The following is a 50,520-nucleotide window of genomic DNA, read 5'->3' on the forward strand; positions in this document are numbered from 1 at the left end:
GTTTATCCAGAGGACAGACCCTTTAATGCTCTGCAGTGTTTATCCAGAGGACAGAGACCCTTTAATGCTCTGTATTTATCCAGAGGACAGACCCTTTAATGCTCTGCAGTGTTTATCCAGAGGACAGAGAGACCCTTTAATGCTCTGCAGTGGTATATTAAGATTAAGATTAAACTGGACTTTGAAGAAGTCTTTTATTCATTGCACACATTGACAATGTCGTCATGCAGTGACACACACAGATACAAACACATGCAATTTTCTTTTGGGTCGCTTATGAAATGTTCCTCTCTGCGTTTGACCCATCCCGTCGTCCTTCCCCCCCAAGGGCAGCCGGGAGCAGACATGGGCCGCGCCCGGGGACCAATCCAAGTGCTCCTGTCCGTCTTCGTCAGGGACGTGACAGCGTTTGCAATCTGTTGTTGTGCATGTTTTTCCATTGTGTTTATCTTATTGGGAGGGGAAACCCTTGCGAGCACGGGGGGAGAACATGCAAACTTCACACAGAAAGGCCCGGGAGATACCCCACCTGGGCAACTGGCAACACGGCAACCTGGTCCCCAAGCGGGAATCGAACCCTGGACCTTCTAGCTGTGAGGCGACAGTGTTAACCACTACACCACCGTGCCGCCACTATAAATGCAGTCAACTCATAAACAAACCTGGTTCCTTCTTTACAGATGTGTGGGAAATGTAGCTAAACTCCTTGGTGATATTGTGGATATACAAGGGTCAGATACAGACGCAGGGGCGACAGGGGCTCGGGGGGGTAGAGCAGTCGTCTGGCAATCGTGGTTCGATTCCCGCTCCTCCCGGGCAGCGTGTCGATGTGTCCTCGAGCAAGACACTTAACCCCTAACTGCTCCCGATGAGCAGGTTGGCACCTTGCACGGTTGCCTCCGCCGTCGGTGTGTGTGGGTAAAATGTGAGTAACTGTATTGCAAAATCTTTCAAAGCGCTTTGGATAAAAGCGCAAAAAAAGCAGCCATTTACATACAGTTCCTACTTCTGTTTTCCCACTCAGAGGGGAGATCTGGGGGGGGTCGGTCTTCTCTCTGTACAGCCAGCTAGAGGCCAAGGCAGCGTCAACAGGTGTCACGTGCAGCTGAATCAGCTGCTGCTGCTCAATGCACAGCTCCAGGACCCACACATACAGCAGATTAGGGATTTCTATGCAGGAGGTCAAGTGGAGGTCACCGGTCTCCACAGGCGTGACATCGAGAGCAGGTCTAAAAACAACACATGGCTGTGCGCTACGACACTGGCTGTCAGATAGCTGTGTCTCTACCGGTATTCTATTCTACTATTTTATTGCACTGCACTATTGCAATATTTTACTCTATTGTCTATTTTATCTTACTCTTTTTATTATTGTCCATTTAAAACTGAATCAAACCATAAACAAGGTGGCCTGTTTGGGATGTTAGATCCTAATGTGAAAAACTGTGATTTTATGTGTCTGCACTTTGTGCTCATTTTATGCCTGTCTTTTTTCTGTTGTGAAGCACTTGGAGATGCAGTTTCTGTATGAAAAGTGTTATACAAATAAAGTTTATTATTATTATTATTATTATTATAGTCAGTTGTACTTACCACAGGAAGCTGTCTAGTCAGCTGCACTTACCACAGGAAGCTGTGTCTATAGTCAGCTGTACTTACCACAGGAAGCTGTGTCTATAGTCAGCTGTACTTACCACAGGAAGCCGTGTCTAGTCAGCTGTACTTACCACAGGAAGCTGTGTCTATAGTCAGCTGTACTTACCACAGGAAGCTGTGTCTATAGTCAGCTGTACTTACCACAGGAAGCTGTCTATTCAGCTGTACTTACCACAGGAAGCTGTGTCTAGTCAGCTGTACTTACCACAGGAAGCTGTGTCTAGTCAGCTGTACTTACCACAGGAAGCTGTCTATAGTCAGCTGTACTTACCACAGGAATCTGTGTCTATAGTCAGCTGTACTTACCACAGGAAGCTGTGTCTATAGTCAGCTGTACTTACCACAGGAAGCTGTGTCTAGTCAGCTGTACTTACCACAGGAAGCTGTGTCTATAGTCAGCTGTACTTACCACAGGAAGCTGTGTCTATAGTCAGCTGTACTTACCACAGGAAGAAGGTACATATTGTACATTATGCAAGTAATATATTGGTGTATTTATGAAAATGTACAATGTGTACATATTACAAATAAGTAATATATTGACGTATTTATAAATTAGTACATATATTACATATTCAAAATTGTTTAACTTTTAACTGTTTTCAGAAAATGTTTGAGTTCCCCTGTTGGGGAACGAACCCGGGACGCTCTCATGGGAGTGCCTTTACCTCAAGACTATCCTAACCACACTATTACCGTAAACTAACCATAACCTTAACCACACTGTTACCGTGTTCAAACGAATCATCATCATACTATTGCTGTGTTTGTATCAGGGTGGGTGTCTTAGTCTAGTGGTGAGAGCTGTGTTTCTATCAGGGTGGGTGGGTGTCTTAGTCTAGTGGTGAGAGCTGTGTTTGTATCAGTAAATATATTACCTTTTTTCCTGTGGTCGATTAATACTTTATTTACATTTTCTAATGAGCGTGTAGCAGCCATAGTTGTGACATCACTACGTGAACACCGCTAGACCTTACGTCTGCACTGCAAGCATTTCTGTATCCCAACCAAAAAGAAACCACACACAAGTCATTACCGTCAATTCTTTTAATTGCAATTGATTTACATAAAATCTACAGATATAAAAGAACAGGTGGTCTATTGTTGAATTGGAAACTAAACAGGAAAAAAACCCAACAGTAGATGAACTATCATACAATTCAAAGTGCATTCAGTAAAAAGCTAATTTAAAAAGAGACCTGTCTGCAATCTTGACATAAGTTAACTTTCTGATTAGTACAATACTTCTTCATTCCTTTGAACAACAAACACTCCCAACTAATGCATAACTTCTTTTTTTATTTATATTAACTGAAAAGACTCAAGAACAGTCGGACAGTAAAAGAAAAAAGACAAGGAGGAAGAATTCAACAGACGATTTCTTCTTCTTCTTTTTTTTACGTCGTTGAATGAAGTCTGTCCAGAATGTCATCCGTCTTGAACAACAAACAGACGCTGTACAGGGCTGAGAGCAGAGCTAGTGAACAGACTGACCCACTGATAACTCACTCTACAGGGCTGAGAGCAGAGCTAGTGAACAGACTGACCCACTGATAACTCACTCTACAGGGCTGAGAGCAGAGCTAGTGAACAGACTGACCCACTGATAACTCACTCTACAGGGCTGAGAGCAGAGCTAGTGAACAGACTGACCCACTGATAACTCACTCTACAGGGCTGAGAGCAGAGCTAGTGAACAGACTGACCCACTGATAACTCACTCTACAGGGCTGAGAGCAGAGCTAGTGAACAGACTGACCCACTGATAACTCACTCTACAGGGCTGAGAGCAGAGCTAGTGAACAGACTGACCCACTGATAACTCACTCTACAGGGCTGAGAGCAGAGCTAGTGAACAGACTGACCCACTGATAACTCACTCTACAGGGCTGAGAGCAGAGCTAGTGAACAGACTGACCCACTGATAACTCACTCTACAGGGCTGAGGGCAGAGCTAGTGAACACAGACTGACCCACTGATAACTCACTCTACAGGGCTGAGAGCAGAGCTAGTGAACACAGACTGACCCACTGATGATAACCCACTGTGCAGGGCTGAGGGCAGAGCTAGTGAACATAGACTGACCCACTGATAACCCAGTCTACAGGGCTGAGAGCAGAGCTAGTGAACATAGACTGACTCACTGATAACCCAGTCTACAGGGCTGAGAGCAGAGCTAGTGAACAGACTGACCCACTGATAACTCACTCTACAGGGCTGAGAGCAGAGCTAGTGAACAGACTGACCCACTGATAACTCACTCTACAGGGCTGAGAGCAGAGCTAGTGAACATAGACTGACCCACTGATAACCCAGTCTACAGGGCTGAGAGCAGAGCTAGTGAACATAGACTGACCCACTGATAACCCAGTCTACAGGGCTGAGAGCAGAGCTAGTGAACATAGACTGACCCACTGATAACCCAGTCTACAGGGCTGAGAGCAGAGCTAGTGAACATAGACTGACCCACTGATAACCCGGGCTGATCTAGTGAACATAGACTGACCCACTGGTCTACAGGGCTGGGGGCAGGGCTAGTGAACATAGACTGACCCACTGATAACTCAGTCAGAATGGAGGCCTGAGCATCCCACACTATATGAAGGAACTCACGCTGAACATTAATGAGATGGGGGAGGGAGAGAGAGAGAGAGAGAGAGAGAGAGAGAGAGAGAGAGAGAGAGAGAGAGAGAGATAGAGAGATGGAGAGAGAGCGAGAACACGAGAGAGAAAGAGAGAGGAACTGGCAAGAGATGAAAGATAAACGAGACACACATAGCAGCCAAGTATAACCAAGCGAAGAAACACAAGCGAGCACGAGCAAGTTCAGATTCCTGTTCGTAACAGTCTGTTGGGGAAGAGATCCTCCGGACTGCATGGCTACTAGCGAGTAGGGGTGGGGGGGGGGGGGGGGGGGGGGGGGGGGAATCGATACGTAGTAGTATCGCGATACTTTGCGTGGCGATACTGTATCAATACAGGGACGCCAAGTATCGATATTTAATTATTCATAAAAATTTTAATAAAAATAATAATAAAAAAGTATGTTCATTTCAATACCTGTAAGAGTACAGTAGTCTACACACACATGTGCATTCAGTTAAGTTGGAATATGACTGTAATACAAACAGTTCAGTTGGTCAGGTACATGCAACACAGATTACAGTGTGTTGACATCTGTCTGCTTGAGAAAATACCATGTTCTGCAATAAAACATTTTGAAGTGAGATGAGCAGACTGAACTTTATTTTATTAGATAAAACATGTTAACAAAGTTTTACTTTGCAGTTGAAAAAAGGTAATAAATTAAATTTGATTAAAAAAATAATAATAAAAAAAGATCCGCAATACTCGGCGTATCGCGATATATTTAGTATCGCGATACTATCGTATCGTGACGCAAGTATCGCGATAGTATCGTACCGTGAGGTCTCTGGCGATTCCCGCCCCTACTAGTGAGTAATCCATTACGCCAGTGGTCCACCAGAAGTGCCCGTTTGTGCCACGCGAGGATTGCTGTAGGAAGCGATGGAGCATGGATAGCACACTTAACGTTACCGCGAAAAGTGTGTTAGCTCAGCGTAATCTAAAAAAATATCAAAGCAACGGTTCGTGTTTACGCATTTCCAAATTGTGGCATCAACATTGTAGCGTTCATAGACTTTTGATACGGACATATTGAGACCTGCTGCCGTAAATGTAATTATTACAAATGGTAATTGACTGTTTTGATTGACAATAAGCATCAGGTATATATTGCTGTGCATTATGTCCACAGAGAGAGACATAATAAAATGTGTGTGTGTGCGTGTCTGTGTGTGACTGTGCAATATCTAGTTCTTGCGGCTGCCATGTGCTTTAACCCATTCACTGGTGCACTACCAAATGGTTAACCCTTTCACTGCGACAATACAGAAAGGTTAACCCATTTCACTGCCACACGACAAAAGGGTTAACCGTCTGTGTAGTGTGATAGTAAAGGGTTAACCTTCTGTAGTGTGGTAGCGAAAGGGTTAAGATGCGTTCTTAAAAAAACAGATTCACTAAACAATTACTCAAGCACTAACTCACGCGAGTACTGGATGGATCCCCTGCTGAACACAAAGCCACGCCTGCGTTCCTGCCCGTGCTCCATCTCCACGCCCCCCTCTTCCAGAAAGGTCGCCCCCCCCCCCCTGGGTATTTATATCTGAGGCTAACCTTTTGGTTATTATGGGGGACTTGGAGATAACTAAGTGGCTAAGAGGTCTGACTTAGCTGAGCTCCTGAACTCTTGGTGGTCAGCCAGACTGTGCAGCCAGACGGCAGACTCCAGGTCAGTGTTCTAAGGACGGTTCACACAGAAAGTGGCCCAACTTTTGCTCATATGTGACTCAGATCTGTTTTACACGACAGTGTGAGCAAAACACAAACCGCACGGAACCCAGATGTTTCCAATGATTATTTGGGCCACTTTCGTACGTGTTCCTCAATCAGATACAGGGCTGGTGGTGGGTTTTAATTAGCTGGCCTCCACCGCATTCAACTTATACATGATGAAACCATAAACCATGTGACTCCAGTGTCCTCCACGTTTACCTCCACCTTCGTTATTGTTAATTTGTGGACGCGGGTCAGTTCAGGAGCAGTGACCGGTTCACACTGGAAACAAATTACGTGAACAACCAAACAAACAAAAAATCGGATCGGAGCAATAAATGAGAATTGAGCGGTAAAGCTTGCCAGTGTGAACGCAGCCTCCGAGGACCCAGTGACAGGGAGGACAATGTCTCCTCCTGAAAGACACCACAGACCCAACGGTGGTGGCTCCAGTGTGACGTCATTGACGTGACACACGCATGTCTTCCTGTGTCACTGGATCCTCGTCTTCTATGTCAATCACAGTATATACGGTACAATAAGGGGATGTTTCTGTCATGTAAACCTGGGCGGAATATCTTTGTTTGTCGACTTCCCAGGAGGCATGGCGACGACGGCGTCACGTCTGTTAACTCATTGACTGCCAAAACAGAGTATACTCATTTTTTTGGCGCCCCTTTCGTTGAACGCCAAAAACAAGTATACTTGTTTTATGTTTTTATTTTTAATCTCTCTCTCTCTCTCTCTCTCTCTCTGTGGTCAAAGACAGGACACATGTTCATTATCTCTCTCTCTCTCTCTGTGGTCAAAGACAGGTCACATGTTCATTATCTCTCTCTCTCTGTGGTCAAAGACAGGTCACATGTTCATTATCTCTCTCTCTCTCTGTGGTCAAAGACAGGTCACATGTTCATTGTCTCTCTCTCTCTGTGGTCAAAGACAGGTCACATGTTCATTATCTCTCTCTCTCTCTCTGTGGTCAAAGACAGGTCACATGTTCATTGTCTCTCTCTCTCTGTGGTCAAAGACAGGTCACATGTTCATTATCTCTCTCTCTCTGTGGTCAAAGACAGGTCACATGTTCATTGTCTCTCTCTCTCTGTGGTCAAAGACAGGTCACATGTTCATTATCTCTCTCTCTCTCTCTGTGGTCAAAGACAGGTCACATGTTCATTATCTCTCTCTCTCTGTGGTCAAAGACAGGTCACATGTTCATTGTCTCTCTCTCTCTGTGGTCAAAGACAGGTCACATGTTCATTGTCTCTCTCTCTCTGTGGTCAAAGACAGGTCACATGTTCATTATCTCTCTCTCTCTCTCTGTGGTCAAAGACAGGTCACATGTTCATTGTCTCTCTCTCTCTGTGGTCAAAGACAGGTCACATGTTCATTATCTCTCTCCCTCAAGGTTTTATTCATTCTGTGTTTGTGAAGTGGCTGGTCAAAAGTAACCTTCACAGGGGGTTAAGAGAGAGAGAGAGAGAGGAGAGAGAGAGAGACAGAGAGACAGAGAGAGAGAGAGACAGAGACAGAGACAGAGACAGAGAGAGAGAGAGAGAGAGAGAGAGAGAGAGAGAGAGAGAGAGACAGAGAGTCAGAGTCAGAGTCAGAGAGAGAGAGAGATGTGTGGGTGGAGGGAGAGAGAGAGAAACAGGAGTGAGGGAGGGGATGGAGATCTGTACAGAGAGAAAGAGATGTGGAAGAAGGGATTGACAGAGAGAGAAAGAGAGAGAGCGAAAGAAAGAGAGAGAGATGGTGTTTGTGTGTGCACGTAGTGGAGTGTGTGTGTTCGTTTGTTTGGGGGGATTCCTGGGTCAGTAGAGGAGTGTGTGTGTGTGTGTGTGTGTGTGTGTGTGTGTGTGTGGTGGGCTGGTCCGGGGTCAGTAGAGGAGAGAGTGTGTGTGTGTGTGTGTGTGTGTGTGTGTGTGTGTGTGTGTGTGTGTGTGTGTGGGCTGGGCTGGTCCGGGGTCAGTAGAGGTCACTGAGGCCAGCAGTCTTGCGTGCTTTCTGCATGAGGGCCCTCAGCTGGAACTGCTTCCTGGACAGCAGACGCACGTGCTGCACGACAAGAGGAGACGGAGACAGTGAGACAGAGAGACAGAAAGACAGTGAGACAGTGAGACAGTGAGACAGTGAGACAGAGAGACAGTGAGACAGTGAGACAGAGAGACAGAGAGACAGTGAGACAGAGAGACAGTGAGACAGTGAGACAGTGAGACAGAGAGACAGAGAGACAGAGAGACAGAGAGACAGAGAGACAGTGAGACAGAGAGACAGAGAGACAGTGAGACAGAGAGACAGTGAGACAGTGAAACAGAGAGACAGTGAGACAGTGAGACAGAGAGACAGTGAGACAGAGAGACAGTGAGACAGTGAGACAGTGAAACAGAGAGACAGTGACACAGTGAGACAGTGAAACAGAGAGACAGTGAAACAGTGAGACAGTGAGACAGAGAGACAGTGAGACAGAGAGACAGAGAGACAGAGAGACAGTGAGACAGTGAGACAGTGAGACAGAGAGACAGTGAGACAGAAAGGACACCTGCTGGGATGGAAGACAGTACAAGGCACCTGTTGTTCATTCATTCAACTCCAAAATGCATCGTTTGTATGTATGTATGTATGTATGTATGTATGTATGTATGTATGTATGTATGTATGTATGTGTGTTTGTATGTACCGGTATGTATGTTTGTATGTATGTAGGTACCGGTATGTACAGTTGCAATCGAAATTATTATTATTGCATATTGGGCTTTTTGGCAAAATATACAATTTCCCAACCGTTTACAATAAACAAATTACACAAGAACTGCTTAAGTTGTTTAATGAAACTAATATCACAGGGGTCGTTATCCAAATTAAAACACAAAATGCTACTTTTAATGACTACTGCAGTCTCAAAATTATTCAACCCCTTCATGACAAGCATCTCAGTGCTTAGTAGAGCACCCTTTTGCCGTCGTAACCTGCTGCAAACGTGATGCGTAGCCAGACACTATAGCTTCCGACGGCGTTCCTGAGGAATCTTAGCCCATTCCTCGTGGGCAACGGCCTCCAGTTCAGTGATGTTCTTTGGTGTGCGTTTGGCAACTGCCTTCTTCAAATCCCACCAGAGATTCTCTATGGGGGTTCAAGTCAGGCGACTGTGATGGCCACTCTAAAATCGTCCATTGCTTCGTCTGAAACCGAGCCTTGGTGGACTTTGAGCCAGGTATGCTTGGGATCATTGTCCTGTTGGAAGGTCCAATGACGCCCCAAGCTTCAGCTTCATCACAGACGGCATGACGTTTCCTCCTATGATTTCCTGATACTTGACTGAGTCCATGATGCCCCCCACACGCTGCAGGTTTCCAGTGCCAGAGGCAGCAAAGCAGCCCCAGAGCATCACTGAGCCACCACCATGTTCTTTTCAGCATAATGCTTCATTCTTCTTCCTCCAGACATACCGCTGATCCATAGGCCCAAAGAGTTCCAGTTTTGTTTCATGGCTCCACAGAACAGAACTCCAAAACCTCTGTTTTTTATTTAACTGATAGAACACACTGCGTGGTCTATAATGATTTAACATCCGAGACCCTCCCAGTGCAATGTGGTGTCCCACAAGGCTCTGTCCTGGGCCCTTTGCTATTTTCAATTTACATGCTACCCCTCGGCAATATCATACGCAAATTTGGCATAAACCTTTCATTTTTACGCTGATGACACCCAATTATATATACCTATTAAAATGATTCCTCTCAATTACAAAATCTTGAGGCTTGCTTGCTTGCCGTCAAAAAGTGGATATTGCAAAACGTTCTACTCCTTAATGCAGATAAAACTGAGATGTTAATTGTTGGCCTCCCAAACCACAGAGGCCTGTTTCAGGACATCTCCCTCAACTTTGATACTGGTCATGTATCCCAGAACTCCACCATAAAAAACATCAGTCATTTTTTATTCCTCCCTCTCATTTAACGCACATAAAAAAAATTCACCAAAATTGCATTCTTCCATCTTCGTAATATCGCAAAAATTCACCCCATTTTAACTCTGGCTGATGCTGAAACCCTAATTCATGCTTTTGTCTCATCACGTCTAGACTACTGTAATGCACTTTTTTCAGGCCTACCTAATTCAAGCATCAAAAATCTTCAACTCGTGCAAAATGCGGCTGCACGGATACTAACTAAAACTAGAAGATTTGATCACATCACACCAGTTTTGTCTGCCCTACACTGGCTTCCTATTCAAGCCCGATCTGACTTTAAAGTGCTACTCCTCACCTACAAAATGTTTAATGGGCTTGCACCGCTCTATCTATCCGATCTCATCTCTCGATACTCACCCGCTCATGCTCTGCGCTCACAAAATGCGGGGCTTCTATCGATTCCTAGGGTTAAAAAGAAATCCGCCGGCCACAGAGCCTTTGTCTACCGCGCTCCCTACCTGTGGAACAAATTACCTGCCGTCGTCAGGGGCGCCTGCTCTGTCGAAGCTTTTAAATCCCTGTTTAAGACCCATCTTTTCTTGCTCTCCTTCAACCTACCCTGATCTCACCTGGTCGGGGACTGACCCTTAGATTAATCTGTCTAGTTTAGTTAGGATGTCTATTTGCTCCCATGTCTGCTTCTCTGCAGACATGGGAGAACCTCTTAACCTCTGTCTCAACCGGTCCCATGGAACAGCTTCATACCGTCTTCTGTCTGGCCTGCAGTGCTGACTAGGGATGGGTATCGTTAGGATTTTATCGATACTACTACTCTTATCGATACTGCTTAACGGTTCGGTACTTTATCGATACTCTTATCGGTTCTTATTGGTTCTTTTTTTGCAAGAAAAAAAGACAATTAATTAAGAACAGAATCAACATTACTTTATTATTTATAAATACAACTTTATAAATAAGTATTATAAATAAATATAATTTCTTCAGCAACAGCAGCAGCAATGTTCTTTTATATAACTTTATAAATAAATATAATAAATGAATATAATTTCTTCAGCAACAGCAGCAACAATGTTTTAAATGTGTCTGACTCTGAATTATAGACTTTTTATAATAAACAACAAATGCAAAAGGCTAACAGAACTGTGACACTCGTTCACCCTATCCTCTGTCATCCTTCCTCTAGCTGCTAGGGTGAAAGGACTTTGGGTGGTGGAGGGAGGTAGAGGGAAGGATGTGTGGTGGCCCTGGGCTCACTGGCCTGGGACACATTGGTGGCTGACGCCTCAGCTTGACGATCTATAAAAAGTTTAGATTGTAGTATTTGTAGCTAAACAATTATTTAGTTTATTAGCCTATTTGTAATAATTCGTTATTAGCCTAGGAAACTCCGTATCTTGGCTTACCGGCGGCAGTGGACGTGGATGCAGATGGAACACTGCGCGCAAGGCAGTCGAATACGCGCATTTCTGCACACTAATATCATGTTTTGCCAACAGATGTTTTGATAAATTGCTCGTATTGCCACCCTTACTGGCAAATGTTTTGTTGCACTTGTGGCAACGTGCGTTGTATATCCATACTTTCTTTAGAACGCTTCGCTCTATCCGCCATCACGAGTCACGGTGCATGCAAACTCAGAGCTGTCTGTGTCTGTGTGCAGCGCGCTTCAGCACGGAGAACTTTCATTAAGGAGTACCCGTATGTAGCACTACTAGCGAGCGACTCGCGAGGAGTGTGTGTAATAATGACTCGCTGTGGCTCGCTTCTCGTGCAGAGACAGAGAGAGGATAGATCGTTTGCAACTTTTAAATAATAATAATAATAATAATAATAATAATTTCTCTAGAGTATCGATAGCAGTACCGAGGACGTCGGAGCTTATAAATACTCCGGTATTTTCTAATATAGTACCGGTTCCCGTTTAAAACCGGGGTCCGGGGGGCATCCCTAGTGCTGACCCTTCTGAGTGACTTCTCCTGCCCCCACGGGGCATACGGCCCTGAGCTATTGTCTTGTATCTCATCCTGTATCCATACATGGGAACTCTCGTGCTTGTCTCATAGTGCTGACCAAGGTGGTGGATGTCTCAGGGTCTTGGCCAAGATTGCAGTTCTACGTGCACCACTGAGGCCATGGATCAGCTTCTTACCGTCTTCTGTCCGTGGTCTGTCAACGTGGTTTCATTGCTGGGTTAAGTACTTCTATTCTATTCACATAATATGCTTACTTCATATATCTATTCTATTCACATATATGCCTACCACTTGTATCTATTGCTATGTCCGCCCATCACAATCGCGCAAGCTGTCTAACGCCTGTCCCGTCTCCCTGTCTCCCTGTCTCCCTGCGAGTGGCTGTCTCGGAGTGATGACCGGAGTGTCGGACGTCCCGTGATGAAGACCGGGAGGATGCGACCCTCTCTGCATGCCCCCCTGTCTCCGGCTGTCTCGTAGTGATGACCGGAGTGTTGAATGTCCCATGATTAAGACCGGGAGGACGCGACCCTCTTTGCGCCGCCCCTGTGCCTCAAATAGATCCGCTATCAGCTCTATCTTTAATCTTTCAAAATGTTCAGTTGCTATCGCATGCACTCATCTGTGTTTCACTACACATATGAGTGCATGCTTACCAACTGTTTTTACTGCAACACTACTATCACCGACATCCAAGAAGGGAGATCCCCCCTTGAATGGCCCTTATAAGGATCCTCTCCTCCACATTGCCTGTGGTGCAAATCCTTATGGTGTTCTTGTTTTGTTCTTGACTTATTGTGATGTTTCTGCATGCATGCATGTATGTATGTATGTATGTATGTATGTATGTATGTATGTATGTATGTATGTATGTATGTATGTATGTATGTATGTTTGTTTGTTCGCTCGACGTCTCCCAAAAAGTATAAAGTTCCCTAAAATGAAAATACTCACGTAAAGTACAAGTAACTCGAAATCGTCCTTAACACATTCAGGGCCAGACCCGAGATATCCCAGGTTAACTCGCCATGCTCTGGGCGCCAAACCCGAGATATCTCGGGTTTTAATCGTTATTTCTTTTATTCGTTATTGCCATTCATAATTCATCTGGGCAGCCTGTGCATACTGTTCTGAATGTGTCTGAGCTGTCAGACAGTCAATACCGCCCTCTAACGCCTTCGACCACTATTGCACTCCATTTGAAACAATGTTGTTTGTTTTCTGGGCGGAGCTGAGCCGTGCGGGCGGGGTTTAAATACTCCGGCAGGACGAGCGTATACAACGATGCATCAACTAGCGCCCCCCCCCCCCCCCCCATATGCAATGCCGGACAACGTGGGACGGACCTCCGCGACCAGTACTTGGAATGGCGATCAGATAATTGGATTCTTTTTGTGTATGTGTATGTGTTGTTTACCGTTGGTGGCGGGGGGGGGGGGGGTCCAAGCCCCATTTCATGGGTGCATGAGGAAGGATAATAACGATAATCTAGCGTTGATTTCAGGAAGATTCGATAATCAGGCGAAAAATTACAACGTGATAACTGGATTTCACTAAAGGGCTATTATCGCGTCTTTTCCTGGGATTACTAAGAATCACCCAAACTATACTCATATTCAAAACGGTATAAAACGGAAATGTACGGATGAAAAAACAATCGATTTTTTGCATGTTGACCAGAAACAACTCACTGACAATCGACGGTGTTATTAGATCCATAGCTATAATATTTCATATATTTTAAGCACTGGCAAGTTTCGCAGTCTCCCCCATTGACAGGTAAACAGTGACCCCTGGCGCTGAATGAGTCAAGTACTTGAGTAAAAAAGACTTTGTGTATACGTGTGTGTGTTCACCTTGAGGAAGACCTCCAGGTCTATGACCCCCCGCCGCAGAGCCTCCCCCAGGTAGAAGATGGTGTCCTCGATGGCGTTCTCCTCGGCGTACAGGTTCAGGATCTGCTTGTAGAGCGGCGCCGTGGGGACGATGACGTCGTCGATGTCGTTGTTCTCCGACTGGTTCTCCATCTTCTCCAGCGCCTCGCTCAGCTCCTCGTCCTTCCTCTTCAGCAGCTCGATGTTCCGGTCCACCTCCGCCTGGCAGGGTCACCGAAACAAACACACACACACAATCTTCAGCTCAATGTTCCCGTCCACCTCCGCCTGGCAGGGTCACCGAAACACACACAATCTTTAACAGAAATATAGCATATTTCTATTTTTTACATAACTAAAACTACTAGATTGTACCTACTAGTACTAATTTTTTTTTTCAAATTTCACAAAAAATGTATAATAATAAAAAATAAGTTTTACTTTTTACTTAACTTTTTTAAATGATGACGATTCTGACTTGTTATTTTGTATGTTACAATATACTTTTAAGTTTAAGTCAAGCACTTTCATAAATGTTATGTTTAAGTTTAAGTCAAGCACTTTGATATATGTTATGTTGTCTGTTTAAGAAAGAGTGCAATAAATGATTTATTGAAGAAATAAGAATCGTGAGAGAATCGTGATCTAAATTCTTGGAGAAAAATCGTGATTCACATTTTAGCAAGAATTGTGCAGCCCTAGAAGACAGCGCCTCAACAATGTAAGGACTGTCTCTAGACAGCCCAGAGGGAAGACAGCGCCTCACGCTGGCCGTGTCAGTGGCCTCCTCAGAGCGCCAAGCATTCTTCCACATTAACCTGTTCCACCCCACAGGGACGGTACCGACCCCTTTTGACATTATTATCATATATTAATATTTTTATAAAGATGCAAAATAATTTGTGATTTTAAAATCAACCGTTTTCAAGTATTATTATCACTACTATGTCACAAATACATGTAGAATGTAAAACGTTAGGTTGGCAATAGTTTAGCAATAGGTTAAAAGTGTATTTATATCATTTTAAGTTTTTATTTTCCACTTGTTTTTTGACCCGGAAGCGGAAATGGAAATGTTGAACCATGGGAATTGGAATATTTTTGCTGCCATTTTGAAGAGGACCTCGCTAGCTATCGTTCAGTGTTGGAATTTCTCCGTTCTACACTTCCTGTGGTCCACTATGGTGTTTCAAAGTTCAGCGTTCTGAATGAATCATATCAATAATTGTTATGATTCGCGATAATAAGCTACAAAAGGTAACGTTTTTGACAAATATTGAAACACAGTCAGTTTCTCCACACTATTGTAATCATGTAGGAAGAATTAGATCTGAAATGAGTTACAAAATGGTTACACTGTGGGGGAAATAAAAAAGTACAGTCGATTACATTAAATATCAGTATATGTTATTATGCACGCCTGGTGATACTATATCCAAATTGAACTCGGCCATTTGAAAGATACTACCGGTATATGTATATATATATAAATGTGCGAATTGGCTATAATAAGGTAATGTATAAGCATATATTCTATATTCTATAATAATATTTCAAATTGCATTGGTCCGGATGGGAGAATTCAGTACTGTATATACAAAACCTTCAATTTGATCATCTTCCCTTTATTAATTTCCTTAGATCTTTTGTACACATGATCTCAAGAGGGTACTGAATGAGCTCAGTGGCAGTTTTTTAAGTTTGGTCATTATTATCATGGTTTTATTCACTGTCAAATATGAAAAGAAAAATCATAATTAATATTTTCCTTTGTTTAATCACAATTTAAGCAAGCCTAGTAATAGACACAATATTTCTGACACTGAGAATACATTCATTGAGGTCCATAGATGTTCCTAGATACCAAGAATATGCAAATAGCCCTTGTAGAAGTGGAGCAATATTCCATTTACCTAGGTATACATTTTATGCAGATTTTCACCTGGGGTGGAACAGGTTTTAAGATTACATTCAAATGTATTGTCATCATGCAGCACAAGTACTGTACACTGAAAAGAAGTTTGGCATCCAACCAGAGTGCAAATGTAACAGTAAAGTGCAACAGTAATATACAATGTACAGGTGATGTATGTACAGAGTTGTTATGTAGTATTAATATATACAGTGATACAGGTATAAAGACACTATGGTATTAACTCGTAATGTACAGTGGTACAGGTATAAAGACACTATAGTAGTAAGTCATACTGGCCAGCAGCGTAACTAGTAAGAGTAGGTAAGGGATATGTACAGATATAGATATAGTATCTACAGATATGTAAAAAGGATCATATGCAGGTATGTACAGACCGATGTGGATAGATATTTATTATACGGTAAGAATAAATAGGTATCTCAATAGATATTCTACCCAGCAGAGGTGGTAAGACTCACCACTTCCTGGTCCAGCCGTGAGACCATGTCCTCCAGCTTCTGGTGTCCCTTCTTCAGGTCCTCCTCCGTCCTCTTCAGCGCGTCCAGCTCGGCCTGCGCCCGGTCCATCTCCTCCTTCATCCTCCAGCGCAGCTTGTCGCTCACCGCAGAGATCAGAGACGCACGGATGGTGTCCTCGCCGATGGTACCGTCTCTGCTAGGGCCTGGAGAGAGGGGGAGGAGAGAGGAGAGGGAAGAGAGGAGAGGGGTGGGGAGATAAGAGGAGAGGAGAGAAGAGAGGAGGAGAGAAGAGGAGAGAAGACGGGTGGGGAGGGAGAGGAGATGAGAGAAGAGAGAAGAGAGGAGAGGGGTGGGGAGGGGAGAGGAGAAGAGGAGAGAAGAGGGGTGGGGAGGGAGAGGAGATGAGAGGAGGAGGAGAGGAGAGAGGAGATGAGAGGAGAGAGGAGAGGAGGAGAGGAGAGGAGAGAGGAGCAGAGCAGAGAGGAGGAGAGAGGAGAGGAGAAGAGGAGAGGAGAGAAGAGGGAGAGGAGAAGACAGAGGAGAGGGAAGAGAGATGAGAGGGAAGGGAGAGGAGGAGAGAAGAGGATAGTAGATGAGGGTAGAGGAGAGTAGAACAGAGGGGAGGAAAAGAGGAGAAAAGAGGGGGGTGAGAAGAGAGGAGAGTAGGAGAAAGTAGAAAGGAATAAATGTACAAGGTCAACAATAGAGACAGCGTGATGATGATGAGTCCATGTGAAGCGCAGGAGGAGTCAAACAGTGGCCTCTAGGCAGAAGAGACAACAACAACATGGTGCTGTGCTTTGTTTACACTTCCTGCTTCTGTCTGCTGTGTGTATTATTGGATGGCAGTGGGTACAGTATAGATGGGGGGAGGGGTTGCTGCTGCTGGTCACACCTCAGGCTCCGAGAGGTCTGGAGAGACTCGCAGTATAATAATAATAATAACTTACTAAACTCCAACCCACACGTCAGACCAAAAACAAAAAAAGTAAACAAAGCGCAACACCAAGCCGGGCTCTTTTGCCTACAGCATTACAGCATTACACATTTATTAAATGTGATTCGTAATGACATGTTAGGATCCCAATTAGTCCTTTCCATAGACCAACTATTCTCCCACGAGATCAGGCTGTATGTCAGTCTCTCTTCTACCCTATTCCATGACCGCCTGGCATGCATCCCTTCCACACTTAAAGAGCAAGACGTCCATGATGTGTCCCCATCATTGTGTGGCCCCAGAGAGAGGGGCTGACATTGGGAGGGGGGCCGGCTACAGGCTGCAACAGAGGGGCTGACAGTGGGAGGGGGGCCGGCTACAGGCTGCAACAGAGGGGCTGACAGTGGGAGGGGGGCCGGCTACAGGCTACAACAGAGGGGCTGACAGTGGGAGGGGGGCCGGCTACAGGCTACAACAGAGGGGCTGACAGTGGGAGGGGGGCCGGCTACAGGCTGCAACAGAGGGGCTGACAGTGGGAGGGGGGCCGGCTACAGGCTGCAACAGAGGGGCTGACAGTGGGAGGGGGGCCGGCTACAGGCTGCAACAGAGGGGCTGACAGTGGGAGGGGGGCCGGCTACAGGCTGCAACAGAGGGGCTGACAGTGGGAGGGGGGCCGGCTACAGGCTGCAACAGAGGGGCTGACAGTGGGAGGGGGGCCAGCTACAGGCTACAGGCTGCAACAGAGGGGCTGACAGTGGGAGGGGGGCCGGCTACAGGCTGCAACAGAGGGGCTGACAGTGGGAGGGGGGCCGGCGTATGTACCGGCGGCTGCAGTCAGCAGGGTAAAATGTCACCGTTAATCTAAGCCCAAGAGCACAGTGTCTCCCGGCAACCTTATCTCCTCGCCACCCCTCTAAATATAGGCCCCCGGCGGGGGAAGCTTCCCTCGCATACCGATCCTGGAACAGTTGTAACGTTTCCCCCGGATGATAATCCCTGCGAGTGCCCTGACCCCGGATCAGGGTGAATGAGAATTTGTCGTTCCGTGCTAAATTTAGCGCTGTGGTTTTTTGGGTGAAGGTTGCGGACAGCCCCCCCCCCCCCCGTCGGTCCGCGACGACCTTTGGCCTTTAATGCCCTGGTTCTGGTTACACCAGGCAGCTTCGCGCAGAAGGCCCAGCGCTCCACCGCGGTCACACACAGAGCAGCCAGGGACTCGCTCAGAAGGTCAGGGGTCAACTAAAGGCCATAGGATGGGAAGATATTCTTTTATGTGGACCCCTGAGTAACCTCCGTGACTGAACATTCATATTCACGCACCGGTTGAGAAACTGACGCATGAAACGTTACGACAAGTAGTGGTCGACCGATTAATTGGGCAAATGTCTGGCATTTCTTTGATAATCTGCGCCGGCCGGCGGCTGAGTTCACAAGGCAGAGAAACAAAAACACGTCTACAGTCGAGCTGTGGATCTTCACTGGCCTCACGATGCAATTTGATTCTACGACGCAGCTCAATAATATATTACATCCTCAATTTTATAATCTATATTACTGCACATGGCTACTTTTTCATCAATTAATACAAGTAGTCAGATAAAATAACTTTTATTTAGAACGTTTTTAAATCAGAATGGCAAAATAAATGTCTTTACTAGTGTTGCATCATGATACACAGATACTAGAAACTGGTATCTCGATACCCAGCTGTTAAAAATGGGTCTTTACTCCATTTTATTAGTATCAACACTTTTAGAATAGCCTGATGCTGTATTTTCTATGGGTTGAGTGGATGCATGACCAGAGCACTAGCTTTAACAATATAATAATAATAATAATAATAATAATAATAATAATAATAATAATAATAATAATAATAATAATAATAATAATAATAATAATAATAATAATAAGGGCGGCTACGTGGCGTAGTGGGCAAGGCGCTCGCCACGAAATGCTGGAGACGCTGGGCTCGTCAGTTCGAGCCCAGCGCTCCACATTTGCTTTCAGTTTAGCTGGTCGTCCTTACTAATACACATTGGCCGTATTAGGGGGTGGGAAACTGATGGGTGGGGATCGGGCGTTGTGGACAGCGACTCCTACAGGTCGGTTGGTGCGCCTGCGCAGTAGAAGCAGGAAGTGTCGGGGGCAGCGTGAGCCTCCCACGCGTTACTCCTCGCCACTGAGAGATCGAGCTGCGCAGGTGAAAAGATGCGACTGCTGTTACCTCGAGTACCGGAGGGGACTCGTGCTATGTATGACTTAAGGCCTCTGCATGCTACAGCAAATTCAAAGCAACTTCGACACAACATCGACAAAGCAACGGTGTTGCAGACACTCTACCTTTATGCTTCTGCAAAATCAACGCGCAGCCTATGTAACATTGTACCCCGTATGTAGCTAGGTTCCCTAGATAGATGACGCTTCCCTTCTCAACCAACCCATTGATAAAAGCAGAAAAATAAGCATAATTTTTACTTCCGGGCGGGGGGTTTCAAAATAAAAGAGCGAGTCTAAAAGCACCGTAAATACGTTTATTTTTTACAATATCTAACGTTACACGAACCTAAACTAATCTAAAGTTAGTTTAGGTTCGTGTTAACTTTGGATAATGTACAAAATAAACGTATTTCCGGTGATTTTAGACGTCGCTCTTTTATTTTGAAAACCCCCGACCGGAAGTGTTATAGTGTCTGTTGCTAGCAGCTTCACTTTCTGTGCTTTTCGAGCTAACGTTACCGTAACATCATTCGTTTCCAATGGAGAGGACCTCGGCTCACATGCAGCTCAAACTACCTATTGGAATAAATTACTTGATTGATGTTTAACTTGTCCCTGTGTGTGTCCAGTCATTTCGACTAGCAAACGTTGTATTTAACGTTACCTCAGGACGGATACCATTGTATTTACTTGGTTAGCTATGTAGCTAGCATTTTGAATAGACCCAATGCTAGCTGGCTGGCTACATCTTTATTTACTAAATTATGGAGGCTTTTTAATCGTCAAGGTAAGAGAGGATTTGTCATGATCAACTGAAGGCGTATGCTATGGAACAATATGTGCTTGGGTTTTCAGAAAAAGGCGAGCTATGTGACGCTGATTATTTAGCGTCAACGCTGGCTTCAACAATGGAGGATATTATTCTCTGCGGGACTAATATTATTCTATGACAGCCCCGCCCCCATTCGCTAACCAACCAATCACTGCTACGCAATATCAACGCAACGGTTGTTCAGATTAGATTCTGGGGACATGTACGCAACGTCCAAGCAACACAGTCTACAAGACCCTCTAAAACAACCGCGCTGAAATCGCGCCGATGTTGTGTTGCAGTTGCTTTGAAGTTGCTGTAGCATGTAGAGGCCTTTAGTCCACATTGCAGCCGGCTTGTGGGAGGCAAGAAACAGCGTCCTTGACAGGGGAGGGTTGAATTGGATGATACGAAATTGGGATGGGAGAAAATATAGAAAATGGGAGAAAAAGTGGATCAAAATAATAATAATAATAATAATAATAATAATAATAATAATAATAATAATAATAATAATAATAATAATAATAATAATAATAATAATAATAATAATAATATATTTGTAGGGCACTTTATAGTTGTGGAGCAAATCCCAAAGTGCTACATTGTAAAAGAACATAAAAGCTAGCGAGAGTTTAAAAAAAAGTTTTAATAATCGATTATGTTCCATCACTGCATCGATGCAGAAACGTCCACGTCTGCATCGTGATGCATCTTAGAATCAAGAAATGGCCACACCCCTATGCTGCCTGGAGGGGTCGGAATCAAACTGGGAACCTTCCGATTACTAGAAGACCTACCTCTACCCCCTGAGCCACTGTCGCTCCCCTATTTTACTGCAGACGGCTGCTCTACCTCCTGAGCCACTGTCGCTCCCCTATTTTACTCCAGACGACCTACCTCTACCTCCTGAACCACTGTCGCTCCCCTATTTTACTGCAGACGGCTGCTCTACCCCCTGAGCCACTGTCGCTCCCCTATTTTACTGCAGACAGCTGCTCTACCTCCTGAGCCACTGTCTCTCCCCTATTTTACTCCTACATTACTGCAGACAACCGCTCTACCTCCTGAGCCACTGTCTCTCCCCTATATCCCTGTATTCCAATGTGGATTCGTCCATACATGGCAAATAAAATCTCTGACTCCGACATTACTGCAGACCAGGGCTCCAGACTAACTTTTTTCACCACCGTCCCAGAACCGTCCCGAAATATAGTTTTAAGCGTCCCAAGGTGAATGTAAACCGTCCCAAATATTTTTTTAATATGTATAATCTATCAACGTCGATTTGATCATATGGGGACATATTTTGTGCTGATAATGGCACAGAGGGTGAGACCAACTGTGTACCATACCTTTTGATTATTGTAAGCACAAAGATAATAAGCAGCTATAACTAGAACTAGAAATGTTTATAAAACAAATATAGATCCTATTATTAAACTACAGAAAAGAGCTATTAGAATAATAAATAAGAATAGTTATCTTGAATCGACAAATCCATTATTTATAAAGTCCTGCACATTAAAATTTGTAGATATGGTTTACATAAAAACCTTGGAGATCTTTTTTCGTGCTAAGAGTAAGAACCTACCAGCTTGTATTCAATGTCTCTTTCAACCAAGAGAAGGAAAGTATAATTTAAGAGGGTTGTGTATTCTTAAAACATATAAAAAGGTAAGAACTAATGTAAAAGCTAGATGTGTTTCAATTTTGGGAGTTAAATTGTGGAATAGTCTTAGTGACGGGTTGAAGTTGTGTACCTCTCAGGGGAGATTTAAAAAGGCCCTGAAGGATACAATAATTCAGGAGTACAGTTTTGAGTAAAACATCAAACATTTATTTTCTCTTTTTTTCCTCTTAAAGAAAAAGAAGAAAATTATATCTTGCAGCATATTTAAAATGTTTCTTTCTTATATTAAAGCATTATTTAGTTTTTAAGAATTGTAAAGGATAGGCAAAAATAAGCATGTGCATCTTGCAGCATATTTAAAATGTTTCTTTCTTATATTAAAGTATTATTTAGTTTTTAAGAATTGTAAAGGATAGGCAAAAATAAGCATGTGCTTCAGCCTATTCCTTTTTTCTGTCATTGATTTTGTGTGTGAGCTTACTTTGAATATGTACATTTGTGATTTTTTCTTTTCCTTTTGAAAGTCCACACGTGTGCTTTTGATTTATCTGTAAACAAAGACCGAAAATAAAACGATTCATCTTCAAGAACGTGTCGATAACTGTATACAGTTCCAATAGACTAACGTTACACTTCTGTGATTTAAATGTGTCCTTACCTTAGACTCAGGGCAGGGCTGTACGTTAACTTTTTTTGCACATAGCACTGGTGCTACAGAGGCTGATAGTTTTGTAGCACAGGCCAAAATCTTGTATTTTAATTTTTTGCACTACCTATCTTTGTGAAAGTGGCTTTTCAGCTCTGGTCCAGCTGAAGACAGAGCAGAGGAACAGATTGGACATTGAGCATGACCTCAGAGTTGCTTTGAGACTCTTGTCAGGACCAAACAACATCCCCAGTTATCGCATTAGTTCCCCCAAACTCACTGTCGGTATGTTATGTTAAGCTAAGAAGTCTTCAGCTGGCTGTACCAGAGCTGAAAAGCCACTTTCACAAAGATAGGTAGCGCAAAAAAAAATATATATATATATATATTTTTTTTTAATGACTAATCGACGCAACAATTCCTCGTTGACGATTTTTTTATAATCGACGTTGTCGATTATGTCGACTAATCGTTGCAGCCCTACTGTCCACCCTCAGTACATTTACTATCAATATAATATACTCGTCTGGACTTCATATGATTTTTTCAAACGCACACACATACAGAAGGGAGAATCCCCCCCCCCCCTTCCCAGTCCCCACTCTGCTGTTCTCTATCGCTCTGAACAGGGTTTTAGCTTGTTGTTAGCTTACGCTAACGTAACGTTAATTCCGGTCTTAAACATGACGTGGTCATAAAGGAATGGCGAGGATTGCAAAGCATGTTAGATGCATTTGACCCGTTGCGGAATAAAACAGCAGGGATTTGTTTTGGGTGGCGAAATAGGCACACTATCCTTGCTCTGTTTCAATGTCCGCGTTCCAGACGCTACTGCTGCTACTGAGACGAGTACTGCTGTGTTGTGAGCCGAGCGGATATGAGTCACGACACACAGGATTTTCAAAATAAGAGTATCGAAATTAACTGAGCGTTGCTAGCTGCCGGAGCCATAGATATTATGGCTGGAGTTGCGCTTGGGCAGAAATGAGACCCGCCACATGATTTTCATGTTGCGTGATTATCATGAATACATTTATTATGTATTGTATTTTTTATGTTTAAATATCAACATTATCTGTCCACCCTCAGTACATTTACTGGGGAAGATCTAACATGTAAATCTAGTCACTTGGTCTGCAATGCAAGTGAACAAACCTTTTTAAATTAGTTTGGTTGTTTAGATGAGACTATATAAGCTTTTATAGCCGGTCGAGCACCGATTACAACCTAGAACAGGTTCCCAGTTCCATTCCCACTCCTCCTTGAGCAAGACACTTAACCCCTAACTACCTAACTACTCCGGATGAGCAGGTCGGCACCGTCGGTGTGTGAATTGGGTAAAATGTTGAGGAGCGAATTGCAAAGCGTTTTTGGATAAAAGCGCTATATAAATGCACCATTTACACTATGACGGAATGCATATTCTGGCCGAGACAACTACAATACCCAGAATGCTATGCACTGTAATACATACCGACTGCGGAGACAGGAGTCTGGGTAGGGTAGTGCGCAGGGCCAGCTGTGGCTGGGTACGAGTTTCCTCCAGGGTACTGGTATGCCGGGTAGCCACTGAGAAGGTATAAATACATAATCAATGAGCAGCTTCTACACAACAACCATAATACGTCTGGGTGTACGTTGGGAAAATAAACATTCCATATTCCATTGGAAAACAAGTATTGTGTGCCTGATCTGTTGCATGTGGAGGAGACTCCTTCACACAGCCACTTTTATTGTGAAGGAGAGACGTCCTTCATACAGCCACTTTTATTGTGAAGGAGAGACGTCCTTCATACAGCCACTTATTGTAAATGTTATTGTAATGTGTGGAGCAAGTTGTCCAGATCCCTGTATATCTTCCTGTACATTCCTGCACATTCTTACTGTATATACTGTATATTCTTGGACTGTATATACATATTTTATAATGTATATCTCTGACTGTACTCTTATTCTTATCTTTGATTTTTGTATCTTTACTACCTGAATGTTCATTGTGAGTGATCAGTGGTGCTGAATTTCCCTCTGGATCAATAAAGTACTTCTATTCTATTGTCTAATAGTAATTTCATTATTCATGTCACAAAAATCCAGCGCTACATTCATTTCAAACCTTAAAACAGTAACTGGACACGTCTTGTTTGTCAGGAGTTAAATCGATCGGATCGAAAACCCCGGTGTGTTCACGGCAAGAGTTCTTTTTGCATAGTACCGGTACCTGCCAAGGGACGTTTGTAACTTGCGTTCTATAAACATTAAAAACTATATTTATGGTAGGAATGCTTCTCGTTGTTTTTCTAAAGCCGTTTACGAGGTATGAGCAACAGTGACGTCAACACCAGAGCGACTCAAATCATGGCTGTTACAAAATCAGGTCTGTGACCATGACCATGACCATTAGCACGTCACGTCGCAGTCCAGCTGCCCAGCCCCCGTATGCTTGCCTACTAGCCTGACTTATTGTGATTATGTAGTTATGCGATTCACGATTATGTATATGTGTGCCTGCCTATACAGTGTTTATACATGTATAGCTTTGATTTGTCCCTGTACACTGTTTTTTTTTTTTATAGATGCACGAATGCCTAGAGAGTGAATGTACAGAATATGTTTTAAACTGTTTTTATATTAGCTTTAATGTCCTTCTATTTTTCTGTTTCTTTTCTGGCTTAAACATCTAGCCCAGGGACTACAACGGAAAACTAGCAACCCTGCTAATGTTGGCATATTTACAGTTTTAATTTGTATTAATTTATAAATGTATAAACTGTTGATTGATATGCACTGTCCCTGATAAAATAAACTGAGAAAACTAAACTAAACGGCGCTGAAACAGGGGGTTGTTGGGACTGAGTGAGGTGAGTCACGGAGGCCTCTGCCTGGGAGTCTTACCCGGGTGTGGGATTGGGTCCATAGGGAGACACGGCGGGCATACCAGGCATGTAGGAGGCTGAGGGAGGAGAGCAGGAGACAAGTTCAGGCCTGAGATCACGTGGGAACACAGACATGTAAACACATTCAAAACCTCTCTTATTCCCCAGGTGTATGTGGAGCGTGAGCGCCATCTGGTGCTGGGGGTTGGAAAGGGATTCTGCAGTGGAGTACTGTGTACCAACTACTTTCTGTAAATAATTTACTATTTTATTTGCTCTTACTACTACTTATTGTTACCATTCTTGTATTCATTGTTTCTTAATTGTGCACCGTTGAGTCTGAGCTCGAAACACAAAAATGTCATTACCTGCAATGCCCCCTGTATTATAGAATAGAATAGAAATAGAATAGAAATACTTTAATCATCCCGAGGGAAATTTGGCACTACAAATGGCTCACAGTAAACATTTAGGTAGACAAACAAATCACGAATAAGAATAACAAAAGATTGCCTAAGAATAAAGAATAAAATAAGCCTAATAATAATAAGATAAAAAAAAAAAACGTACGGTACGGGATTCCCATTTCCTATGTAATGTATGTACATTATTCGAATATAAATATACAGTAAACATATACAGAGATCTACATTAAGTGTACTGTAAGTGTCATATTGACAATGTTGTTTTGAAAGTAAAAGTAGATGGTAACTGTCACTCTGTGCTCAGTGATGGAGTGATGCAGCGAGGCACAGTGATGCACTGTAAAGTCTGATGGCTGTCGGAATGAAGGACTTCCTGTGCCGTTCAGTGCTACATCTTGGGAGTGTTAGTCTAGCACTGAACATGCTCCTCCTGTCCGCCAAGTATTGTTGTGTATTTGACAAAAAAAAATAAAGAACTTCGCCGTAGCTATGTTTCACCTGTTTAAACTGAAACTGGTTGACAAAGCAAACACACCCTGGATTGATAAAGTAAATATGCAGCACTGTGTCAATGTGGACGACTGATGCACGGTGGAGACGCTTGAGAAGGAACATCACCCAACACAGAGAGATGGTCACTGACAAAGTCTTTCACCTTGTAGAAGAAACCTGAGTCCTCACTATCAAAGCACAAAACACACTTTGTGGCATTTACCACTCTACTGGCTAAGCGTCTGATTCGGTTGAAATGGAGGTCCACTGCTCCCCCTCTCACCTTCACTGGATTAGAGACGTACTCTACTTTATCAGATTAGATAAGATGAGATGTACTCAGAGAGGTTCTTCATCAAGGTTCAAGAAAACATGGGGTTCCTTCCTTGTGGAGGATGTACCGTGCCATACTATTCTAAAAGAAGAGCAACTCTTGTGGCGTGAGTACTATGATACAGCATGATCTATCTTAGATATATACATTCCTGTGTGAGTACTATGCTACAGCATGATTTATCTGGGATATATACATTCCTGTGTGAGTACTATGATACAGCATGATCTATCTTAGATATATACATTCCTGTGTGAGTACTATGCTACAGCATGATCTATCTGGGATATATACATTCATGTGTGAGTATTATGATACAGTGTGATCTATCTGGGATATATACACTACTGGAGGAGTGTGTTTGGGTACTTCTTTGACATGTTTATTATATATATGATTGATTTTATTTAGTTGAGCGACCAAGTCATAGTGTGTTTGTTTGTTCTTTTTGTCTGTTTAATGTTGTTGTTATACCGGGGTTTATAAGTCGACATTGCCCCCTAGGGGTAAGAATATGCTATTTATCCATTCTGCCCATGTTTTATTCTTAATTAGAATACATCACTTTCCCCTTATTCAGAGGTGGTATGTTATATATATATATATTATTTTCTTCTGTCCTTTGTGGGCAATGGCATTTTAATAATGCATATTATTTCTTATTATGCCCTTAACCCTTTCTCCGCCGATGACGTGTTAACACGTCATTCTCCGCCATGCGTAATCTGCCAATGAAGGCATCTTTGAGATCAATATTTCATATTTTCGTCATGGTATTCACATTTCACCCACGGAGTCTTGGCTGGTGCTGTAGGACTCCGCTCAACTCTGCAACGCTTCAATACCGCCACCTTGTGGCCGATCGACGAGTTGCCAAAACCGGAAGTGGCCGGAAGTGCTTAGTCCGTCCCCTATTCCGTCCGGCCACTCGCTATCGCTCCCGGGACTCTATCCAGACACCGTGGATATCGATCCGTTGCCATAACTCAATAAACAACATGATTTGGACGTATATTAGTATTATACAAACCGGAACTGGATCACCTAGATCAACATCCCATAATAGCGATCTTTTTGCTCCAGTATCATCCCTAAGAGGAAGCTGCCATGAGTTTCAGCGTTTTTGATTATTATTAGCCATACAAACTGCTCTGATCTATATATCACCCATACTACATGAATCATTTAACGTCGGTCATTGAATTATAAACGACCCCCCCCCCCCCCCCCCCCCTCCGGTCACCAGCAGATGACCAGTCATAACGTTTAGGATCATGTACAGTTGACATTTTTTATATAACGTTGATCGGTATCAAACTGCATTTGATCATCTAATATATGCATTTATGGCTATATCTCACGTTCTATGAAATACAGCAGAAAACGATAAAAACATATTTATACTCTGGACGGTATTTTAGTATGAATGTGTGAATGAAAAAGTAAAACGTTCCTACATCCTGAACGATAGATAATTTATGTTGAATGGGCCATAGTAATGTCAATTTAGCAATACAATTTAAAAAGTTATAACCCTGCAAAGAAGGTGAACATCTCCATAGACAAATAGAGCTGGCAGAGGACGGTTTAGGATGAATCAAAGTGGTGGCGGAGAATGGGTTAAAAATCTATAATAAACTTTAAAAGATTTTTAAAAATCTAAAAAAAATCTAAAATAAAAGAAACTCCTGAATCCAAGTCGTGTAAATCTCCAGGGTCTAGTTGAGCTGCGTCGTGGTGAGTTTGGCACAGTGGCTACAGTAGCTTCCCGCCTTATGTGCAAATATTAGGGTTAGGGTTACTCACGGGTGGGTGGTCCCGCGGGCTGGAAGGCCTGGTAGGACGGGGCCTGGGTGGTGGGCCGGGAAAACACCGGGGGCTCCTCGCCGAAAACCACCATCATTACCTGGATCAGGCCGTACAGGTCCGACTGCGGCTGAAACACAAACGGGTGTCGGGATGTCAGGGGGGGGTTTCACAGCCGGTACAGAATATAGGTCTATTCAAAACACCCTGTTGATTACCTTTACCTGGCTGACGGTATTGGATCATTGGACAAAAAAAAGGAAAATAATTCCCATTAACCTTCTGTAGTGTGGTAGTGAAAGGGTTAACCGTCTGTAGTGTGGTAGTGAAAGGTTAACCTTCTGTATAGGGATGTCCCAATCCGATCACGTGATTTTCCGAAGATCGGGATCGGCAATTTAAAAAAAAAAAAAATCAGGATTATTTTTCTTCTTTTTTTTCTTCAACAAACATGACCATGTTCACGTCTTAAACTCATACTGAGGCCTTAGTTTTGGTTTTAAATTGCATATCATCATTCATTTATTTATTGTCACACAGAGCAGAAGAATTTTGCCAAAACAAACGCATTTCCTTTGATTAGGGCTGGGCGATATATCAAGTATACTCGATGTATCGCGGCTTGTTCTACGTGAGATGTAGTCAATTACTATATCGTGAACATCGAGTATATGTTGTCACGTCGCGGCTGAGATGAGACTTGCTTTAGTGCAGAGCGTTCTTCTCATTTCATTATAGACAGACCAGCGCGGACCTTCAATGACATGCAATGGGCTAACGTTAGCTGCTAAGTTAAACCATAAATAGGCTAAGCTAACTAGCGTTAGCTCTTAGCTGCTAACCCTGGAAGCGCTCAAAGCGGACTCAACGACACTAGTTCCATTCGTGAGAAAATGGGGTGGGTTATATTGACGACGCTTGACAACAGAGGTTTAACGATAACTTCATATTTATTGGTTATTCTCTCTCTCTCTCTCGATTTAAAGTGGCCAAACGTTACAGTATAAATACTAACTGGATAGTTGATGATATAAACATTTCATTATCTGAAATATTCTAAAATCATTAAGTCTGCTATAAGCCATTATCCCTTTGTAAGGCTTTGTGTGTGATTATTATTTTCTCACAGTAGTGTGTATACATATCTATATATCAAGTTTCAAGTTTCTTTAATAGTTGTCATACAGAAGTACAGAATACTTTTATACAAAATGCTTCTTACTGTTTCGCTCCAGAGACTGTGTTAGACAAGATAGTATGAAATAAAAATAGTATAGCATGTAAAATAGAAGTGAAAATAGAGGTCACAGTGTTCAGTATAGACATATGTACAATGTTCGATGCAGAATAGAAGTAACTGAGTTACCATACAATATACAATATACTATGCAATGTACTAATATACAATACTATATAGTGCAGAGCAGAAATGGGATGAGGTACAATTTACAGTAAGGTGTGCGAGTTGTAGTGCAAATCCTTTACCAATAAATATAAAGTGTAAAGTGTGTTTAGGTGTTCTAAAGTGTGTAAAGTGGGTGCTGCAGTGAGTTGCCCGTTTAAAGTGAGTGTGTGCGTGTGGATGTGTGTGCTGTGTGCATTTGATGGTTGCTGCATAGTGTTTATTGTTCGTTGAGCAGCCTGATGGCCTGGGGATAGAAGCTCCTTCTGAGTCTTTCTGTGCTCGCCTTAAGACTCCGGTATCGCTTGCCTGACCGCAGCAGTTCAAAGAGGCAGTTGTTCGGGTGGCTGGAGTCCTTGATGATTCTCTTAGCCTTCCCCTGCACCGCTTGTTGTAAATGTTCTGGAGGGTGGGAAGCCCCCCTCCAATTGTGCGTTCGGCTGAACGTGTCACTCTTTGTAGTCTGCTACGGTCTTGTGCAGTGCTATTCCCAAACCAGGAGGTGATGTTGCCAGTCAGGATGCTCTCGATTGTACATGAGTAGAAGTTCCTAAGGATCTTCTGACTGACTTCCTTAGGCGCCTGAGGAAGTAGAGGCGTTGTCGTGCCTTCTTCACAACACTGTCAATGTGTGTGGTCCATGTCAAGTCCTCGGATATGTGGGCTCTGAGGTACTTGAAACTGTTCACTCTCTCAACCGGTGCCCCGTCGATGCTGAGGGGGCTGTAGTCCTTGACCCCCGACCTCCTGAAGTCCACAATCATCTCTTTTGTTTTGCTGATGTTCAGGGAGAGGCAGTTCTCCTGACACCACTGTGACAGATTCTCTACCTCTTCCAGGTAGGCCCTCTCGTCGTTGGCAGAGATCAGGCCCACCACTACTGTGTCATCAGCAAATTTGATGATTGTGTTGTTGTTCCGCTGTGCCACGCAGTCATGTGTGTACAGGGAGTAGAGGAGGGGGCTCAGAACACAGCCCTGGGGGGCCCCTATGTTGAGCATGATGGATGAGGAGGTGCAGTTGCCTGCTCTTACCACCTGGGGTCTGCCCGTCAGGAAGTCCAAGACCCACTGGCAGAGGTCATAGTTCAAGCCCAGGTCCCTGAGCTTGGCTATGAGTTTGGAGGGGACTATGGTATTGAATGCTGAGCTGTAGTCAATGAACAGCATTCTCACATAGTTCCCCTGCCTCTTGTCCAGGTGTGATGCTGCTGTGTGCAGCACATGGGCTATGGCATCCTCCGTGGATCTGTTAGGGCGGTATGCAAATTGCAGGGGGTCCAGGTTGATGGGGAGGGAGGAACAGATGTAGCCCTTCACTAGCTTCTCAAAGCACTTCATGGCTATGGAGGTGAGGGCTACAGGGCGGTAGTCGTTGAGGCAAGCGGGCGTAAATTTTTTGGGTACAGGGATGATGGTGGACTTCTTCAGACAGGTGGGGATATATATATGTGTGTGTTTGGCTAAAGTGGATAGAAAACACAGTACTGTGCAAAAGTCTTAGGCACCCAATAGTTTTTATATAAATCGTCTTAGATGTAAATACATTTTTTTTATTAGTGTGTCAGTGGACTACTGTTAGTACATTTTAATTTAATTATTTTTTAAAGCATCTTCATGGTTTAATAATGGAAACATATTTTGCAGGGACTTATTATAATCATCATATTGGCGTGACTGTATGCATCAAAGGGTTAAATCAAGCATTTTTAAGTGCTTTAGAGGAAATCTGAAAATATCGCGATATATATCGTGTATCGTGATATGGCCAAAAAATATCGCGATATCATTTAGAGGCCAGCCCTACCTTTGATTTATTATACATCAAATGATTTATGTCGAGGATTGCAATGCCTCGCTTGAATGAAGTTAACTTTTCACCTGGATAACGTCAACATTCAGGGTGAATGTAATGTGAGAAATTGGGATAAAAAAATAAAAAATAAATATACAAATTTAAATATATATATATTTTTTTGATCAGATCGGGAAAGATCTGTATCGGTAGATACTCAAAATCACATGATCGGGATCGGATCGGGAGCAAAAAAAATTTATCGGGACATCCCTACTTCTGTAGTGTAGTGTGGTAGTGAAAGGTTAACCTTCTGTAGTGTGGTAGTGAAAGGTTAACCTTCTGTAGTGTAGTGTGGTAGTGAAAGGTTAACCTTCTGTAGTGTGGTAGTGAAAGGGTTAACCGTCTGTAATGTGGTAGTGAAAGGTTAACCTTCTGTAGTGTGGTAGTGAAAAAGGTTAACCTTCTGTAGTGTGGTAGTGAAAAGGGTTAACCGTCTGTAGTGTGGTAGTGAAAGGGTTAACCGTCTGTAGTGTGGTAGTGAAAGGGTTAACCGTCTGTAGTGTGGTAGTGAAAGGGTTAACCGTCTGTAGTGTGATAGTGAAAGGGTTAACCGTCTGTAGTGTGGTAGTGAAAGGGGTTAACCGTCTGTAGTGTGGTAGTGAAAGGGTTGATCAAAGAGGGAAGGGCTATAGGTCTATTCAGCTGGTGTGTGTTTGATGAACGATGAACAAAGACCTTAGCGCCCCGCCCTCAGTTCTCACAGGAACAGAACGTGGCCTCGGGCTGCTTGTGCAACAAGTTGACAGACCGTGTGGAGGACATTCCTAGAATGTAACCCTTTCGGGGGAAATGGTCGCCGTAGAATTTCTTATTGGTTTTGCAAACCACTCTGCCAGAACTACTATTTTCTGTTAAGAATCATATTTCAGAATGTCACTGCTCCACCATATAATCCCAAATAGGGCTGGTCTGGTGATTATTACCATACATTTCACGATACAGGGGTTCACAGTTTGATAGCTACGATACTATATAAACTGTCAGTAAGTAGGGCAGCATGTGGTAGTCGACGCTAGGGACGGCACCGATCCGATACTCGGTAGCGGTCCGATACTGGTCAAATTCACAGGATCGGATATAGGAAGAACTGGAAGTATTTTCCGATCCGCTACATGCCGTAAAGCGTGCCATCATCACGTCAACAGTAGTAGTGCGACAACAATGTTAGCGCCGCGGTCATGTCAGCTGTGTGGAGTTATTTTAAGCTCAAAGAAGAAAAAGGCAAAACAGCCTGTGGTGTTATGTTAATGTGTGCGTGCTAATACGACACAGAGTACAGGCCACCGTACTGGGGTCACGGACAGGTACGCACTCGCAGAGTGGACTAGGAGCGGATAATGGTGGAGCTAGGGAGCTAACAATAAAGACACTCACAAATAGAGGACTGTGGAATAACACGACACAGCAGAGTGTAATATCTCCACGCATTGCACCGGAAACAGGGGCGAGGACAGGAAGCAGTCATGAAATTGATGTAGTCTTAACTAAAATATTTGAAAAAAATAAATAAAAAGCAGCAGCTCTATTGCAGATTTTAGTAATGTATGCCATGTATTTATTCTTTTAGGGGAGTAGGATTTGTTTAACTTTTAGCATGATGTTTTATAGACACAGGTTTGTGTTTTTAAGAGGTGGGGTAGGATCGGGGTCGAACGATACTCAAGGCTGTGATATCGGTATCGGACATGACAAGGTGGTATCGTGCCATCCCTAGTCGACACCCTCCCCAGACAGACAGTAGGGCAGCATGTGGTAGTCTACACCCTCCCCAGACAGACAGTAGGGCAGCATGTGGTAGTCTACACCCTCCCCAGACTGACAGTAGGGCAGCATGTGGTAGTCTACACCCTCCCCAGACTGACAGTAGGGCAGCATGTGGTAGTCTACACCCTCCCCAGACCGACAAAAGGGCAGCATGTGGTAGTCTACACCCTCCCCAGACCGACAGTAGGGCAGCATGTGGTGGTCTACACCCTCCCCAGACCGACGGTAGGGCAGCATGTGGTAGTCTACACCCTCCCCAGACCGACGGTAGGGCAGCATGTGGTAGTCTACACCCTCCCCAGACCGACAGTAGAGCAGCGCAGCGACCAGAGGGGAATTGGCATCACCATCACGACTAAATCTGGGAGAAGAACGTCAGAACACAGGGATGTGTCATGCCTGCGTGAAACTCTTTTGACACTTACATGCTTCCACTCGTGCAGGTAAGGCAGGTAGATCTTGCCGTTGGCGTCGATGTGTTTGCCGGTCTTGATCATCATGGCGCTGGTGGGCTTGACGAAGCATATGGGAGGGTTGTAAGGATACGTGTCCAGCAGCCACAGACACACGGGGATGTTGTAGATGTTACCTGGAGGACAGACAGACACACAGGGATGTTGTAGACGTTACCTGGAGGACAGACACACTGGACTGTGAACATCTCTCTCTCTCTCTCTCTCTACTTTGGGCAGAGAGAAACTGAATTTTTTTGTATCCAATTTATTTCAATTTCATACCGGGTTCTAAGATGATACATTTCTCTCACACCTCTCATTTGTGACTGAAAAGTAAAATGTTAAGTTGTATAGCTTTTATTGTCATCATACAGCACAAGTACAGTACAACGAAAATAATTTTGGCTTCCAACCAGAGTGCAAATGTAACAGTAAAATGCAATAGTAATGTATGTATACACTGTACAGTATCTAAATCTGTACATATCCCATACCTACTTTTACTAGTTATGCTGCTGGCCAGTATGGCTTACCGTCTTTATACCTGTATCACTGTACATATACTCTTTACATACAGTACATCTGATTAGCACTATTACTCAGTAGTAATAATTCATATATTCTAATATATACCTAGTTTAATCAGATGTACATTACTCTTGCACTTTACTGTTACATTTGCACTCTGGTTGGAAGCCAAACTTATTTTCGTTGTACTGTACTTGTGGTGTATAATGTCAATACATTTGAATCTAACCTAATACATCTCATTTCCGACTGGAATGTGAAACATTGCATGATTAAAAAAACAAAAAACAGTAAATCATTGTCCGTTTAACATTTCTACCATCTGCTTTTTCTAAACTGAATCACTTCATGATCCAATGCTAGCTCTTTTGATAATGAACCCTACTCCTTAAAGCTGCCCAATCAGAACTATAGCACCACCCAGGGGGGCAAAATGGTACCACAGCTAGTTTTAATTATATGTTTAGATTTAGGCATTTGGGTGACACACCTATCCAGAGTGGGGAGGTACAGGTATGGGCGGCGTCTATTCGAAAGGCAACCGGTTTATGCTTCCGCGTTTTGCGCTCTGATTGGCCACTGCTGTTTCTGGTCGCACCAATCGTGTGACGGCAAGTTCTTTCGCCGGTTAAGCTTAGGCACTCTTTCGAAGTTGGTTAAGGTTAGAGTTTGTCTTAGAGCATGGCGATAGAACGACAGCCCCGATTCCAAACTCTAACCTTAACCAACTTCGAAAGAGTCGCCTAAGCTTAACCAGTGATAAACTAGGCGTTAGGTAGTTTGCTGCTGGTCGAGGCGGAAATGGGCGCGTCACGCGATTGGGCGCACATGTCACATGACCAGAAACGTCAGTGGCCAATCAGATTAGCAAAACGCATAAACCGGTTGCCTTTCGAATAGATGCGTATGGGCGGGGTAATAGATGAAAGACATAAATATAGGCAGTACAATTAAATATGAATATAAAGAAATACGAGAAAAATAAACAGTGTAAGCAATATAATTAACTCAAAAAAAAAGAAAAGAGAAAAATAAACAGTATAGACAAGGTGCAGGTGAGGGTCTGTACCCTAACTGGCATGATAAGTCTGCAGGTGTTGGTGGTTTCCCTGCTACATGACAGACGTCAGCCTCACCTCTGTAGCTGACTGGCACTGTTCCCGTTAGGCTCATCAGGTCTCTCGTTGAGCCGTCATTGAATACTGAAAGACAAAAACAGTCCATAACGATTAGCAAAACAAGCTAGTAATTATATGATAGGGATGTGAACGACACAGTTTTGTTGCTAGTCGACATGTGAGAAGCATCTACCGTTAAGAGTCTGATGTAGACCTATCGGCTTAAAATATATTATGTAGGGGGGAGGGGAGGTACAGGTATGGGCAGGGTAATAGTAAAAATACATAAATATAGGCTAATACAATTGGATCTGATTATAAAAGTATGAGAAAAATAAAGTGTAAATATAACTCTGTATACATAACTATTACTACAATTAGTGTTGACATGGAGAACAATCACATCCTTATTATATTTACAGTATAAACATGCATAGTTATACTACTACCTACCTACTATGCTAATATGTCTATACTACTAATCTACTATGCTAATATGTCTATACTACTATCTATTATGCTAATATGTCTATACTACTAACTACTATCCTAATATGCCTATTATATTACTACCTACTATGCTAATATGGCTATACTACTACCTACTATGCTACTATGCCTATACTACTACCTACTATTCCTATGCTAATGTCTATACTACTACCTACTATGTACTTGTACTATGCTAATATGTCTATACTACGCTTCTCTGTCTATACTACCATGTACTGTGTATTATGCTACTATGTCTATACTACTACCTACTATGTAGTGATAGTGATGCACGATATATCGGCCGATATGGGCGTTTTTTTACACATCGGTCCGATATCAAGATCGGGCCGATATTTAAAAAAAAAAAAAAAAATTCTTTTTACATGTTTTGGCCTTAAATAGTTTCAAAATATCTGTCATTTCTGAAAATAAGTTACAAAGGTAAAAAAATAAATGCGTTTTGGAAAATAGCTCTATTTGATTATCATAAAAAAGTGTTTTCTATACAGAGATATCGACATCGGTAAATATCGGTATCGGCCAGAACAGCAATATTAATATCAGTTATCGGTATCGGCCAAAATTTTCACATCGGTGCATCACTACTACTATGCTAATATGTCAATACTACTATGTACTATGCTACTATGTTTACAAACCAAAAAACATATATTGTATGTTTTTCACACACCATGTCCGAGATAAAAAAGCATACAGTAACTGTGGCCTCACCATAGGCATCCATGACCGGCTTCAAGTCCTTGTACTGGGAGATGACATTAGTTATCTCACGCACCGTCATTTCTCTGTATTTGTATTGCTGAGGAAAAAACATCCAAAAGAGAGTTGTCATTAAAAAGCAAACACAGCCGTGTGAGCGAATACATTTACATTTAGTCATCTAGCTGAACGCCTTGATCCAAAGCGACTCACAAGTCCTGTACAACAAGTCAGCAGGAAGGATACAACTCTGGCAGCTAAGGGAAAGTAACATTGTTCATCAAACAGTGTTGAACTTGAGTCAGAGTGCTACAGTCTTGAGTGAATGGTAACTGGTAAATGTTGCGTTTTAAGTGCTTTACAATTTGTTAATCCTCCCATTTTACCCATTCACACACCGACAGCGGAGGGCGACCATGTAAGGTGCCAACCTGCTCATCAGTAGTTAGGGGTTAAGTGTCTTGCTCAAGTGGGAATGGAACCGGGAACCTCCGGATTACCAAGCGACTGCTCTACCTCCCGAGCCACTGTCGCCTCATAACTGTGTAATGTTCTAGGTTGTAATCAGTGGGAATTATTCTCATTCATGTCATTATACAGCGGGGCTCAGGGGCTGAGCCTGTGTGTCTCTCTCTCTCCCTCCCTCTCCTGTATGTTCAATTAACGTTTAAGTAGCAAAATGTTGCAATATAAAAAATAACTGGATAGTTAATGATAAAACATTTAACTTCATTAGCTGAAATATTCTAAAATCATTTAAGCCATTCTCCCTTTCTGTGTGTGTGTGCACGTCCCATATGTGGTCTTTGGGAAGACCAGATGTCATAGAGCCATATGGAATCCGCGATCACGGAATCGCGGAATTGAGCAATAAAAATGGAATCAACTATAAAAAGAATTATAATAATTTAAAGTTTTTTTTTTTTTTTACTTTTTTTTGTTGTTGTGGGACTTGTACAGCACTTTGTTCAACTTTGTCAGTGCTGTAAAGTTTAAACCTTTTTAAATCTTAGACAAACAAAACACTTTGCTTTCATGAAATATTGTAAGCCGTCATTTGAGGCTTTATAAAAGCAGCACAATGAACACAAATCTGTCAGTGCCGAGTCCGACCTCATCTTAAATAACAAACAGCATTGCTTGTTGTAGTTAACAAAGAGAGGCAGAGTTGATTTTGCAAAAACGTATATAATTTTTTTTTTTTAATAATCGAATTTTATTTTCATATTCGAATCCCATGCCCATCGAACGAAGCTTCGAAGTATTTAAGACAGCCCTATTAAATGGACTGTTATATCTTATTAAATTGTGGACATTTATTCATTCCCACTTATTAGACACTATTTCTGATGGTAAAATGAGCGTACAAAGAAAAATACAGAATTCTGAAATATTAAAACGGAAAAAACGGAATTTGGAAAAAAAATTGTGGAATTTGGAAAAAAATAAAACGGATTTCATATGGCTCTACCAGATGACATCAGAGGAGTTTGATAGTATTTACTGAGGATTGCCAGATAATGTTGATATTTAAACATAATAAATGTATTATACATGATCGTGGAACATTAAAAAAAATAGTTGTAGGAACGGTTTGGGAGAGGGAGGTAAGGAGGGGTTTTAGATTGGGTGTTGTGATGTTTAGACTTCAGAGAGAGAGAGAAAGAGAGTAAAGTACCAAAAAAAAGGTACTGTTGGGTACTGGTATCGATTCCCAGGTAAAAATAAACATTTCCAGGCTCTGTGTCCCAAGCAGACCCACCGCGTAGGCCAGATGCAAGCCGCATAAACCTCTGTTGGGCTGCTTTAAAAAAATAAAAATAAAAATTATAATCGCAAGTTGAATCGCAATCACAATATCTGTCCGAAAAATCGCAATTCGATATTTCCCCAAAATCATGCAGTCCTAGGTTACGTTTAGCTTTCCGGACAAGTAAAATATCTTGTCTATTAAAAAGTTAATGTCAAGCCCTGATAGACATATTAGATTACTTAATACCAAAGTGCATAATAGTAAGAGACAGTACAAACAAAGGTTAGTAGTTTAGTTCCCCCCACTTAGGCTGTTCCTGTGTGACTAGCAGCAATGGCTGACATTAGAATATGACCCGTACAATATGTAATACAGTATTGTTTTGTAACTATGCAAATAGTACAAAAGGGTGTCAACTGAGAACCTTCCTGAATACAAATGTATGTTCAAATGGCCCCTGGCTCATGGTTTCACTTTGACACCGGAGATCTTTAGTCCATGTTACATTACATGTATTAAATAAATACCTCACATGCATCATTTAGGAAGCCTAGTAGACAGTGGCACATAACATCACAACATCTGTGCATGCGCAGGCCCGGGTGAAGATTATGCGTAACAAACCATCATTAGATTGAGAAACCGTTTTATGCACTTCATACACTACGTTTAATTATTACTGCACATCCTGGAAACCCAGAGTAAATGTACATCTCCTCGGTGCTTGTGTGTGTGCAGTCAGCCTCTGATGATGAAAAGGAATGAGGACGCAACTACCAAGATGAAAGAAATATTCCTGCAAGTTTGAAGCCCCCTTTTTCACAGCATAATCTTGACAGGTGTGGGATTCAACATTATGTCCAATAAAATGCCGACCTGCGTGATCGCATGGCTTTGTTTAGAAAGTGTGGCACACTTGACATTAAGTGCAGTGTGAAAAGCCAACTGAATCGAATGGAACATGCAACAAACAATGGTGCAACTTCTTCACCCCTGAATCCACACAGTCTCTAGCGACCTACAGGTGCCAGCTGAGTCATCTTCTGTTGGAGGAAGTGAAACCTATTCACTAAAAACGTAGGCAATCTATATTTTCTGACACAGCCAATGTGCCTATACGTTTTATAAGCCATCAGAAAAGTCCCCCATGTCCAAACAAGAGTACATTGTTGAATGGAATATCTGAATTTCTTAGGACCGGTGTCGTTAGACAACACTATGAATGAATTAATGAACACTTTATTAACAGATTGCAGAATGGGTACAGTACAGCTCAATACACACAATTGTTAAGGGGATGCAGACCAGAGAAAGACGTTTGTCTTGTTTACATCAGGGTCCCCCATTTTCAATTCATAATGACATACAGTACTGTCTGCTACATCTATACATTTATGACATACACAACATACACGACATCATGACATTTATGGCATAGGGACATACAGGTATAGTACTGTACCAAATCTTATAAACACAACACGCTTTCCATAATGCTGAATTGTATTATGAACTTAAACAGGTTTATCAACAACCTAATGTTACTGGAACTAATCCCGATAAATCAGTTGCGATGATGATGATAACACGGCCAGCTCCCCCTTATGTTATTCTATACGCCTACATAGCGACACACTGTAACGCCATGTACATATCAAGTTAGCATGACAAGTTGGCTTACCTTCAGCATTTTCTTCAGCGCCCCTTCGTTTACAACCGCCATGGTTGACGATATATCGCTGTACTTTTCTTATGGACTGAGATGTAACAGGCAGCTCTGCTAGCTGAACTAGTTTTGGTTAACTTAGCTAACGTTAGCCGGAGGGAGGGAGTAGCGTAGCCGACGCTAGCCAGCTATCCCTCGGTGCTAACTAAGTGCTAAGCTAATGTTAGCCCCGGCAACCAAGGGCCAGAAGAAGCAGGAAGGGTCCTCAACAAGAGGAGTAATGTCTCTTGTTTGTGTTAAGCCTCGCCTATCCGGTGGAAGTTGGGCGTGAGCAGTGTGGCAATAATAATGTCGAATAAAGACAGAAAAACTAGCTAGTTATGATGTTGATGCGATGATCAACAACAACAGCGACATCCGGCGGTCCACCTGACTGCTTCCGGTCCCTCTGTGGCACATTCCTCGGCTCTGATTCCTCCGTGGCGCTTCGTGAATCGTGACGTCGTGACGTCGACAACAGGGTCCGCCCCCCCCCGACGCCGGTGGCGTCTATTCTTATCCTAACGTAGTTATGCTTCCGCGTTCGCGTTTTGCGCTCTGATTGGCCACTGACGTTTCTGGTCGTGCCAATCGTGTGACGGCAAGTTCTTTCGCCGGTTAAGCTTAGGCACTCTTTCGAAGTTGGTTAGAGTTTGGAATCAGGGCTGGTGTTCTATCGCCCTACTCTAAGACAAACTCTAACCTTCACCAACTTCGAAAGAACTTGCCGTCACACGAGATTGGCAGGACCAGAAACGTCATGTACATGTCAAAATACTTCCCAAAGGTCAGTGAATACCACGATCACAACACCAGAGGGAGCTCCACAAATCATGTTAAACCCAGATTCGGCTCAAATAAGGGACTAAACACGTTTCGCAATTATGCCACATCAATGTGGAACGCCCTACCCAAAGCTGTAAAGGAATGTGGATCACTACCCACTTTCAAAACCTCTCTCAAGGGACACCTACGGGAGACTGCAATTCAACACTGGCCCCTGTAAATATCCGAACCCAACCCCCTCCAATGTACAGTCATTTACCTAGTATGGTTTTGTCAATAGTCCAATGTACAATTTTGTTTGTTTGTACAGTGTCTCCCCCCCCCCCCTCAATGTACAGTTTTGCTTGTATATACAGTGTGCCCCCCCCCCCCCCCCCCCCAACCACCTCCAATGTAGATTACCCAGTATGGCTGTCAATATCCCAGTGTACCCAACCCCCCCCACCCAACCTCCTCCAATGTACAGTTTCTACGTCAAATGTATATACTCCCTTTTCCTGACTCCTTCTGTATCACAAACAGTACTGTATTTGCAAATCTGGTATGTCATAAATGTATAGATGTAGCAGTACTGACTATCTGTATGTCATGTATGTCATATATGTCCTGATGAATTGAAAATGGGGGACCCTGATGTAAACAAGACGAAAGTCTTTCTCTGGTCTGCATCCCCTTAACAATTGTGTGTATTGAGCTGTACTGTATTGTACCCATTCTGCAATCTGTTAATAAAGTTTTCAATCAATCAATCAATCAGTGGCCAATCAGAGCGCAAAACGCGAACCCGGAAGCATAACTCCGTTAGGATAAGAATAGACACGCCCCGGTGCATTAAAGGCAGAGACATGGGTGGTTATTCGGGTTATTCCAGGACCGACGAGAGCCTAGGGTACATTTTCTATTTATTTGAATAGGCTATTCCATTACTCTTAAGTAGGTATAATATTATGTAACTATCTGGCATAGGCCTATTTTATTTTTTTTTTTCCTGTAAGAAGTTTCATCTGACAGATAATGTTTCGGACGGTCACCTATTTTACATACTGTTCTCATGTAGGTATATCCTTTTACAAATGAGCCTACATGATGTTTCTCACAGAGCACACATTAGATGTCGTTTTAACTCAAAACTGTGATAGTTACCAAAAGCAAGTTTTACGTCCTGTAAACTACGACACTGTGATCGGTACAGAAGCATGTTTTACGTAAAAAAAAAATTCCCAACAGGTTACTTAAGATAGACCTTACCTCAGTCAGAAAGTATTCCAAAATGAATAAATCCCAGTCGATCCCATGACAATCGCAATTACTCGTGTATATGCTGTGACTTGCTGGGGCAGCGGACTGAGAGCAGGGGACACAAACAGGCTGGACAAGAGGCAGGGGAACTATGTGAGAATGCTGTTCATCGTCTACAGCTCAGCATTCAATACCACAGTCCCCTCCAAACTCATAGCCACGCTCAGGGACCTGGGCTTGAACTATGACCTCTGCCAGTGGGTCTTGGAATTCCTGACGGGTAGACCCCAGGTGGTGAGAGCAGGCAACTGCACCTCCTCATCCATCACCCTCAACATAGGGGCCCCCCAGGGGTCCCCTCCTCTACTCGCTGTACACACATGACTGTGTGGCACAGTGGAACAACAACACAATCATCAAATTTGCTGACGACACAGTAGTGGTGGTCTCTGCGAACGACGAGAGGGCCTACCTGGAAGAGGTAGATAATCTGGCGCGGTGGTGTTTTTGTTTTGTTTTTGTTTTTATTAAGGATCCCCATTAGCTGGTGCCATGGCTCCCAGCTAGTCTTCCTGGGGTCCACACAACACAATACATAAAACAGTTAATGCATAGATCAATACAAAAGATAAAAACAAGGATTTAGTATATAGCAAAATAAGATACTTTCACAGATGCTATAGATAGAAATAAAAAACAAAACAATTAACTAAAAACATACAATAAATATCCATTTTAAACATACAAAATGAGAACTTGTAGGCTAATAGGCAAAAACCCATACACAAATGCAATACACATTAAGGCAACAACTGTAATTGAGATTTGAGTTTCTTTTTAAAAATTGATTTACTAAAAGTGTAGAGATAACTAGATAGGTTGTTCCAGAGTGTTATGCACCTATAAATAAAAGACCGCTTTAAAGCATTGGTTCTAGGACGAGGGAGTACAAACTGACCATTTCTGGCCCCTCTTGTATTATGGTCTTGTATAGAGCTTGTTGTGAAGGGCCAGATTAAAGCTGAGAATCTATGTTTATTGTTTTATATACCTTGTATATTATTTATATATACACGTTATATCCCTTTAAGCCTGCGTTTGAATCCTAGTAATATTCACTTTCCTTTGGATAATGCCCCCTGACGGCAGCGCCAGGCAGTCTCGTCCTCAGCCAGGTTCAAGGACGAGTCTGGGCAAGTCGGGACATGCCCTTGGCAGCGCATTGATTCCGGGCAAGTGGTTAGGTTTGGCACTAGAAAGCCACTTAAGTATATATATCGCGGCAGGTGCGAACAGTAGCTGTTCATCAAGTTCAGTGTGATTCTAATGTAGTGAGAAGCAGTTCGTCTAACAGAGCGTTGAGAACCATGTGCGAAGTGAATAGTAAACGTGTCAGATTTAATGCAGTAACGTCAAGTTCGACTTAGCTTAATGTGAAGTAAAGAGTCGTTAATTATTGTGTATCGTGCCAATAGCAGTTCGTTTGTGTGCAGCATTACCCAGCAGTTCGTTCGTTTAGCTAGTGGAACCTTAGCCAGTGTGCGTGGACTAAATACATTGGTGCCAGTACACGAGGAGGGCCTAGTCGGAGAACCTACTGGACATGTGCATATTGGAACCGACGGCGGCGATTGCAGAACCAGTATTGGTTGGATTATAGTGATTGTGGAACGTACTACCCTTGGAGAAGAGCATCGTTAATACCCACTGTCGTTTGGATTTAACCACCGTGAGGATCTACTTCGGGCTGGCTTCGTGGACCGCAGCTAGCTGGCTATCATCATTGCTATCGTGCAATTGGATTACAGTTATTGCTTTGTTGCTGAGCATTTGGATTACAAGGACTGGATTCTGTACGTGAACCCCCTTCTTCTTCAATTGAACAGACTGAGTATCCGAACATTCTTCTTCCCTCCAGAGCTTACATCTCTGGGAGGAAACCCCTTGTCTCCAGCGGTACCAGCGTTTCCCCCTATAATTGCCATCCTACGCCAGGCGGCGTTAGCCTAGTACCCCATCGTAGGAATTATTCTATTCCCACTGACTTTTGCTACTGACTGACTTATGCATATTCTTCGCCATACAAGCGCGACCTTAATTCTCATATCTGTACAATTTGCTGCATAATAATAAATACTGTTACAAAGGATCAGATTAAACCGAATATATATATTTATTTATTGATATATATTGCATAGTATTTGTATATCGTTTGATATCCCCTGTATATTCCTTGTACATATACACGGAATATCCCTTTAGCCCAGACCATAATAGTTCATTCTCCTATTGGACAGCGGTCCACCGGCGCCAGGGACCGGCCTCCGGAGCCAGGTTCAAAGTCACCGTCAAGATGTGTCTGGACAAGCCCGGCCTTGCCCAGGGATACGCGACAGAAGTGAGAGTGGAACTAGTTTGTTCACCGTGCGTATAAATACGGCGCAGGTGAATGTAGAAGCCCCTTACCTCCGTACCCTTACCTCCGTACCCTTACCTCCGTACCCTTCGTCCTTAGTATGTTACCGATAAGTTGAAGCCTCACCCACGATACAACGTGCGGTGAAGTATGGCCTGTTTGGCCTCAGAATAGAGCATCGAGACCGCGTGCAAATTAATAACTGAATTGTCAGAGTTTGGCGCTATACCGTCGAGTGCGACATATTTCTATTAAGTCTTTAATAGTCTATTTGTGTATAGTGTATCGTGCGGTTAGAATTCTACAGTGACCAGCATCTCCAACGCTTTCTCTTATTAGCTAGAGTTCTTATCCAGGCTGGGCCGACCGCATGGCGCTTTCACCCGAGGAGACCTAGATGAGAGCCGTATGGACATGTACACTGGATTAATCTACCCGACGACTACATAGCCCTTTGCGGCTGGAATATATTTGCTTTGGTCCTGTGATTTATGGAGCGGATAATCGCCGACGCCTGCACGTGTTGGATTTACCCCGAGAGGAGTCAAGTCGAGTCGGCGCCCAGAGAGCCTGAGGCCGACTAGCTTTCTTCCCTGTGGAGCTACAGTCTACAAGAGAACCAAGCTGTATTCGTCTGTGGATCAAGAGGCTACTGCACCGGCTTCTGTACCTGAAGTCTCCTTAGTCATCGTTGACCAGACGTCCTACTACCGACAGATCTTCTACCCCCCCTGCTGGCTTACAACCAGTGGGAACCCCTTCCAGTATCTTCCGCTATATTACTAGTGCACCATAGATATAATTCCCTCAGATTCAGGTTGTATAATTACCTCCTGCGTAACCAGAGAATGGACATTCGTTATTGATTTGCCTACGCATACTCCTTTGCCTTACAAGTGCATTCAAAGAATAATGTAAAGTATCCTATGTACCTTTTGCTCCATTAAATACTTGATTAATACCTTTGACTGGAACCGATTTCATTGTGGGAAGTGTTCATCATATTCATATATCGTGTACTGTATGGCCAGTAATTAAAGTACATAAAGCGGTAGTGGTTTAATGATACCATACTTATCAATACAGTCAGGGAATTGTACCCCTCAGTTACAATTGGTCCTTCGAGCCGGAGGGTAACTAGTGTAATATTAATATAGTGGTATTAATATTGACATGGCCTATGATGAACACTCCACAAAACGGTTCTCCTAAAGTAGATCGCCCGCAGCGTAGACGGCAGACACCTCAGTACTTAGAGGATTACGTTGCCAGTATACTACCTAGCCTTCTACAGACGGTAAACGCGGAAAAAGTAGATAGTAAAATTATGTCCGACCCTATCGCCCAGGTTACCCCGCCAATAGAGGCCCTAGTGGGTTCTAATGTAACTGACCAAGCTCACGGTAGGGACCAGGAGGGACCTGACACGACTTTACCCCCCGCCAAGACCGAAGAAGTAGTCCCCGGAGAGCTCCAGGATAAAGACGGCTCTCCAGGGATGGAACTCTACCCGCTACAAGAAGAAGAGACCCCGGAGATGGATCTCCAGGACTCGCCACAGGAGAGCAGATCTCCAACGAGTACTGCCGGGAGCGGATCACCTCAACCAGCGTCTTCCCCCAGCGGGGCGGACAAGATGCTGGCACAGGCATTCCTCGCCAGCCTAGCAGCCTCTACAGAGCGCGATCGACTCCAAGCAGAGCGCGATCGACTCCAAGCACAGATGCTTAGCGAGCGCGAACATTCTTCCATGGAAAGAGAACGCATTCAAGCGCAGCAACGGAGCGACGAAGATCGTATACGTCTAGAGATTAGACGCCTTCAGACGGAAGAGAATATGGTAAGAGACCGGGCCGAAGCAGAGCGCGCCGCCGCCGAAGCAGAGCGCGCCGCCGCCGAAGCCCAGCGCGCCGCTGCCGGTGCCCAAAGAGAAGCGGAGCGCGACATCGCTCTCACCAAGCGCGAAACCGAGCGCGACCGATTACAAGCGCAGATAATGGAGCAGCTGATCGCCAGGGCGACACCCCCTCCCTCCGCACGGGGTTCCAGGGCCTCGTCAAGACACGGGTCAAGGGCACCCTCCCCTACCCGATCAAGCGACCCTGAGCCCGACCACCAGAGAGAGCCTATACCCCCCTCCGAACTCCTTCCCCGACCGGTCCACGCGAGGACCAGCTACAAGGAAGAAACGGTCTACACCGCGGAGAGGCTAAATAGACGACTACAGGATCTAGAGGACCTGCCAGAACAAGAAGAAGAGGGAGAGGAGGAGAGTCAAGCCCGACAGCAGCACAGAACTCCACAGGACCAGGAGGTCCAGTACAGCCCAGGCTCTAACCCCGCGGCTCTGCGCTACAGACCCCCGACTTAATTCACGGGTGAGCTTGACGCACGACCAGCCCAGAGGAATAGCACCTGGATACGCGGGCCATGGTACCCAGCAGGTACCAGCCCACCAAGAGGCATAAGAGGAGACTCGCCTAGGAGGCCTCTCTTCCAACGCTCACCGATGTGCCAGCCATCCATGGCATCATACATTGGCACACCGACGTTTCCAGACTTCACCCACGAGAACAGAGCACAGTACACCGAGCTACGAATGTGCTTAGAGACAATGATGTCCGATGTAGCAGACGAACCGTACAAGTATGCTATCCTACTGAAGCACCTCAAGGTGCCCCGAGCGCACAATATAGCGCTGGCCTATGCCACCTCTACTACCCCATACACAGCGGCTCTAGCAGCACTCGACCAAAGATATGGACGCATATGGGATTACGTAATACAAGAGATAAGGCATATCGACCGCCTACCCCCAGCCACAGACAATCGCTCACTAGATGACCTGTCTATCAAGGTACAATCCCTGGTAGGGATGCTGGGGGCGCAAAGAGAAAAGGGTATGCACGAACTGGACGCAAACTCTAATGTCGAGAGGATTTTAGAGAAGCTTCCGCCCGCCCGACAAGAGCGCTTCAGGCGGCAAAGAGACCACCGTGATCCCAACGGTCCCGAGCCATCCCTCCTAGACCTAGCCGACTTCCTAGCGAGAGAAGTCAACAGCCTACGGTTGGATACGTTCATGCGGAGCACCCCAAGCTCCAGAGAGGGACCTAGGAGAGCAAACGATGGCCGAAGATTGGTGACCGTCATGCACCAATCAGAACCAGTACCGAGCAGCAAGAACCACAGTACCCCCTCGATGAAAGAGAAGTGGAAGATGGTGTGCCCGTACTGCGAGAAAGAACACTGGTTGTCACAATGTGACACATTCAAGAAGATGACCGCCGACGAGGTGGGTCAATGGATAAAGTCCAACCGACGCTGTTACCGATGTGCGCGCAGTCACATGGCAGCCGACTGCCGCTTAAAGAAGAGGTGTAGCCGGTGTGACGGAGCCCACCTAGATGTCCTACACGACAGTAACAGAAGAAAGCCCACACCCTCAAGCAGCACAAAGGCAAGTGTTATGTACATTGACCCCGCCAGCAGCGGGGGCGCCCGAGTGCTCTTAAAGGTGGTCCGCGTAACACTGAGTTACCAAGACAAGGTCATGGACACTTACGCCGTCCTTGACGACGGGTCAGAGAAGACCCTTCTCCTCGCATCCGCTGCGGCCCAGCTGGGGCTGCGGGGGAGCGAAAACCAGATGATGATTCGGACAATAAGAAGAGATCTAAAGACGATAAAGGGCGAGAATGTCTCCTTCACTATCGCAGCAAGCGGGCAGCCAGAGAGACGGTATAGGATTACTAATGCTTTCACCAGCCAAGAAATAGGCCTGTCGCAGTACACCTACCCAATCGCCAAGCTGATGGATAAATATGTGCACCTGCGTCAACTACCTATCCCGCTCATAGACGGTGCCACCCCGACCCTGCTGATAGGCTCCGACCATGCAGACCTCATAGTCCCGATAGACCGGGTCCACACAGGGCCCAGAGGCTGTCCTGCAGCAGTCGAGACCCGCCTAGGATGGATATTACAAGGCCCCCTCGCTAAGTCTCTTAACCGAACAGCAGCCACTAGCTGCCTCCACTCCAGGGTGACAGAAGAAGACACCACCCTCCTACAGCATGTCGAGAGGCTATGGACACTAGAGACAATGCCCTTTAAGAACGAAAAGAAAGACATTCGTTCCAAGGAAGACATTTACGCCATAGCACTCCTCGAGCAAGGGACAAAGAGAGTCAAAGTCAACGGAGTGATGAGATACGCAACTCCACTCCTGAGGCGAGAGGGTATGCCCACCTTCCACGCCCCAAAAGAAGCGACGGAGCGGTATCTATTGAACACAGAGCGGCGCCTAGCCAGAGACCCCGCTCAAGAGACTGTGTACCGCGCTGAGATTAACAAGCTAATCACAGCGGGACACATAAAGAAAATTGACATTAAAGAGGCCGATCAGACGACCGAATCATGGTACGTGCCGCACCACAAAGTCCACCACAACGGCAAGGATCGTATTGTGTTCAACTGCAGCTACCAGATCGGATCACAAAATCTGAATAAAGAGCTCTTGCCCGGCCCAACACTCGGCCCCTCCCTACTAGGCGTGTTACTACGTTTCCGCCAGGACAAGGTGGCCATCAGCGGCGACATCAAAGGGATGTTCCTGCAGGTGAGACTAGTGGAGGAGGACAAGCCCCTGCTGCGGTTCCTATGGAGAGAGAGGATCGGGGATGAGCAACCAGCCATCTATCAATGGGAAGTCCTCCCTTTCGGAACCACATGCAGCCCATGCTGTGCTACATTTGCACTGCAAAAACACGTCGCAGAGGACCCAGCAGCTGATGAAGAGGTCCGAAAAAGTGTAGAAAATAGTTTCTACGTGGACAACTGTCTGCAAAGCGTCTCGACGCCAGAAGAAGCCGAGGCCCTTCTACTCAAGCTCCGCGCCTCCCTGATCAAAGGCGGCTTTGATCTCAGGCAGTGGGCCAGCAGCGACCCGCAAGTATTGCGCAGCCTCTCCCCCGAGGACAAGGCAGCAAGCAGCGAGACCTGGATGGCGACCATCCCAGGAGAAGCCCAAGAAATGACATTAGGACTAGTCTGGCGCTTCAAAACAGACTCGCTCCATTATAGACACACACCCCTGACCAAAGAGCAGGGAAGGTCGACTGCACTACCGACCACCAGACGGAGTGTATACAGAACACTCGCCAGACAATATGACCCGTTGGGATGTATTCTACCTTACACCACCAGGGCAAAGATGATTGTAAGAGCGTTATGGGACAAGGACCAGGGCTGGGACGACCCCATACCCGAACACCTTGCATCCACATGGAGAGAGTGGGAGACGGAACTCAGCTCACTCCCAGGTGTTAACATACGCCGCAGCTACTTCCCACCCACAGTGAGGCCGGAGACGTGCCAGATGGACCTGCACGTTTTCAGCGACGCCTCCGAAGTAGCCTACGGTTCGGTGGCCTACTTGCGTGCCCGAGAGGAGGGAGGAGAAATACATACTGCCTTCATCCTGGCTCGCTCAAGAATAGCCCCACGAAAGCAACAATCTATCCCGCGTCTAGAGCTCTGCGCAGCCCTAGCAGGAGCGCAACTCGCCACGTTAATCCAACGTGAACTCACCATTCCGGTGCAAAGAACAATCTTGTGGTCAGACTCCACGACAGTACTCACATGGATCCGGTCTGATTCGTGCAGATACAAGGTCTTCGTGGGAGTCAGAGTCACAGAGATTCAAGATTTAACAGAAGTAGCAAGCTGGAGGTATGTGGACACAAAACACAACCCAGCTGACATCATCACCCGGGGAATGTCCCTGGATGACCTCACCCGTCACAACCTATACAGTGACGGGCCAGAGTTCCTCAAGCTCCCGGAAGAAGAGTGGCCTACACCCACCCCACGGGAAGCGAGTAAAGAGGAGGCAGAAAACAAGAAATCTATGTTC

The 50,520-nt window shown here is 44.3% G+C and overlaps 1 protein-coding gene across 1 annotated transcript; it reads right to left on the bottom strand.

Moving 5' to 3' along the window:
• Positions 1-2,688: 2,688 nt before the first annotated feature.
• Positions 2,689-40,549, bottom strand: tsg101a (tumor susceptibility 101a). Its single transcript, XM_084334866.1, has 10 exons — positions 40,139-40,549; positions 36,717-36,804; positions 35,508-35,573; positions 33,814-33,977; positions 28,366-28,495; positions 25,328-25,385; positions 23,910-24,004; positions 16,189-16,391; positions 13,777-14,016; positions 2,689-8,071 (listed from the first exon to the last, which is right to left on the bottom strand). The coding sequence occupies exons 1-10, from the start codon at positions 40,178-40,180 to the stop codon at positions 7,982-7,984; spliced, it is 1,176 nt and encodes a 391-aa protein (XP_084190992.1). The 5' UTR covers positions 40,181-40,549; the 3' UTR covers positions 2,689-7,981.
• Between the last annotated feature and the right edge of the window lie 9,971 nt (positions 40,550-50,520).

This window comes from Notolepis coatsorum, assembly GCF_963971535.1.
Source record: "Notolepis coatsorum genome assembly, chromosome: 18".
Taxonomy (NCBI): domain Eukaryota; kingdom Metazoa; phylum Chordata; class Actinopteri; order Aulopiformes; family Paralepididae; genus Notolepis; species Notolepis coatsorum.

What these genes read in the sequence shown, in the direction of transcription:
- tsg101a (XM_084334866.1), bottom strand. Translation starts at nt 40,180, where the DNA reads ATGGCGGTTGTAAACGAAGGGGCGCTGAAGAAAATGCTGAAG. An exon ending in GCCGGTCATGGATGCCTATG is followed by an intron (nt 35,574 to 36,716) that starts GTGAGGCCACAG and finishes TTTGTCTTTCAG; the next exon opens with TATTCAATGACGGCTCAACG. An exon ending in GCCCGCGGGACCACCCACCC is followed by an intron (nt 25,386 to 28,365) that starts GTGAGTAACCCT and finishes CTCCTCCCTCAG; the next exon opens with CCTCCTACATGCCTGGTATG.